Here is a 72,089-nt window from a genome sequence, read left to right as displayed (position 1 = left end):
AGAGCAAAATATGAAATCTTATCAAAGGTATCTCTTTCACCTTCTAAAAATCCCCTTGAACTTTCTTCCTAAGAAGTACATGCATGTGATACAAAAATCACATTTAGAGATGACGATCTTCTATTTGGTGAAACACTACATAATCATCCTTTGTATATGGTGGATCATGTGCTAGAGAACAAAATAAACAGAATCCAAATAGATGAAGGATCTGGAGTTAACATTTGGCCCATCCACACTTGGAAGGAACTTGGCATCACAACCGAAGAACTTAGTGAAAGTCATTTGCTGATATAAGGATTCAATCAGGGAGGTCAGAGGTCCATAAGATCAATCAAGTTAGAAATACAAATGAAAGACTTGCGATCAAGTATATGGATGTATTTGGTCGATGCAAAGACTTCATATAACATATTGCTTGGCAGGCCTTGGGTACATAAGAACACAATTCTCTTCTTCTTACTATCAATGTTTGAAATACCTTGATGGTGGAATTGAAAGGAAAATAGTTGCTGATGATAATCCTTTCACTGAAGTCAAATCACACTTTGCCGATGCAAAATTCTATTTGAAGATTTATGTCACGAAGGAGGCAAAACTCGATGACATCAAATCGACCAAGTTTGATAAGCTTATAGGTAAAACAGTTGATATAACTGTTGGGAAAGTCAAGGTTGATATTAAGGAGCCTTGTTCCATTCTGAATGAAGGGAAGATCATGTCCTCGAAAAAGAAGTCGGCTTCTATACTCTGCTATATTCCAAAGGTGAATAAATAAGAAGGTCAATCATCTTGCACCCAAGGAAATGTACTTAAAGTACTAACCCTTCCTATAAAAGATTGATACAATAAACTTGTCTTCGAAGCTACCAGGAAAGTTAATTGCCCAAAATCCATTGCAAGATGTGGTATTTCCTACAAGACGCACATGAGAAGGCTTTGACCCAAATGCTTACAAGTTATTCATGAAGGTCGGATACAATCCTAACAAGATGTCAAGGTTAGGGAAACTCCCATCAAAAGATACAACCAGGCAAGCACGTGAGGCTTCAGCTATAGCTAACCACCACCAGTTTGCATCTCCATAAGAAGGGCAAGCAATAACTATATCACTATAAAAAAGGAGTCTATCGCTTTAAACCAAAGGCCTTCCATCTTTGATCGACTTGGGAAATCAACCACAAAAACTTCTGTGTTTGAGAGGTTAGGTCCGTTGAAGAAAATGAATAACGAGCACCGAAAAGGTTACTTGAGGGTGACAATACATGCTTCACCTATGATCCAAAAAGATTTCAAAAGCTTAATTCCTTCTAGAATGAGGAGACAAGTGATACTTATGGTCTCATGTAAAGAAATATTGAGGCGAAGACTCACACTGTGGTTTACACTAAGGAGCGTGAGGAAGATGAAGAAAGTGTAGGCTCCTCATATCATGTGACAACCCAAAGTGAGAATGAAATCTCACCTCAAATGAAAATTGATGAAGAGTTGGGAGATATTGCCTGGTGCTATCACATATTTGTCAATGACAATGATCCTCAAGAAAAAAGAGAGGCTAGAGATGCTCCGCCAGAATTAGAAGAAGAAGTGAAGACCACAGTAGATCCCTTAAAGGAAGTTAACCTTGGCACTGATGAAGATCCAAGGCCAACTTACCTGACTGCTTTTTTGGAAGCTGATGAAGAAATTGCTTATATGGATATATTCAAAGAATATAGGAATGTCTTCGCTTGGACTTATAAAGAAATGCCTGGCTTGAATCCTAAAGTAGCAGCCCATCAATTAGCAGTCAAAAATGGTGCTTGCCCAGTTAAGCAAGCTAAAAGACGTTTAGGCCAGACTTGGTTCCATTGATCGAGAATGAAGTTAACAAACTCATTGAAGTAGGATTTATTTGTGAATTCAAATACCCTACATAGATTTCAAGTATTGTTCCTGTGAGGAAGAAGAATGGCTAAATTCGAGTTTGTGTTGACTTTAGAGACCTTAATAATGTATGCCCTAAGGATGAGTTTCCGCTTCCCATTCCAAAGATGATGATTGATGCTACAACTGGCTATGAGGCAATGACTTTCATGGATGGTTCATCCAACTACAATCAAATTTGTATGGCACCAAAAGATGAAGAACTCATCACATTTCGCACGCCTAAAGTTATTTATTGCTATAAGGTGATGCCTTTTGGTTTAAAAAATGTTGGCTCCACATATCAAAGGTCTATGCAAAATATATTTAATGACTTGCTAAAAAAAATGTCGAATGTTATGTTGATGATTTGGTGGTGAAGTCAAGAAAGAGCAATGACCATTTGAAAGACTTAAGAATGGTGTTTGAGTTGCTCTGAAGATACCAACTAAGGATGAATCCATTGAAATGTGCCTTTAGAGTTGCTTTTGGCAAGTTTCTTGGCTTTATTGTGTGACATCGAGGGATTAATATTGATCAAGCTAAAGTTGATGCTATCTTGAAGATGCCCGAGCCTCAAAATATTCATGAGCTAAAAAGTCTTCAAGGAAAGTTAGCCTACTTGAGGCAGTTCATCTTGAATCTAGCTGGAAGATATCATCTATTTAGCCATCTCATGAAGAAGGGTGTTCCTTTCAAGTGGGACCAAACATGCAGCAATGCTTTTGAAAGTATCAAAGTATATTTGGTGAAGCCTCCAATTCTAGCATCCCCATACTTAGAAAGCCATTGATATTCTATATTGCGGCACAAGAAAGGTCTGTAGGAGCCCTATTAGCTCAAGAAAATAGTAAAGGCAAGGAAAACTCTCTTTATTACTTAAGCATAATGATGACATCAAATGAGATGAATTATTCGCCAATCGAAAAGTTGTGATTAGCTCTAGTCTTCTCAATCCAAAAGATGAAGCATTACTTTCAAGCTCATATTGTTCGCCTTGTGTCCATTGTAAATCCTATCAAATTGGTTATGCCGAAACTAGTCCTTAGTGACCGACTAGCAAGGTGGTACCTCTAGTTCCAACAGTTTTAGATCGTGTACATCCCTCAAAAAGCTGTGAAGGGACAAGCATTGGCAGATTATTTGGCAGACCATCCAATACCAAATGATTGGGAGTTAACCGACGAGCTTCCTAAATATGCAATGGTTATCAAAGTTCTACCTCCTTGGAAAATGTACTTTGATTGAGATGCACATCATGGCGGAGCTAGTGCTGGCGTGGTATTTATCACTTCAAAAGAAGAGGTTCTACCATTCTCCTTCATTTTGAAACAATGTTGCTCCAATAATGTTGCTGAATATCAAGCATTAATACTTGGGCTCGAAATGGCCGTCGACATGAAATAATTGCAGTTACAAGTATTTGGTGACTCTCAGTTGGTGATCAATCAAATTCTGGGGAGCTATGAAGTCAAGAAGCCTGAACTACGTCCCTATCATTCTTACGCTCAAAAGTTGATAAGATGGCTTGGAGATGTGACCCTCCAACATGTGCCAAGGAAGGAGAACAAGAAAGTCGATGCCCTAGCCGCCCTTTTTTCGACTCTAACTCTCCCAAATCAGACACAAGTCACTCTCTATCAAAAATGGTAGAGATAACTGTCAAAAGCACACCAAAACTATCCTTTTTTTTAAAATTTCAAATCTAAACTATTGAAAGTGTAAGTTTTAAATCTAAACTATCACATATTAGTTTGAGAAACACACCTCAGTGGTGTGTGTAATACACTTTCTCTACTCTCTCTATTTTTTGAAAAAAAATCTTGCCACTTGGCATTTCACATTAATACAATATTTCATCTTGACAAAAATTAGATAAACTATTAATATTAATTAAAAGTTAAAGATTAAAATATTTCTATTCTCAAAAACAGAAATTATTTTTTTATAAAAGAAATTACTTATTTAAAAAATAATTTTTTAAAAATAAAATTTAAAATATTTTTCTCACGCACGCCAACACTCACCCCCCCCCCCCCCACAAACCACGTCCATTTATTTTTAATTTTTTTAAAACATTTATTTATAAAATATTTTTAAAAAATTCATACTTCATCCCCTCTCTCACTCCTTCCTAAAAAAGATTATTATTTTTATTTTTTTAAAAAGTAAAATTACACCCACCCCATCTAACCCTCCACTCTTAATTTATATTTTTTTTAAAATATATTTTTTGTTTTGTGTTAGATATGTACATATATTTTTGGGGAACAAAGTTTTCCTACTTGTGTATGAATATAATATAAATAAACTTTTATTTTAAGAAAAATCTTGCGACAAGTAAAAAATACTTTCCTAAAATTATATATATGCGACAAGTAAAAAATATTTTCCTAAAATTATATATATATATATATATATATATATATATATATATATATTATTGTTTTTTAAAAAAAATTATACCTACCCCATCTAACCCTCCACTCTTAATTTATATTATTTTTTTAATATTTTTTTTATTTTGTGTTAGATATGTACATATATTTTTAGGGAAAAAATCTTCCTACTTGTGTACGAATATAATATAAATAAAAAATTTACTATAAAAAAATCTTGCGACAAGTAAAAAATATTTTCCTAAAATCATATATAACACAAAAGGATAAAAAAAATTGAAAGCAGAGTGTTAGGTAGTGCAGGATAGAATTTAGTTTTTTTAAATAAAAATAAAAATATCTAAATTATTCTTTGAAGGAGGTGGGGAGGAAAAGAAGTAAGAATTTTAAAAAAAAACTTTTATAAAAGAAAATTTAATAAATAAAAATAAAAAATTAGGGTTGGGAGGGGGTATAAGGTGAGAGAAAGTGATGGAATGAGGTAAGAAAAATATTTTATATTTTATTTTATAATTATTTTGGGCATGAGATAATTTATTTAATTTAATTTTAATCTAATTCTAACAATTTATTCAATTTTTGTTAAGATGGAATGTTTTGTCCATGAAGAGTGCAATGTGACAAATTTTTGAAATGAAAGAGAGAGTGTAGTACACACAACATGATAAGAGTGGAATAAAAGAGAGAACAGTGTTTTCCAAACTAATAAGTGATAGTTTAGGTATAAAACTCACATTCCCAATAGTTTAGGTATGAAATTCAAAAAAGAGGGATAGTTCATGTGTGTTTTTGCTTATCTCAAAATGGGTAGTACCACCGCCAAATGAGGATGAATATGCAGAAAATGAGCTTGAGCATCTCGTCATTATTTCTGAAGCCACAAAGAAAGATTGGTGACAACCTATTACCGACTATTTGTGTTATGGGATACTTCCAGAAAATCTGAAGAGAAGGACTGACATTCGTCGTCGTGCACCTCGATTCCTATACTACAAGGACACATTATATAGAAGATCATTTGAGGGAGTACTCTTGCGATGTTTGGGAGAGAAAGAAGTCATCCAAGCTCTACAAGAAGCACATTTAGGAGTGTGGATCACATCAATCTGGACCAAAGCTCCACTTCCACATAAAACGAATGGGGCATTACTGGCCAACCATGGTGAAAAATTGCTTAGACTATGCTCTAAGGTACAAAGCTTGTCAATTTCATGCAAATTTCATACATCAGCCGCCCGAAGTATTACATCCAACTATCACATCTTGGCCATTTGACGCTTGGGGATTGGACGTTATTGGACCACAGCCAAAGTCTTCCAGGGGACACTTGTATATCCTGGCTGCAACAGATTACTTCTCAAAATGGGTCGAAGCTGTTGCTCTTAAAGAAGTGAAGAAGGAAAATGTTGCAAACTTTATTCGGGTATATATCATCTACCGATTTGGCATTCTTCGCTATATAATAACAGACAATGGCAAGTCGCTTGATAATAAGTTAATGAACAAAATTTGTGATCTCTTCAATTTTAAGCAACGCAAATCTTCTATTTATCATTCTACTGTTAATGGTCTAGTTGAAGCATTCAATAAGACTCTATGTAATACGCTGAAGAAAGTCATCTCCAAGTCCAAGCGAGATTGGCATGAAAGAATGGAAGAAGCTTTGTGGGCATATAGGATGACATACCGCACATCGACTTAATAAACCCCATATTTACTTGCTTTTGAAGTCGAAGCAGTTCTACCATTTGAGCGCCAAATACCTTCCTTAAGACTTGATATCTAAGAAGGTCGCACTGAAGAAGAAAATGCTTGACTACATCTTGTCGAGTTAGAAGCACTTGATGACGAGAGGTTGGAAGCTCAACAAAATCTTGAATATTATCAAGTTCGTTAATCTCGTGCTTTCAACAAGAAAGTTGGTTTTGAGGTGCTTCCAAGTTGGATATCAAGTCCTTGTAGTAAGAAGAACCATTATCACTTCACATAAGTCTGGGGGCAAATTCACCTAGAAGTGGGATGGACCATATGTCATACAAGAACCTTATACAAATGGCGCTTACAAGCTTGTTGATGCTGATGGCATGAAGATTAGTCCTATTAATGCAAAATTCCTAAAAAGGTACTATCCTTGAAGTGAGATGCCACTTCTTAAGGTACGAGTATAAACTTCATGTTACTCCTGGCCCGCAAGAGTATAAATGTACGGCCCAAAAAAGGTCCGCTAGATTGAAAATCTCGAAAAAGGTGGCCTAGGAAAAAGTTAGGACATAAAAACAAATCACTCCCCCAGAATTACATTGTGACTTGATTGTTACACCCCACACTCTTAAGCTCGAAATGTCTTTTAAGCTTCTTAGAAGTTAGCATGTGAGCCAGATAATTTATGACACTATCAAATGACTCTAAGGAAGGGAGAATATAATACCCCATAGTAGAGAAGGTTGGAAATAGAGTCATCAGAATACGGAAGGAATTGGAGGCCAAGTAATAAGTCGTAGGACTCGATTTACCTACATAAGCTACTAACTTAGAAGTCTTATATACCTAAGCAACTTGAGGATGTACCAAGCTTATAAAGCACGAATTACATAGGCTCTTAAAATAAGATGAGATTATAAACCCATGAGGGAGAGAAGATAAAGACACATGGAAGCACCTCAAGCAAGTAGGTGACCCACCAGCTTGAGGGGGATGGACCCCACTGCCACGTATCAGCCCTTCCTTGATTGCATGATATGGTGGCCCAATGGGGGCTGGACACGTGTCACCCTTAGGGGATGACACGTGTCACCTCCGAAGGGAACCTATATATATGTATTATATGACTCATAACTCAGTTCCTTATCTAAAAGCTACAGCAACAACAAAGAAATCAAAACCCTAATCTAAGAGAGAAAAAGAGGATGGCTTAGGAGGAAGAAAAAGGTAAGTCCCAATTTTGCTTTGTAAATTAATTATCTAGGGTATACCAAGATAGTATGGAGGTATTAATAGTATAAAATTATGGTTTGGAGCAGCACCAAATGGATAGCAAGCAGCCACGACGTTTAAATCGCATTAGAAGAGTTTTCAAGGCACAATTTGGCAAGTTTTGGCCAATTTCGGGTAAGGTAAGGTCTTCTCTTCAAATTTGAAGTTTATGGTGTTGTTATAGGGTGTATTACACACCTTTTATTCTGCTATAAGTGTAAAAAAGTTGTGGAAATGCTCGACGTTCGAAATAAACTAAAATGGAATCGTTATAGTTAAATTGTAGTCGAAATGAGGCGTTGTGCGTGTGGGGGCTGTTGTTGGTCGTGTGGTGGTGTGTTAAGGTGATGTAACATGTTATAAAAGAGGTGTGGGTGCTTTTTGTTTCAGCCACCCTACCCTTCATCTCGTGTAATTAAAGGTTTTACAAAATAGAAACTACAAACCTTATTTTGATATCGTAGTTTCGAGTGAGTCGTTTGGAGTTTATGTGTATAATGTTGATGTGAATTGCTTATAAATATGCTGAAGGTCATTTTTTTTGGTTGTCTGTAGTGATTAGAGGTATGATTGGAAATTTGGATAGGGCATGTTATAGGGGAGGTGCTGCCTAATTTCTGTTAACTCCTTAACTAGTTAAGGAACTAGTCGAGAAGGCGAGCGAGGGGTTGAGTTCTATGAATACTCATATGTAAACTAAGATGATGGAAAGTCAAGGGTTGTTAATATTCGTGTTTCTTTTATGTTACTTAGGACGATGATACGAATGAGATAAAGAGTAACCCGTAAGAGGTATGTAAAGTTATCTTCTCTTTTCTTTCAGTATGTCTTAGATATAAGTTGAATGTAATATGTGCTTTGAGGGTAATTCTACTCATAAGCTCCGAGTATAACTCGTGACTCATATTTGCTTCTGAAGGTTAAGGCTCTTAAGGTAGTTGAGCTATCACCCTCGAGCCTTCTATATATGAGATAGTAATTGGATGTGTAGGCTCCTATTCTTAAGGACTCTACAATGACAAATGTCCTTGATTCCATAAGTTGTTTGGCAGTTCCTTGATGCATGTTCTGGTTCACCTATGGTGGGTAAGACTCTTAAAGGAGTTAAGCTCCTATTCCTCAAGTCCTCTGTACGGTTTGATGGTGATTGACACAAAAAAGCTCCTTTTTTAAAAAGGCTTTGAGACAGCCAATACTCAAACTTCTATAAGATGATTCATACCATAGAAACATACGACTACGCCATTGAGGCCTCATTTGATATAGTCCCTAGTGACATCTAGAGGAACTGGAGATGATTCCTACCTTGGTTTCCAAGTGACGGTTCACTTGATGACTTTATTGAGTCTCCGATAATGATTTAAATATTGTATGGTTTCTCACTACTTTACTCGTGTATGCTAATAATACATAAATTCACCGCGTCCCATGAAGGGCCGGGTATGGTAAATTTACCACATCCCATAAAGGGTCGGGCATGATAAATTCACTGCGTCCCTTGATGGGCCAGGCATGATAAATTCACGGTGTCCCATGAAGGGTCGGGCATGATAAATGATGAAATGATTATTCACCGAGTCCCTCACTAAAGGACTGGGTGAAATAGATAGGCTTGTACATAATGATATGTAGATACATTGCAACTCTGAGTCTCACAGCGGGCCGAGTATGGTATATGAGGATAATGTACATGCCTTTATTTCATAAGCTCTAGATATAGTAATTTGTTAACTGTTACACTTGTTGCCTGCACTGTTATCTCGATTGTGACATGTTATGCTTTATATACTTAGTACACATATCGTACTGACCTTCCTTTCTTCGGGGGGCTGCGTTTAATGCCCATAGGTATAGACACGCTCTTTGGGGATCCGCCAGCTTAGGATTCCACTCAGCAAGTTGGAAAAAACTCCATTGTATCGGAGCCTAGTTTGTGGTACTGATCCTTGGTATATATATTTGCTTTAGCTTATTCAAAGTACAGCGGGGGCCTTGTCCCGCCACATATTATCGTTAATACTCTTAGAGGTCTGTAAAAATGTAAATGTGGGTTATTTATGAGTTTGTTTCGGCTGTGCCTATACGACATGTTGTAAATGTTTTTATGTTATGGCAGCCTTATCGGCTTGCATGCCCTTTCATGATATAATACAAATGAAAGAGGCTACATGTACATGAAAAAGTTTTAATCCATTAAGGTTTTTGTGAGTAGTATCACATTATACATAGTTTAATTCAAGTATAGCTGATAGATATGTATGCGGACATCCAGGTCGGAACCTAGTCGCGGCTTACGGGGTTGGGTTGTGACAGAAGTTGTATCAGAGTGGTTCATCCTCGAATTGTCCATACTGTATCTAGTAGAGTCTTGTTTATCGGTGTGTTATGTACCACATCTATAAACAGGAGGCTACAGTGCATTTAGGATGTTGTCTTTCTTTCTTATCTTGCATCGTGCGATAAAGCTACAATATTAAGATAATTTCTACCTAACGGTTCATCATGTTTATAGCAATGCCTCCAAGAAAAGTGACCACTGCCCATAAGAGCAAGTCAGTAGCAGGGGAAACTAGTTAGACCCCGAGAATTACTAGGGCTCATGCCCAGTCTATGCCAGGGATTGTGCTTTAATCGGCGAGCTCTACTACGCGGCCACCTTCAAAGGAGCCTAGAACAGTAGCAGCTGCAGGTCCTGAAGCTCCAATGCCTGAGCCTCCAACTCTACAACCAGGGCTAGAAGATAGAGCCATGAGAGATGCAGTGCAACTACTGACTAGGATAATGGCAGGGAAGGCTCGAAGGCATGGGTTAGGAGTGGATGATGTAAATTGATATGACAGTTTGAGGGTTCATGACTTCTTGACTTGTAACCCTCTAGAGTTTTATGGGTCGAGGCTTGTAGATGACCCACAAGAGTTCATTCGACAGATGCAACATACATTGAGAATAATTAGGGATTTTGAGACTGAATTTGTTGAGTTGGCTTCAACTCAGCTATGTGACATAGTCGTTAATTGGTATAAGTCCTAGGAATTATCAAGGGGCGAGGGTGCTCCTTTAGCAGTTTGGGATGAGTTTGTGGAAAACTTCCTTAGCCACGTTCTACCTCCGAAAATGAAATAAGCCAGAGTTGATAAATTTTTACAACTGAGGCAGAATGGTAGGAGTGTTAAAGACTATAGCCTCAAGTTTGACTCGTTGGCGAGACATGCGCTCACTATTATGGACGATATGACTGATAGGGTGCATCGTTATGTGATGGGACTAGATCGTCACTTGATTGATAGCTGTATGGATATGGCTTCTTAGCCAGGCATGGATATTGCTCGGGTACAATCGTATGCACAAGAAGTGGAGGATCGGTACAGGGGACGTCAGCCCGAGAGAGATTTTGATAGAGGCCAGCATAAGAGGACTAAATCAGTTGGTTATTATGGTGGCTTTCGAGGCGAGCAGCCTCAATAGTATAGTAGGTATTCTTCCTAGCCAGCCCGGAGTGTACCCCCATATTTCACGGGTGGGGGATTCAATAGTACAGGATATTCAGGAGCTGGTCAGAGCTCCAAGGTTTCAGGTTCATAGATGAACAAGGGCTCACGTCAAGTGAGGCCAACCTTGCCTCATTGTCCTTATTGTGATAAGGCTCATTCTGGGAAATGTTGTTTTGGGACAAATGTTTGTTTTACCTGCGGCCGTCAAGGCCACGTTATGAGGGACTGTCCATACGGGGGCAACCTAGGAAGTGCAGTTCAACCTACTAGGCCAGTTGATGGTTTATTTTTGCCTGTGGCTATGCGCCTTGTGGGATAGAGTATTCAGATGCCAGCAGACAGTGGTAGAGGTCGTGGTAGAACTTCTAGTTCTAGCAGTTCTTTAAATCGCATCTACACCTTAACTAGAAGACAGGGTTGGGAGGCGTCACCAAATGTGGTTATAAGTATATTATCAATTTTCTTTTGGAATATATATGCATTAATATTGGGAGCCGTGTGTGGCTGCGATATGATATGATATGAATATATATGTTGGCCCTGTGAGAAAACTCTGTCCAAATTTTTTTTAGAAATAAAAGGAGAATGAGATACAGGGTTGTAGTAAGCATTGCCCATCATAAGAAGGAGATTAGGTACAAATAGTGTTCTCCAAAGGGTATAGGAGTGACATGAAATTCCCCGGGCACAAAAAAAAGGGTAGACATAGGCTGGCGAAATGAAAAGACTACGAAAAGAGGCACTCGAGATAGACATGATTAATTAAGTACGAATATCGGGCAAAGAGGGAGATAGATTGCTATGAAATAAAGGTGTAGTACAAGGAAAAGATGAGAAGACAGGACCGCTATTAAAGCAAAATTGATGAGATTTTGAGTAAGATTAGAAGTGAGCATTAGGTACATGACAAAGATGAAAGCTCATGAGGCATAAAGCAGTATTGGGTATAGGTGACTCCATTTGGGAGATTAGTGAGATCCTTCAAGGAGAGGGGGTGTCGATTTACAAAACAACTGGTGCATTACGAAGTTATTAAAAGAATAAGTGGTACCCACAAGGATAAGGCTAGGGTTATGAAAGTTGGGGACACTGAGCGTCAGAATGTATGTACCGCCTAGTCGAGAATTGGAAATGACTATAAGCACTAACTAGTTATTGATCAAAATAAATATAATGTGGCTTGAATAAATTGCTATGTGACTCGTGTACCAATGATTAAACTGGATCATCATCTCACGATTATGTTAAGATGTCGTACATAGGCAACCAAGGGTATGGATGATATTAAGGAAGGCATAGATATAGTGTAGTATGCCAAATATGTTGGAAAAGAATCATATGTATTTGAAAATTTGAATTAAGGGCGTAAGGTAGAACACAAACAGATAGTGACATGGGTACACTTTAAAGGAGGGAAGTGGCTTTGAGTGAGATCTCATGCTAGCATAGGTTAACAAGATCTAAAAGCCAGCAATGAACGGATAAAAGCCATGATACCTGAGACAGTGCGGAGAATTATTAGTAAGGACCTTGAATAGTATGATATCAAAGAACAGGTGCATACAAAGGGAATGACTATGACAAGAGAACTACAATGAGAACTTAAAGATATTGTAAGGGATAGCCAGGCTATACTTGACTAAAGGGTAAGATGTTGGTAACAGAGTTACTAGCTACTGACATTGTGGTATACAAATAGCAAAAGAGTAAGGATAAGAAATCTCTCCTATATTGGGAAATGAGAAAACTTAAGGGTAAGATCAAGTGATTATTCGATGAAAAGAAGTTGGCAATAGCAATGTGATCGCCATATTTAAACTCTAATAAAGAAAAATGTAAGATGGTTCGAGGCAGAACTATTGAGATATGGTTAATATTGAGGGCAAAAGCTATAGTGAGCCCTGACATCAATCGAAGGGGGTAAGAGGCAATGTAGGGTCTACATGAAGACTAGTATAGAGACGCTAAGGCATCTTCAGAACTGACTAAGCACCTACACATGCTCGTGTGAGGATTGCAATATGACGCGGAGTAAGATAACTAAAAAGAAAATCTGAGTAAAAGCACAGTGGAATATACCTAGAGTATTACAAGTTGGCGTAAGAGAAACTATGAAATAGCTTAAACAAGATAGAGCATTAGAAGCTAGATAACCTATTATAGGAGAAGTTGTTAACAGCCCAAGGTCGGCAGAAATCATATGCAGATAGTCGACATCGACACATAGAGTTGAAGTTAGAGATTGGGAGTTCATGAAAACCTCGCCAATGAAAGGAATAATGAGATGCGGTAAGAGAGGGAAACTTATCCCAAGATATATTGGCCCTTATTAAATTATTTGTAAGGTAAGCAAGATTACCTGTGAAGCAGACCTACCATCTGATTTGGAAGCGATATATCCAGTCGTTCACATGTCAATGCTCCGCAAATAAATAGGCGACCCTTCAAGAATATTCCCCATGGAGGAGGCCCATGTAGCAAAGGAATGATCCTACAAGGGGCAACCTATCGCCATCTTGGATCAGCAGATTAAAAGGTTGCGAAATAAGGACGTGACTTCCGTTAAAGTGTTATGGCAAAATAAGAACGAAAAAGGGATGACCTAGAAAGCCAAAAGGAAGATAGAAAAAAGATATATGTACGTGTCCCCTATGTCTATAAGAAGTCTAAACTCCTAGATTAGCTGAGTTGATGAATAAAAGGCCTATGGATGACAACCATTACGAAGAAATCCTAAAGTCCTCGTAAGACCTTATGAGACTAATTAACATTCGATGACGAATGTTCTAAAGGGGGGAAGGATGTTACACCCCACACTCTTAAGCTCAGAATGTCTTTTAAGCTTCTTAGAAGTTAGCATATGAGCCGGATAATCTACGGCACTATCAAACGACTCTAAGGAAGGGAGAATGTAATACCCCATAGTAGAGAAGGTTGGAAATAGAGTCATAAGAATCCGAAAGGAATTGGAGTCTAAGTAATGAGTCGTAGGACTCGATTTACCTACGTAAGCTATTAACTTAGAAGTCTTACATACCTAAGCTACTTGAGGATGTACCAAGCTTATAAAGTACGGATTACATAGGCTCTTAAAATAGACGAGATTACGAACCCATGAGGGAGAGAAGAGAAGGACACGTGGAAGCAACTCAAGCAAGAAGGTGATCCACCTACTTGGGGGGGTTGTCCCCCACTGCCACGTGTCATCCCCTTCTTGATTGCATGATACGGTGGCCCAATAGGGACTAGACACGTGTAACCCTTAGAAGATAACATGTGTCACCTCCTAAGGGCACCTATATATATATTATATGACTCTTAACTCAGTTACTTATCCAAAAGCTACAGCAACAACAAAGAAATCAAAACCTTAATCTAAGAGAGAAAAAAAGGACGGCTTAGAAGGAAGAAAAAGGTAAGTCCCGATTTTGCTTCATAAATTAATTATTTAGGATATACTATGATGGTATGGAGGTATTAATAGTATAAATTTATGGTTTGGATCAGAACCAAATGGATAGCAAGCAACCACGATGTTTAAATCGCATTAGAAGAGTTTCCGAGGCACAATTTGGCAAGTTTTGGCCAATTTCGGGTAAGGTAAGGTCTTCTCTTCAAATTTGAAATTTATGGTGTTGTTATAGGGTGTATTACACACCTTGTATTCTGGTGTAAGTTTAATAAAGTTGTGGAAATGCTCGACGTTTAAAATAAACTAAAATGGAATCGTTATAGTTAAATTATAGTCGAAATGAGGTGTTGTGCATGTGGGGGCTACTGCTGGTCATGTGGTGGTGTGTTAAGGTGATGGAACATGTTATAAAAGAGGTGTGGTTGCTTTTGTTTGCAGACACCCGACCCTCTATCTCGTGTAATTAAAGGTTTTACAAAATGGAAACTACAAACCTTATTTTGATATCGTAGTTTCGAGCGAGTCGTTTGGAGTTTATGTATAATGTTGATGTTAATTGCTTATATATATGCTACAGGTTGTTGTTTGGTTGGGTGTAGTGATTAGGGATATGATTGGAAATTTGGATAGGGCATGTTATAGGGGAGGTGCTGCCCGATTTCCGTTAACTCCTTAACTAGTTAAGGAACTAGTCGAGAAGGCGAGCGAGGGGTTGAGTTATATGAATACTCATATATAACCTAAGATGCTGGAAAGCCAAGGGTTGTTAATATTCATGTTGCTTTTATGTTACTTAGGTTCAAAAGACGACGAGATGAATTAGATAAAGAGTAATCCGTAAGAGGTATGTAAAGCTATCTTCTCTTTTCTTTCGGCATGTCTTAGATATAAGTGGAATGTAATATGTGCATTGAGGGTAATTCTACTCATAAACTTAGCTAACCATCTTCGTGTCATCTTTCTTCTTCTGAGTGTCTTATCCATGATCGAGTATAACTCGTGACTCGTATTCACTTCTAAAGGTTAAGGCTCTTAAGGTAGTTGAGCTATCACCCTCGAGCCTTCTATATGTGCGATAGTAATTGGATGTGTAGGCTCTTATTCTTAAGGACTCTACGATGAAAAATGTCCTTGATTCCATAAGCTATTTGGAAGTTCCTTGATACATGCTCTGGTTCACCTATGGAGGGTAAGCTCTTAAAGGAGTTAAGCTCATATTCCTCAAGTCCTCTATACGGTTTGATAGTGATTGACACGAAAAAGCTCATTTTTTTAAAAGGCTCTGGGACAGCCAATACTCGAACTTCTATAAGATGATTTATACCATAGCAACCTACGACTACGCCGTTGAGGCTTTATTTGATATAGTCCCTAGTGACATCTAGAGGGTACTGGAGATGATTCCTACCTTGGTTTCCAAGTGACAGTTCACTTGATGACTTCATTGAGTCTCCGATAATGATTTAAATATTGTATGGTTTCTTACTACTTTGCTCGTGCATGCTAATAATACATAAATTCACCGCGTCTCATGAAGGGTCGGGCATGATAAATTTACCGCATCCCATGAAGGGCCGGGCATGATAAATTCATCGCGTCCAATAAAGGGCCATGCATGATAAATTCACCGCATTCCATGAAGGGTTAGACATGATAAATTTACCACATTCCATGAATAGCCGGGCATGATAAATTCACAGTGTCCTATGAAGGGCTGGATAAATAATGAAATGATTATTCACCACATCCCATGAAGGGCTCGGCATGATAAATGATGAAATGATTATTCACCGAGTCCCTCACTAAAGGGTCAGGTGTAATAGATAGGCTTGTACATAATGATATATCGATACATTTGCAACTCTGATTCTCACAACGGGCCGGGTACGGTATATGAGGATAATGTACATGCCCTCATTTCATAAGCTGCAAGTATAGTAATTTGTTATCTGTTACACTTGTTGCCTACACAGTTATCTCGGTTATGACATGTTATGCTTTATATACTCAGTACACATATCGTACTAACCCCTCTTTCTTCGGAGAGCTGCATTTAATGCCCGCTGATATAGACATGCGCTTTGAGGATCCGCCAGCTTAGGATTTCACTCAGCAAGTTGGAAAAAGCATCATTGTATCGGAGTCTAGTTTGTGGTATGATCATTTGTGTATATATTTGCTTTCGCTTATTCAAAGGTACAACGAGGGCCTTGTCCCACCCCATATTATCGTTAATACTCTTAGAGGTCTGTAGACATGTAAATGTGAGTTGCTTATGAGTTTGTTTTGGTTGTGCCTATATGGCATATTGTAAATATTTTTATGTTATGGTAGCCTTTCGGCTTGCGTGCCCTTTCATGATATGATACGAATGAAAGAGGTTACATGTACATGAAAAAGTTTTAACCCATTGAGATTTTTGTGAGTAGTATCACATTATACATAGTTCAATTCAAGTATAGCTGATAGATACGTATGCGGGGGTCCAAGTCAGAACCTAGTCGCGGCCTACGGGGTTGGGTCTTGACATTGATCCTCTTCACTGAAGTACGTAGGCGATTAGAATTATATTCTGAGTTCAGTTGCATGAGTGTCAAAAATCCACATGTTCCCGCTTGATCTATCACATGAATATTGAATTTATATACTCTCTCATCAAACTATCATACTTGTACAAAAAAGTGGTGATTCGATGGGGGCAAACCCCTATGAAATGTGAGTTTCTTCAATAGAAGTTGAAGCACTCAAATTCTGTATGTCTTGAAGTTGAGGTCCCAAATCAACCAAAGTTTTACAAATCAAAGTCCTCAAATTCTTCAAGTCTTCAAGTTAGTTCTCAAATCAATTAGGTTTACGAGTTGAAGTCCTCAAAAATCTATTAATTCTATAAGTTGAAGTACTTTTAAAGTCCATAATATTTGCAAGTCAAAATTGAATGCACAAACTTAAAGAAAATAAAAAAAAACTCCATTATTCTTATTCTTATTGGTATGCAAAATGTAGATTGAGTTTGGATTATTAGAAAATAAAAAAGCATATTTAGAATAGAAGAGTGCAAACGAAAGAGCTATAAAATGCATGGTGTAGGGCGAAACAAAAAAAAGAAAAACTTTGTTACCATAAAATCGTCAAAACATATCAAACAAACTTTAAAGCAAACAAATGAAAAGGAAGATAAAGGGGAAAAAATCTAATCTAGGCATAATTTGTAATTGATCAATTCTTGACGCATAACTTCTAGACGCTCCTTTTTGTCCCAAACCATTTGACAAGTCTGTATCAAAGCATGCATTGAATTCCTTAACTTATAGTGAGGTGGCTAGCTTGGCTCTTTCGATTTCAGCCTCAGCAACTACTAAAAGGACTTCTAAATCCTGCACCTTTCTACACAATTCTTTTATCTCCTTTTTCATAGTAACTAATGATTGACAAAGGGAGGATACCACTTTAACTTTTTCATGCTCTTCAAGCATAGCATTTGAAAGGCATTCTTCCGATGTTAAAAACAACTCATTTTTTACGATTTCCACATCCATATCATGAAGGGTTGATCGTGCTTGGTCATACGAAGTGGCAAACTCAAAGAAGGAGTTCAGTAACTTTCTCAAAGGTGAGATATCCATGTCCTTGCAGTACATCTCCTTGATAATTACTTGGATTTTATCTTTAAGAGAAAAAGTAGAATCTACCTCACTTTTAAAAAGTTTGACTCGAATGATGACCCAAAGAATGGAGACAAAATTCTTTTGAGCATCTAAGATGACCTTTTTCCCATCAAATATAGATATAACAACTGATGGATGCTTGCGTACATCAGACTTCAAAGTTGTTTTGACCTCGTCACGAGAAATAGAAAGTAGCCCTTCACCCGTTTTAGCCATAGAAGGTGGTTTCATCAAATTTGGAGCAAATATAGATTCACCACTATTTTGTGACTTTCCTTGCTACAATGCCACAATGTTGTTCTCCTGCATTAGAAAAGGAGAGAGATAAATAATCAAGTAAAAAAAAGGGTTAGGACATACTCGGTTGAGTGAAGTTCTTAATCTACCTCTTCAATAGGGAATGTTATAGTTCTTGAGGGGCTATTCGTATCATCATGTAGTTCAACCACAAGTATAATAGCATCCTTTATATTACTTGGGCTTGATCTTATTCTCTTCCAACAACGATCTTTGCTGCTACTTTCACTCTCATCTTGAAGCACCCTTTTAGAGATATGAGCAACCTGAGCAAGTGTCCTCTCTTTCAACACCCTTGAAGACGGTTGAGATATTTTTGTTCTACGTTGTTAGGGCAATGTGGCATTCAAAGAAATAGGCACACCAGAATTAAGGACTTTGTTCATATGTACTTTATCATAACCCTCTAGATGTACGACAGGAGTCGCCCCAACAACATTCACTAAAGTCTGTAAATGATCATTAAGAAAACTCCCATGAGTTTTCTTCCACCAAGTCTCATAGTCAGATCCAAAAGACTTTCCCGCATTAGGCATGATTGAAGGAAAAGTTGCTTGTGATGAAGAACAACTCATAGTACAAATCCTCCAAAACATGAGCCCTTTGTCCAAAGAGGCACTGCAAATGTCATTCCTCATGATGCTAGGAATATTTTGGTAGAATCCAAATTGACGACTAAAGCGATGTGGGCTATATGGCTCAATGATAAATGAATTTTTACATCTAAAAGGGAAATAGTTGAAGTGGATACTCATGAAATAGCTTGACTCTAACTCTGGTGCGTGATTATTATCTACACAAAAGTAAGGGTATGTTTTATCAGTGTGGTAGATGTCAAAGCCACGTCCTCTCCACCATGAATGCATTTTCTTGCATCATTTCTGTCAAAATACTTCACGCTACCCTCTCTAGAATGTACTACCATAGTAGGAACAAAGGGCCCATTGCTAAATGCGTAATGAGTCTTGAAATAATGAGCAAGCCAGCCATAAGCATAGTGGATGGGGAAGCAAACTTCAATTTGATTAAGTTGTGATGAAGTCAAGATCTTCTTCAAACCATATAGATACTGGCTAATACTTGAATAGCAAGGCTGACCTTCCTCCCACTCGCCATCAAGCTCGCCATCTTGAAAATCCCCGGACAAATGAAGTCACCTTCCCTATTGGGGAGAACAAAAGTGCACAACCAACAAGATAAGAAAGTTGTCAGATATGTGTCATCTCTTTTGTCAGATTTCACCTCAAGCTCAGCAAATACTCTTTCTTCGGTACGTGACCATCTTGTTGTATCAGGTTAAACCCTACTAGGATTATGTATCAATTCAAGGCAAGAAGACTTCTTCTCCTGCCTCGGCGGAGCAGATCCATACCTTAAAGGTTTCTTGCACCAGAATTTTATCCACTTACTAAAAGATACTTCTTGGTTGGCACCCCGAAGATGATGAAAGGCCGCAAACAGATATTCACAAGTCTGAGGAATGTATTTTACCTTCTTTTCATCTAATACCATAAGTTCTCTAGCCTCAGGCACCATTTTTTCATAAAGAGAACCCCAAATCGACAAGCCTTCAAAAGTACGTAAATCTCAGAGAGAAATAGTTAATTCCCCAACAGAGGTAAGAAGTGTGTTTGTTTTGTGACACCAATCTTCATAGAATGCTTGTAAAATATCTGAATTACGATCATAAGTGAAAAGAGATGCATAAACAGCATCATAAATTTGTGCCATACCCAAGACTTCTTGGCTTTTACCAAGTATATCTTCAGTCCACTCTCAGTATATTGGAATATGACGATACTCTCCCTCAACTATCATTGTATCTCCCAAGCGTATCTCACCTTGGATTATGCGATGACCTAAACTTGGAAGAGAAGTTGCAATATAAGCATGATGCTGATCTAGTGCTTGAAGGGACCACAACCTGAGCAGCTTATTAGAACTATAGGTTTGCACCAAAGTACAACTTGCTATACAAAATGGGTTTTTCAAGAAAGGCCACGGACTCGCATATTGACCGACTAGTGGAGTGTGAGTCAAGAACCTAGTTTGATCCACCCCTTCCTCAATTTCAACTACAAGATGCCTAAGTTTGGTAGAGGGACAGATGTATTGTCTGAAAATCACTATCTCTTCAAACTGCAAGGAATAAAAGAGACCATTAGTGACAAAACTTGGGTATACAAAAAAAATCGTGTTAAGTGAGCTCTTTGTTATTCTTAAGACGGGGGTGTGTATCTATCCCTTTGCGCCTTCAAAATACTATGAAATTACCTTTCTTAGGGCAAGAATGCGTATCCATTCTTTTGCGCCTTTAGAATACCATAAAATTACCTTTCTTAGGGCGGGGATGTGTATCCATCCCTTTGCGCCTTCAGAATACCATGAAATTACCTTTCTTAGGGCGGGAATGCTTATCCATTCATTTGCGCCGTAAGAATACCTTCAAATTACCTTTCTTGGGGCGGGGATGCGTATACATCCCTTTGCACCGTAAGAATACCATAAAATTACTTTTTTTAGGGTGGGGATGCGTATCCATCCCTTTGCGCCGTAAGAATACTATAAAATTATCTTTCTTAGGACAGGGATGTATATCCATCCCTTTGCGCCGTAAGAATACTATAAAATTACCTTTCTTAGGGCAGGGATGTATATCCATCTCTTTGCGTTGTAAGAATACCATAAAATTACCTTCCCCAAAATGGGGACGCGTATCCATCTCTTCACACCTCGAGACAAAATTCTTGTGTTATAATAAAACTCTCCATTGTATAGCCTCCATAAAATACGAATATTAATTCCATGGGCCTATGAAAAAAGGGGACAAAAAATACAAGAGGGACACAAAAAACAAAAAAATGAGAAACACAAATATATACATACCTCAAACTTTGACGCAAAGAGTAGCTGCAGGGATGAACTCCAAATTTGCCGATGTGAAAGAACAAGGACCAAGCATCTATTTATAGATGCTAAGATGGTGGTGGCAAGGAATCCTTCTCCTAAACTACCAATAATTCTTGTTTCTCTAGGATTGTGATTGGTCAATTTCTTGTTCTTTTTCTATCACAATTGATCAAAGCCAACATGATATAATAATTTTAATTACGTGGATCACATAAATTGAAGTCACACTTTCTATTCTAAATCAAATATTTTGTTGAGGCGGTGATATTATCCGGGTTGAACACGGATTTGACGGCTGGGAGTTAACTTAAAAATGTTTTACTTTGAGTTGGATTTGGAAAATGCGTTGAATTAATTTTATATATCAATAGACTTTCGCTTGGGAACAATATTTCTAATCATGGATCCACAAAGAATAATGAGGGGGAGAAAGAGATAACATGCAGTTATCCAATACATCTTTGTCATATAATTTCTACTTTTTAAAATGTTACTAAAAGTTATGGCTAAATAATAAAATTATTTCTTTGGTATAACGAGCAGTTGAGCTGCAACATTAAAAGTGGCATGCATATATATACGAAATACTTCAAGCCTTGTCTTCGATCATACGAAATGTGTACCTCGACAGATTCTTGAAGCAAGGGGCATTTGTAATCATTTAAAATTTATTAAATATAAATTTATAAATTATTTGAATTATATTAAATTCAAGATAGATTAGTTCAAATAAATATTATGGATTAATATAATTGGATTAATTATTTAAATCCACTAAATATGAATTTAATTAAAGTTCAATTTTATTAGGCTGGTCCATTGATTTGGACTACAAAGATGAACCCACTTTATTAAGCCTGATATCATCTCATTCTAGAGGTCCATTTTAATGCCACGTGTCAAGTGACGTGTCATGCCAATCAAATAAATAAGCCAATAGGATCATGTCATGTGTCAGAATGACAAACTCATTAGCTAAAGCCCATTATGCTATGTCACTTAAATCTAATTGGCCGAAGGGAAACCTATTTTCATCATAATTCCTCTATTCCACAACTATAAAGAGGGGTTTCATAATTCAGAAAAAATACCAGAATTCTAACAAGAAGCCAGAGAGAGCTCGTGTATCAAATGCTTCAGATTTTTCTACAAGCTACAAGTTCAAGAATTTAAGATCAAATTCATTAAGATCAAGATCACCAGATTCAAAAAAAGCCCAAAAGCCCTTGAATTCAAGTACAAGTCAAGATCAAGTGAAGATCAAGATTGTCAAGTTCAAGAACAAGTGAAGTTCAAGATCATCAAATCAACAAATGAAGACCACAAGATTCAAGATCAAGCCCAAAAGCCCTTGAATTAAAGCAACAAGTCAAGATCAAATCCATCAAGTTCAACCAAATTCAAGATCAAGCTCAAGAGCCCTTGAATTTATATTCGAAAAGACGAATCAGAGAATACATAGAGATTGTAACATTCATATTAAAAAATAAATACTATGATTGTTGCGATATTTTTCGTTCTTGATTATTATTTTCTTGACGCGAATATTTAATGTTGATTTTTTAAAAAATAAAAATTATTTTTCTGTTGTTTTTTGCAGCATTTTTTAAAATTAAAAATATCATCTTTTTTTTTCAAAACTTTTTTCATCATTTTTTTTCATCTATCAATATTGTATAAATGGTGTAAAAACATGTATATATATAATATACAAATAATTATATAGTGTATATGTAATGTATCATTTTTTTATAAATAGTTATGTAATGTATCGATATTGTATAAATAGTTAAGTAGTGTATATGTAATGTATCAATATTGTATAAATAGTTATGTAGTGTATATGTAATGTATCAATATTGTATAAATAGTTATGTAGTGTATATATAATGTATCAATATTGTATAAATAATTATATAGTGTATATATAATCTATCAATATTGTATAAATGTTGTATACACATGTATCAATATTATATAAAATAATTATGTAATGTATTGATATTTATTTGGCTATCATGCATTCCTATCTTAATAAATAAATAAACAAAAAATAAAATAACATAAATACTTATTTTTTCCACAAAAGAAGTGAAACAATTATAAAAAAATAAAATAAAAAGAAGCAATTTTTTTTTTTTGACTAAGAAAAAGTACATTGCAAATACATATAGGAAACTATTACACAATCTGACTTAAGATATATTAATCAAGGAGGTTGTTTGATCCTTTCTAGGCTTTTCCTTCTGAAACTTGCCAGTCCTAGCTTGTCCATCTTGAAGTAACCCTTTGTTTCTTTTGGAAGCTGCTGTAAGTTGTAGAATTGTTGTGTCTGATTGAACATGTGGCTGCATTTAGATAAGGTATCTGCAGGGTGATTTGTTTCTCTGAATATGTGTATGCACTGAAAGAATTCCAATAGCTGGACCAAAGACTGCAAATTTGCAACATATTTGTAAATGTTCCAAGGTGGTTTGATATCTTTTTTCAGCCACTTGGTCAATAGTTCTGAATCAACTTCCAATATCACTCTATTATAGCCATGTTGAAGGCACCATTTGATGCCAATAGTTGCTGCTTGCACCTCTGCTTGGTTGTTAGTACCCTGTCCCAATGGAGTTGCAAAGGCATATATTAAGTTCCCATTGTGGTCTCTTAATATTCCCCCTGCTCCAATTTTCCCAGGGTTGTCTAGTGCACTTCCATCAGTATTCAACTTCACTATGGAAGGTGGAGGCCTGATCCACACCACTTTGATCACTCTCATATCATGCTGGCATTTTTCTACCATAGTAACTAGCTCCTTCCAGCTCTCTGGCCACTTAATGTATGGGTAAGCATTGTTTATCAGCATGTATAGATCCTTACCTATGGAGAATTTAACTCTAGTCACACTAGATTTCTTTCCTCCATACTTGCTTGCACATCTATTCTTCCATATATGCCAACAAACAAAGATAGGAGTGGCCTGCAACATGAGCTGATGGACATCATTATTGGGCTTGGAAGTCCACCACTTCATCAGGATGCATCTCAAGGACATGGTGTCATGCAGGATTCCCCAGGAACTGGAGAATTGTTGCCAAATATGCTTGGCAAAATCTCCAGAGGCAAATATGTGCTCTATATCGTCCAATCCAGGTTTGTAGCAACAAGAGCATGTTGTTGGTGCTACTCCAAAATGGCCAAGTTTATTATTGGTGGGTAACTTATATCTGAGAGCTCTCCAAAGTAGAAAGGAAGCTTTGAAAGAAATGTTAGTGTGCCAAGTGCTGCCATCAGTTAAAGTCCTAGATTTCTTCTCCCTGATTTGTTCCCAAGCAGATTTGCATGTGAAGCCACCATGAGAATTCAGTTTCCAGCAAGCTTGATCAGGTATGTTGTGTTTGTAGATAATATCAGTGCTAAGTATCTGCTGCACCAGCTGAGGAGGGGCATCTTTTCTGATTTTCTGCACATTCCATTCCCCATTCTCCAGATATTCAGAGACTGTAGTATTATTGAGCCTTGGTAGATAGCTATTGTGATTAGCTAGTGGTCCTATACCCATCCAATCATCCCACCAAAAGCTGCATGTACCTGAATTGATGTGCTAATTTATATGAGGCTCAATATTCATTTTATTTGCCACCATATTCTTCCACATAAGAGATTGACCTGTATTTCATTTTTTTATCACTGGATGTGCTCTTTGGCAGTACTTAGCCTTTAAGAATTCTCCCCATAGTGTTTTCTTGGACTTGAAGGTCCACCACTGTTTGTATTGCAAGGCCAAGCACACATCTTGTATGTTTTTCATACCAATACCCCCTTCCTCCACAGGGTAGCTGAGTGTCTTCCAGGATACCCAATGGTATTTTCTCTTTTCTTTGTCCCAGCCCCAGAAAAAGTCTGCCATAAGCCTTGTAATTTGTTTAAGGGTAGTGACTGTAGGGGTGAGAGCTGACAAAAGGTGGATTGGAAGGGATTGCAACACTGACTTAATAAGAGTAGCTCTTCCCCCATAGCTCAATATTTTGGTCTGCCATCCTCTAATCCTGGAGATCACTTTGGAGACCATATTATTAAAGTAAATGATTCTTCGACCTCCAATATATAAGGGACATCCTAAATAGGTAATAGGGCCATGAGTTGATTTGAAACCAGTGATAGAAGATACCCTTTCAATAATAGCTGGATCAGTATTCAGAGGGATCATACATTGACTCTTTTCTTTGTTAATAAGCTGTCCTGATGTGTGTTCATATAGCTGCATAGTCTTCATGATCAGCTTGAGGGAAAAGTTGGAGGTTGAAGTGAAAATAATTACATCATCAGCAAAGCTTAGGTGATTAATTGAAGGACCCTTCTTCTCCATGTGAAAGCCTGTGTACAAATAGTGTTGATGAAGGTTGTTGAGTAGTCTTGACAGCACCTCAGCACCTAAAATAAATAGGGCTGGAGACAAAGGATCTCCCTGTTTGAGGCCTCTTGTAGAATGAAAGAAACCATGCCTACCTCCATTCACAATAACTGAGTACCAGTTATTAGCCATTAACCTCCAAACCATATCAATAAATACCTCTCCAAAACCCATTCTTCTCATGACTAGACATATAAATGACCAAGACACACTGTCATAGGCTTTGGCCATGTCTATTTTGATAATAACATTGTCTCCAATCTTTGGTTTTTTGATGCCATGAATGATCTCTTGTGCTAACATAATATTTTCAGAAATGTTTCTTCCCTGTACAAACCCAGACTGATTTTCAGAGATTACCTGAGGGAGAATTGGGGCTAGTCTGAGGTAAAGGACTTTAGAGATCACTTTATTGGTGAAGTTGTTGAGTGATATAGGCCTGAAATCTGAAAGTTTATTAGGATAGTCTACTTTTGGGAGTAGAACCAAACAAGCATGTGTGATGAACTTGGGAATAGAATGTCCACAACAAAAGTACTTTACTAAGTTTAACAAATCTTCACTAATAATATCCCAACAAGTATGGAAGAATTTGCCATTAAATCCATCAGGACCTGCAGCAGACACATCACTGAGAGAAAATACAGCAGCTTTCAACTCCTCCTTGGTAGGCATAGCATTAAGAATTTGGTTTTGCTGAGCTGTGATGGTATTGGGTATGCATTTTAGGATATCTTCATTGATCAAATCCTCTTTTCCAGTAAAGATCTTCTCAAAGTATTCACAGGCAGCAATAGCTATGTTTTGATCACCTTGAATGGTGTTTTCTTGGTCATCAGTAATTTTATGAATAAATAATCTTCTTCTCCTTCCTCTGATGATAGCATGAAAATATTTGGAGTTGGCATCTCCATCCTTAAACCACTGAAGCTGAGTTTTTTGCTTAAGGAGGGAATGCTCTGTCTTCAAATATCTAATGTACTGAGCATTCACCTGATTAAGCTTGCTCCTATTACTTTCAGAATTGTGTTGGATAATAGCCTCTTCTGCTTGTTGTACCTTCTGTTCAAAATCCTTGACAGCTTCATATATGTCTCCATACTGTTGTCTTGACCAAGTGCTAAGAGTGTTTGCCACCCTCTTAAGTTTCATATGGAATATTCTCATTGGATTACCTTCAATAGATTCTTCCCAGCATGCTCTAACTGTGTCTAAAAAGGACTCATTCTCCACCCAGCAATTAAGGAACTTGAAGTATTTTATAGGATTATTGTGATTCTCCTTGCATTCAAGTAAAAGAGGACAGTGGTCTGAACCTGTAGAAGCAAGATGAGTCATGGTAGTCATAGGCATTATCTCTAACCACCTATCATTCACCATGGCCCTGTCCAACCTCTTCCATATTCTAGCTTCCATGTCCCTGTTGTTGCACCATGTAAAATTCTGCCCATGGAAGCCCAAATCAGTGAGACCACATGCTTCAATTACACTTATGAACTCAAAACTTTTGTTCATATTGTATGGTTGCCCTCCTAGTTTTTCTTCAACATCTGTGATCACATTAAAGTCTCCAATAGTGCACCATGGTTTATTTGTATTAGCATACTGCAGCATCTTATCCCAGAGGCTCCTTCTCATGTAGTCCTTACACTTGGCATAAACAAAGGTAATAATATGGGAATTAGGATTAGCCACATGTTTGATTTCACAAGTAACCTGCTGTTCATCTTGATCTATAACAGTGCAGTCCACATCCTGATTCCAAAACAACCAAATTTTGTTATTGGGATTATGGATGGCACTGTCCATTCTCAATTGATTTTTGTAGTGGTTGAGCTGTGATTGATTTGCAAATGGTTCCAGAATTGTTAACATAGATAGGTTGTGGTAATCCTTGAGTTTTTGAAGTCTGTCTAAGGCACCTTGAGTATTAATACTCCTTGCATTCCAGCAAATTGTACTAATCATCAAAGTTTGTGGGATTTAGACCTTGTGTTGATGTTGCTTTTGAAAGCAACATTATCAGAACTGTTGATGGTACTTTTCTTATTCTTCTTCTTTGTTTGTTTACTTGTTGGAGATGGATCATTTTCCTCATTGACCTGCTGCTTTTCCTTCTGCAACAAAACTTCCATAGTGGTTCTAAAGGCTTTTATTTGATCTTCCGGGTTTATTTCCTCCCTTTGGTCAGGATCATCCTCATCTTCAGAATGAGTGACCCTGTACTCATCAGTTAAATCTTCTGAGATGTTTCCTTTTCTAAGTGCACACTTCTCATTAGATGTATCTTGAATTTGTAGAGGGGTCACATGTATGCCTGCTTGTTCTGGCACTAGAACATAGATCTCACTTGGTTGTCCAGATTTCATGTCCTGAACAAATTTCTTTTTAATAGCATCCCTCTTCTTTTTACTCAAAGATAGAGTACTTTTATTGTTCAGAAGCTGAGCTACTGCACCCTGGTTTTGTTCACTGCTCTTTGGAGATTTAGCATCTTCCTTATCAGTCACATTAATCTGGAGCATGTCCTCAGAGATCTGTTGAACATCCTCTTGTTGAACCTGCCTGTTGGACTTTATGGCTGCTGCAAAAGTGGTTGCAGAGGTTGTATAGTCTCTCCTATGGTCTACCAATAGATGTTCCCTCCCCCTGGGTTCCCCTTCCTGCAGATTAGTGAGTTTCTCCTGTATTCCCCCAACCTCACCTCCACAGACTTCTTCAGCCACAACAGCAAAATTATTTAAGACATTAAAAGTATTGGGGGGGCCATGGTGGTGTGGGAGCATTGAGTCAATACCTGTGATGGCATTGTTGCATTCCACATTAAGCAAATCAGTATTAGGATCAGATCTGGTAGTATCTGTAGGTTTGCTTGCTTTCTTCACATGTAGTACCTGCTGCATGGGATTATGGGGACTGGGATTCACTATTGTATGGGGATGGGGGGGTTGGCTCTGGACTCCAGAGTCAACATTACAAGTTTGGATATTAGAAGTATTAGAGTTAGCGTTAATAATCATACCTGCCTGTTGCTGATTTCTTACTTGATGGTTGTTGTTGGTCTTGTGTTGGAGAGGTACAGAACTTTCCCCTTGTAGCATGAGGCTTTGTGTTTTATTCTTTTGTGTTTGTTGTTGGTGGTGGTGTCCATCTTTCTTGCCTTTCCTCTTTTGAGTTTGCCACCCTGCATGTTCTTGATTTCTCTATTCAGCTTCAGCCCTGTTAGTGTTTTGTTGTTCCTTAATGTGTTGGTCTTCTTGGTGCTGTGTTTCCTTGTGTTGATCCGTAGCCTGTTACTGAGCCTTTCTCTTATCAGTGATGTTCTTGTTGGTGTTCCTGACCTCTTCGTCTTGATCATTCTTTTTCTTATTATCTTCATCTCTTTTTTTAACATTACAAACATGTATGGTGTGCCCTTGATGTTTACAGTAAGGACAGTAATCTGGCACTCCCTCATATTGAATGGGTTGCCACCTGCCATCTCCATTTTCATCTTCATCAAAGCCCATCCAAATGTGTTGGGGTCTCTGTTTGGTTAGATCAATTTGAATTTTGACTTTGGCTACACTACCTCTTGTTTTCTTGTAAGTTGCCAAGTCCAAGAATAATGCCTTTCCAATTGGAGACAGTAGAGGGGTTACCACTTTAAGCCTATAGCAGTGCCATGGCAGTTCAGGTAAGATAGCCCATATAGGAACCAGAGGTGTTTCTTCTTCAGGCTTGAAGGTGGGAGTCCATAGTTGGAGTCTCATAAGCTGCCCATTTATATACATTTTTCCTTTGGACCATACAGTAAAGTGGTCATACTCATTGTCCAAGTCTATGTAAAGATGTCTAGAGTTAAAATGTGTAAGTTTCACTCCTCCTCTGAGTTCTGTTTGAAGGATGAATTCCTTTCTAATGATTTCCATTTTGGGCATGGTGTTGGTGAATTTACCTACTAATGTATACTTACAGTCAGTGGCTAGGTTTACCATGAAATCTTCTTTTGTAAAAACCACAGCAGGATATCCCTGTTTTGTAGTAATTTTAGGAGGGGTAATATCAATATCATCATTTTTTCTTTCCTCTTGGGCTCTCAATTTAGTAGCTAAAGTGTGAGGGATGACAGGGTTAGGAGGGGTGGTTATATTGGTATTAGGAGGCTTATTTTGAGAGACACTCAGGTTAGGATTTATGTGGTTAGGCTTGTTTCTAATGATAGCAGTAGCTGGGTTATTGAAGTTATGCCTTTCAAAGTTATTTGACACTCTCATAGGATTACTATTAGGGATATAAGGTCTTTGTACTGGTTGCAGATTCACATTGTGTCCCTCACTCAAATGTGTTGGTTGTTTTTGCACATTTCCAATAGCAGTATTCCCTTTTGCATTGTGTTTATCCACATGACCAACATATTGAACTGGAGGAGCTACTGTAGGACTACTGTTGCATTGCTGATCAGCACCTCCTTTTGGGACATGATCATGATCCTCAATGCATTCCAATGTATGCACTTTACCCCTTTTCTGCTGGTATTGGTCATGAACCAACACACCATCCACTGTTTTAGCTTGAACATTCATGTTACAGTGTTCTTCCTCTTGAAGAGTGTCTCGACGACATTTTGAATTTGAGCTTTTTGGCACTGATTCGAGGTACCCTTGATAGCTTGGAAGCTGTATAACACGTTGATGAACCTTTTGGCATTGGTCGCCAGTCAATTGAATCGCCGGAGCTCCGGCACCACCACAATCGTCTTGACGACTTTTTGAATTTGAGCAATTTGGGGACGATTCGAAGTTCCCTACCTGGATAGGATGATGCGCACCCCCATTGTGGTTCTTTTGGGGTTGATTTTGTGCCAGAAAATTCATCGGAGCTCCAGCGAGAAATGTACTGTCAGTGTTCTTGTAGATATTCGAAGCTTTTGGTGAGGACCTGAGATGGTGCTCATGGGTGGGAAGATGCACAGCATCTTGTTGAAAATGTTGGCATTCATCTTGTTCGATTTGGGTCACTGGAGCTCCGGCGCCGCCATCACTCTGTTCGCCGGCAATGGTTCCTCCGTCAAAACTTATACCCAAAGATTCATCTTGGCATGGAGAGCAAACCCCTGCTACTGCGCCATCACGAACGAAGCTGGAATCTGCTCGAATTTGAAGGAGCAATTCCTGTGTGTGTGCAGCGATGCTTGAAGAAATCTTCTGCTGAGTGCTGGTCATATATTCGAGAGAGTTCACCTGGTGGGGTGTATTTGTATCATTGAATCGCCCCTTTTTGCATTGGTTTCCACCTGAGAATGTCGCCTGAGCTCCGGCAACCTCGCCGGTAACATCGTCCCCGATGATTTCATCGTCCATTTGGGTTAAAATTTTGGTGGTAGGATCGCCATTAGGTGGGGAACAAACTCCAGAGGGTCCGCTGTCTCGAATGTCGCCGGAACCCCTTCGAATATGAAGGCGCAATTCCGGCGACTCTGCGATGTCTCTATCAGGAGTCTCCTGTTCAGTGCTCTCAAAAGGTGCGATGGTTTGTTCCAATTTTTGGATTGTATGTAGTCCAAAAGATAAGGATTCATCTACCACAGCTTTTGATAGTCGAATCAACCCATGTTTCTGAAAATTGATGATTTTGTGTGCAATTCTCAGCTCCTCTTCAGAGACAGTGATTGCATCAGTGTTTTGTTGACCGATCCATTGTCGTTGATTCAAACCAGCTTCACTTGAAATTGCAGTGTTATTTTGCAGATTCAGAGTGTCATTAGCCGGATGAAGGGGTGGTGTTTGATGATCTATATTCGGCGGCCAAGGGAGCTTCACCGGCGGCGGTGAAGCCATTCAGAACTGACCGGAGCTGATGAACAGTATGAAAATAGAGAGATGAGATGACCGTTAGCTAGAGAGAGAAATTCCGCCTTGTGATTGATATTTTGGTTGTCTTAGGTGTTTTGGAAAATTTAAAGAAGCAAATAAATAATTAAATTAAAGCGACGACATTTTTTTTTAAAAGAGCATAGCAATTTTTCTTTAAAAAAGCAAATGGCTTTGCTTTGCACAGCCGAGTGGCCATTGACCATTTTTTTTATAAGATAAAAAGATATGGCTATTTGTTTTTTGAAAATAAAAAATCCGAATTGCCACTACCTTAACAAGAACTAACAATAAGTTAATCAATTAAGGACATTAAATGACCCACATTTGTCATGACAACTGACAAGGGCTTAAAATGACCCAATTATTTTACAAGGACAAAAGTGCCCCTCCTTCATGGAATAGCCTAGGGCAATTTTGACTTTTCCCATAGAAAGAATTAAAAGAGTGTCGGAACGAGTGGTCCACAAAAGGCGAAAGATATAAAATACCGGCCCCTCATGTGAAAAAATTAAAATTTGAAAACTTGAAGGGGAGGAAATCATGCTAAAAAAAGCCACATAGAAGGATCTAGAAACCCTAACAAACCCTACTATATAAATTCGCTACTCTCCCCTGCAATTTCTGTATCTCGTTCGTTCTCTTTCATCTCACTCTTACGAATTTCTCCTCTTTTTGCTTTTGCCTACAATTGTAGATCACAAAGAAAAAATGGCGGAGGCAGAGACGTTTGCTTTCCAAGCCGAGATCAACCAGCTTTTGAGTCTTATCATCAACACTTTCTACAGCAACAAAGAGATCTTTCTCCGGGAACTCATTAGTAACTCTTCTGATGTGAGTATTTTTTCATACACACGGACATTATGTGCCTTATTTGTATTTGTAGTTTTAAATGTGTTTCCGATGTTTGGTATGTGATTTGGTGTCAGTTTGTTGTTGTAAAATTATGAGTTTAGTGGTTGTAGCTTGACGTACTGATGAGTTTGTTTCAACATACTGGACGTTTTCTGGTTAAGGCATGAGCTTTTGTTATTTTGATTACATGCCTTGGTTTGTTATGGGATAGATGCTGAAAATGTACCGTAATTGTTGTTATTCCTGATGTTTGAACCTGCAGATTGTCGTCTCTTATGTATATATCATTGGTAATTTCAATCGATTTGGTGGATGATTATGCCTCGTGCAAAACGCTAGAAATATGTTATTGTCATGGAGAAGTTATGCAAGAATTAACTGAGGAACATAACGCATTGTTGGTTAATTTTGAGAATGGGAGTTATGATACTTGCATATTAAGGAGAATTTCTTAATTAAAGAAGCACTTTTGTTGTACCAGGCTTTATGTTCTGAGTTTTTGGTTAAATTTAAGCCGTTTCCTCAGTAGTATTGTGGGTTTCGCATGAACCCTACCAGTCTATTCAATAACCCAAAATTGTCAATGAGTTCAAGTTTAACATAATCCTTTAGTGTCATTTGCTCAATGATATCAGTCAGTAAAATCCAGTTATGGTCCCAAAATCAGTCTTGGAGATTCTTTGGAACTTGTAACAAGTTGTGGTTGTCTTCATGTCATTTGTATTATCATCAGATATTTCAGGTAATGAAGCATCTAATTATTATTTGGGTATAAATTGCAGGCACTGGACAAGATCCGTTTTGAGAGTTTGACTGACAAGAGCAAGCTAGATGCTCAACCTGAACTTTTCATCCACATCATCCCCGACAAGACCAACAATACCCTCACTATCATTGACAGTGGTGTTGGTATGACAAAGGCTGGTAAGTTAGTATACCCTGTGGGAGCTTTGCTACTTTTACTTGATACTCATCTTCTCTAATTTGACTGCTAAATTCTAATCTTATTTGTTTCATTTTTGCAGATCTGGTGAACAACCTTGGTACAATTGCTAGGTCCGGCACCAAGGAATTTATGGAGGCTATTGCTGCTGGTGCTGATGTAAGCATGATTGGGCAATTTGGTGTTGGTTTCTACTCTGCTTACTTGGTCGCTGAAAGGGTGGTTGTGACCACAAAGCACAATGATGATGAACAATATGTTTGGGAATCTCAAGCTGGTGGTTCATTCACTGTTACAAGAGATACATCTGGTGAGAACCTTGGCAGGGGTACCAAAATTACCCTTTTCCTCAAGGAGGACCAACTTGAATACCTTGAAGAGCGAAGGCTCAAAGACCTGATTAAGAAGCATTCTGAGTTCATAAGCTATCCAATCTCTTTGTGGGTTGAGAAGACCATAGAAAAGGAAATCTCTGATGATGAGGAGGAAGAGGAGAAGAAAGATGAGGAAGGAAAGGTAGAGGAGGTTGATGAAGAAAAGGAGAAGGAAGAGAAGAAAAAGAAGAAAATTAAGGAAGTCTCTAATGAGTGGTCATTGGTGAATAAGCAGAAGCCTATATGGATGAGGAAGCCTGAGGAGATCACAAAGGAGGAGTATGCTGCATTCTACAAGAGCCTCACAAATGATTGGGAAGAGCATTTGGCTGTGAAGCACTTCTCTGTTGAGGGTCAGCTGGAATTTAAGGCGGTCCTTTTTATTCCAAAGAGGGCTCCTTTTGACCTCTTTGACACCAAGAAGAAGCCCAACAATATCAAGCTGTATGTTCGCCGCGTGTTCATCATGGATAACTGTGAAGAATTGATTCCTGAATATTTGAGCTTTGTGAAGGGTATTGTGGATTCTGAAGACCTTCCCCTCAACATCTCTAGAGAGATGTTGCAGCAGAATAAGATCCTGAAGGTTATTCGCAAAAACTTGGTAAAGAAATGCATTGAGCTTTTCTTTGAAATTGCTGAAAACAAGGAAGACTATGACAAGTTCTATGAGGCCTTCTCAAAGAACCTCAAGCTTGGTATCCATGAAGATTCACAGAACAGGTCTAAGTTTGCTGAGCTGCTGAGATATCACTCCACGAAGAGTGGTGATGAGATGACCAGCTTGAAAGACTATGTAACTAGGATGAAAGAAGGCCAGAATGATATTTACTACATTACTGGTGAGAGCAAGAAGGCTGTTGAGAACTCACCCTTCCTTGAGAAGCTGAAGAAGAAGGGTTATGAGGTTCTTTACATGGTCGATGCTATTGATGAGTATTCAATTGGTCAATTGAAGGAATTTGAAGGTAAGAAGCTTGTTTCTGCTACCAAGGAAGGCCTCAAGCTTGAAGAGACTGAAGATGAGAAGAAAAAGCATGAAGAGCTAAAGGAGAAGTTTGAGGGCCTGTGCAAGGTGATTAAGAATGTTCTAGGTGACAAGGTTGAGAAAGTAGTTGTCTCTGACCGTGTTGTGGATTCTCCTTGCTGCTTGGTTACTGGAGAATATGGTTGGACTGCCAACATGGAGAGAATTATGAAGGCACAAGCTCTCAGGGACTCTAGCATGGCTGGATACATGTCTAGCAAGAAGACCATGGAGATCAATCCTGAGAATGCCATCATGGATGAGCTCAGGAAGAGAGCTGATGTCGACAAGAACGACAAGTCTGTCAAGGATTTGGTTCTATTGTTGTTTGAGACTGCTCTTCTCACATCAGGTTTCAGCCTTGATGAGCCAAACACGTTTGGCAACAGAATTCACAGGATGCTGAAACTTGGTCTTAGTATTGATGAGGACAGTGGAGATGCTGAAGCTGACATGCCACCATTGGAGGATCCTGAAGCTGATGCTGAGGGCAGCAAGATGGAGGAAGTTGACTAAATCCAAGACACCAGTGTTTTGTCTCGATTATCATGGAGCCCTTTAACCTCTGTAGTTTTTTGGTTTTAACTCAGCTCCACCAGCAGGACATGATATGATTAAGTTTTTTGTGTTATTTTTACTGCAATGTAGGGTATTATTCCTTGGCTCATTTTGTTATGACGTTTTTTGTGACGATAGATTCTTTACTTTGCCTAATTGCTTTTTGCATCTTTCTATGGTTGAGTTGTCTGTGCTTTGTAGGATTGAACGTGACAAAGTGAGGTCTCTATATTCCTGAAGATTGCTTTCGTTTTCTTCTCGCTGTCAATTATTGGATTTGACCCTACTTGATAACTCTTGTTTGCACTGATATGGATGTTTCCTATTTTAAGTAGCAAAGTCTAGGACCTTCTTTGTAGAAGATTGAGTGAAAACCCTGGGCAAGAATTGAGATGCTTAAATTGCTCTCTTCTATTTGGCAAGGTTGAGGGGCGAACCAGAGTTACTCCCTTACCCTTCTCTCATCAAAGGAAAATTTGTTGCCACTTTTCAGAGTTTAGGCGTTGCAGTGCTTATTATTAGTGAGAGATATTCCTCTTGCAGTATTTCAAGTGTGGGGTTAATGTAAATTCTTATGTTCTCTTTAGCTGTGTAAAGGTCATTTTTATGATGTTTTCCATTTTATGTTGCATCAAAAAGGAGAAAAAAGAGTTATTTTGCATCATTTGTTAAATAAGAAAGAAAAAGAAAAAGCTTGCACCACAGTTGAATATATCAACCAAGTGTTCCATCACTGAAATGTGTATTCATAGAGCAACATGCACAGTCGGGACTCATGCACTCGTTTCAAACTTGCTTGCAGTAGAGGCGTCGTTGGCGTTTGTTTCAAAAGAAAGCTCATATTTTTGCAGAAACTTAGAAACTACTTTTGAATAGTCTAAAACTTAAGACTTCTAGGTATGTTGTTGAAAAGCAATTTTTCGAAAAATTGATTTTTGTGTTTTGGCCAATACTAAAAATTATTGAGGCAAACGCTAGGCTTTTCATAAAGGGGGAGGGACTGCCATCAAGGAATTTCTTAAGGCATGAAACGTACGTATGAGAGTTCCTACAAGCTTAGGAACACAAGACACATAATAACCACAAAGCTGCTTGAACTCATATCTTCCGGCTTGTGAATTGTCAGTGGCCTTAACACAGGTTTGTGATCTACATGTGACGTAATAGATTAGTACTAAAACGGACAATTCTAATGGAACTTTCGAGTGATGTCTAAGGGAGTGAGCAGTGGAGTTGAGAGGTCTTCTGACATGGACAGCTTGAGGTCAGTGTACAATTGCTGGATTCTGAAGTGCGAAGAACAGGTAGGGACTGGGGGGAGGTAGTGTTTACTGTTATAGGAACCCTATTTTAGAAGAGAAAAATACACATCATGTAGCTCATAAACAAGAATATCAGGTAAAATCAACTACCTCTATAACACGAAATTGTCAAACACAAATCATAACAGCATTTGAAGATGAGATATACAAATATAAGAACTCTATTGTTATCAGTTATACCAACAATTAGAAGTGAATGGCTGGTTGGCAGTCACAAAAATTAAGATGCTATAGATTTTAAGACTGTATAAGCATAATTTGTATACACTGAAAAGTTGACTATGCCAAAATTTATCTCAATTTTGTGTGTTTGTAGATATGACAGTTTCACTACAATTCATAATTCAATTAATCCATCAAAGTAATTAATGCCCGTAATGGGAAGTTGCGCTGATCTACGTTATTATAAATTTGGTAGCTGTACAGTAATAATTATAGGACCACTTAGCCTAAATTATACCACTAGGTGATTTTTTTTCTCATAAAAAATAAATAACAATACCTGCACAAACCTAAAGACCTAACAAATTTTTATCTTACTGAAGCCGGCGGACTGTGAACCAATTACAAGCATAGATAACATAGCTGAATGGGAAATCAGACATTTATTACTACGGCAACAAAATAGAGAACAACAACACTCAAAATGAATAACAAATCAAGAAAATATTGAAATTTTGAACCGGGTAAAAATAAGAGCATGAACAGTATCCAGAAAACTGGCTAAGTTGCACAAACAAAACATGAAAAAAAAAGATGTAAATGTAGCTCTCTAAACAACTCCAGCCTGTGCACCCCAAATTAGGTATCTTCAACCCTAGAATGAAAGACAAAGCTCGGGAATGTAGTTGTAATGTCCCTGTTTAAATGAGCCGATGAATGACATGAACATAGTATGGATAATATCACAGTTTGAAAATATGATAATGGAGTAATGTCATGTTTCTAAATGCCACTCACTTGAGATATTGGAGGGTCATGTTCTTCAAAAGTGAAGGATGTTGCAAGACCAAATTTCTCCATTCCTCCTTGTCAATCTTTCCATCATGTTTAGTATCAGCTTCTTCAAAAGTCTGACGAAGAAGAGAAACATTAGTTAAACAGTAAAATTCATGAGAAACCTCTACTACCGGAATAAAAATATTGGAGCCAGAAGAATGAACCAGAAATAAATATGATAACCCTCCAGATCCATTTGGATATTATATAATTCAGTTTTGACCAAAACACAACTCAAATAAATGAGCAAATCCCAACCACACTGCAGATAGTTCCATGTCACTTTTTTTTTTGTGTGTGTTATAAGTAATATTTCATAGATATGCACCAAGAAAGTGCTAAAAGGACCTTGATTCACATAGATTTGAAAGAACTCAAGAAGTGCACAAAAATATTTACATCACATTTGTATTTTTAAAATTAGGTGTCATTTGGTTGCAAAATAGGAAGAAATAATCCCCATATTGAATCTAGCATTGTTTAAACAAATATTTCATAGATATGCACCAAGAAGGTGCTAAAAGGACCTTGATTCACATAGATTTGAAAGAACTCAAGAAGTGCACAAAAATATTTACATCACATTTGTATTTTTAAAATTAGGTGTCATTTGGTTGCAAAATAGGAAGAAATAATCCCCATATTGAATCTAGCATTGTTTAAACAAATATTTCATAGATATGCACCAAGAAGGTGCTAAAAGGACCTTGATTCACATAGATTTGAAAGAATTCAAGAAGTGCACAAAAATATTTACATCACATTTGTATTTTTAAAATTAGGTGTCATTTGGTTGCAAAATAGGAAGAAATAATCCCCATATCGAATCTAGCATTGTTTAAACAATGGTTCATGTTTTTTTCTTTTTTGCCTAAGTAATACATATTTAAGTTATGCAGGTATCTATGTATAATTTATGCAAAGATAGCACACTGAATAAGAATGCGAGTAATAATAATACATCAATTAAAAATACTAAGCAGAAATGACCTTTCATATAGCAAAGAATATTTATTTTGTTAGAAAACAAATATTTCAAATTTTACTATATATTAGTTTTTAATACAACAAATCAAATGTCTAATAATAAATAATCCCTACATTACAGTCCTTGCATAGTTGCATTAGAATAATCCCTCTATTACAATCCCTACAAAACTTGCTTCCAAACCAAATGACCCCTATATTTATATAAGCACATGACAATGCTGTATTATTTATCCATTTCTTAGTCTTTAGGGAGCCAAAGATTGACTTTACTAAACTAATAAATAAGGTTCGCGCTAGGCGCTTACCTTTTTTTGGCTGTAGGGTTGGGCTGGCTTGCAAGGTGAGACTGATAGAAAGAAGGACGGGAGCAAAGGACAACTTACTGTACTTTCTGTCTATGCCTGCACTCTTCATAATATCCTCTAGAAATGAGGGTGTCACACGGTGCACCCAAAATGCATTCAGGAAGATAAACCACACTTCCCAGGCTTATTTGCAGAGAAGAAATACGTAGCCGGCAGATCTGCGCTTCATATAAGTAACCCTTGAGCTGATATTGAAACCTCCCTTTTGCAAGATCTTACATATCTTTTACATTCGACTTTCTGCTTAATATAGTATTTTAGGACTTAATTGAAAATTCATCATTCTTAGCACCATTCCAGATTAAGCATATCATGTTTAAGTGGGGTTCTTATCTCCTTCAGTTTTCCTCAGTTATTGTGCTTTTTTCTCAATCTCACATTCAAAGAATTTCCCCTAAAGTTTAGCTTCCCCTCATTCATTTGTCTGCATTCAGCAATTAATGCAAGTATGCAACAACAACATACCCAGTGCATTCAGCAATTAATGCCTCCTGATTAAATACAGTACTGTGAAAATCAGGAAAGGTTTGCTTCAGACAAATCTGATCTATCCAAGGATCTGTTCATAGTTTTCCTTCAATCCCTAACAGTCATTTGTACCGTTTTAATGAATTCTTCTTTTTAATGACCAAGAAATTTATTTGGGCCCAACCCTTAGAACCTACCACAACCTTCAAAATTCAGAGATAATGAGTCTTCCCCTCTAATCTTTTCCACTTTAATATCAGGTTTAATTTGCATGAACATGGCTTGAACTGTGACCTAGGTCACAAGTCCATCAACCTTTACCACTTGAACTAAACCCTGGGGGATTTATAGAACTCTTAATAACTGCTTATCCATCGCCAAATAGACATTCAATGGGATCTTGCTATTTGCTCTGCAGATGACATATTTTTGATTGACGAGACACGCAGTGGAGTTAACGATAGGCTGAAGATTTGGAGACAAACCCTGGAGTCTAAAAAGTTCAAGTTGAGCATGATTAAGAAAAAATACTTGGAATGCAAGTTTAGTGACGTAACCCACATGGCAAACGTGGAAGTAAGAATTGATACATAAATCATCTCCAAGAAAGGAAGTTTCAAGTCTCTGGGACCAACCCAGGAAATAGGGAGATTGGCGATAATGTTACACATCGTATTGATACAGAGTGGATGAAATGGAGACATGCATTTGATGTCTTGTGTGATAAGAATGTGCCACCAAGCCTTAAAGGTAAGTTTAATAAAGTGGTGGTCAAACCAATTATGTTGTATGGGGCGAAGTATTGGCTAGTCAAAAGCTTGCACATCCAGAATATGAGAGTAACATAAATAAGGATGTTGAGATAGATGTGTGGGCATACTAGGACAGATAGAAACGACAACTACTTCACTTTACTCGAGCTAATGAGGCTTGATGCCGAGAATAGAAGAAAATCTGATTTACCAATAGGCGAAGAAGCAATATACATTTCAAATATCTACAATTATCTTCTCACCTCATTTAGTCTTGATGGTAGATAGTTCAATGTAAGCTCTATTGCTAGTAGTTTGAGGGAGACTTCGAAAGCTTTGCTTTGATTCAATAGGTAATAGAGAGAAAAGATAAGTGCATCATCACTATACTCAAAATGAGACTGCAGTTGTTACCCGGATCTAAGGTAAAAAGCTATTAGGTACAAGGCATAAGTGGTCTCCGTATTTGACAAGAAGAGGGAGGCGAAACTGAGATAGCTCGAGCATGTGATGAGAAGATGCAGAGATGCCCTAATAAGGAGGTATGAAAGGTTGGCTATAGCATGTATAAGAAGAGGTAGAGGTAGCCCGAAGAAGTCTGGGGAAAGAACATTAGATGGGACATGACACACTTGCAGCTAACCCGAGGACATGACCATATATAGAAATATATAGAAGTCGAGAATTATCATAGAATGTTAGTAGATAGTCGAGCATTGTCTAGTTCCCTTATCAGTATTATTTTTATTACTCTCCTACTATCTTATTCTTTGACTTTACTATTACATGTAGTTTTCTTGCTTCAATAATCATATTATTTGTTGTTGTTACTTGCTAATTTTTTAATTGTTTTCAACATGGTTTCTTCGCTATTGCTTGATGGGCATATGTTTTACTTGAGCCGATGGTCTATCGAAAACAACCCCTCTACCTTTACAAGGTAGGGAGTAAGGTTGTGTATACATCACCATCCCCAAACCCCACTTGTGGAATTACACTAGGTATGCTGTTGCAGTGTCTAGCTATTCCAAACTTGTTATGGTTACTCCTTCATTAAACTTTTTCATTGCTGAATCTACATAGCCAGTTTAGAAGAAGGCACTTCATTATGCAGTTCCGAAATTTTATCTCCCAAATCGTTCGTATTTTAGACATCATTATTGTGGTCCACTTTATCAGGTATAATTTGTGCCTTCCCATAGAAAATCTTTCTTAATTTGTCTAGTAGCTTTGCTACTTTTGCAGGGATTGGGTGCAAAAGTAGATAATATGTGAGGATCTCATCAAGAACACAATCAATAAATGCTAGTTTACTACCCGTCGAAAAGTATCACTTATTATTGGTGACCAACCTCCTTTCACATTTACTTAATGTAATAACCCAATATTATTTATATAAATATAATTTATGAGATAGAGAATTAATTAAGTGGTCAGTGGACCTAATTTACTATTACACTTGTTAGTTGGGTATGAAGTAATTTGGACAATAAATAATGGTGAAAAAGCGGGCTAGGCCCACATCTTCCCTTACTGGCCACATATAAGCACGAGTGGAGAGAGAGTAAAAGAGGACTTAGTTCATTGACTAATGCATAGAGAGGGAGGCTTTCGAAGCAGCCAACAGAACAGGAAATACAATTGCTGCCATTTTAATTTGGTTAACTTATCATTTGTGGGGACCTATTGTGGAGAAATCCAAGTATCAGGTATATATAATTACCTATTTTTTATCCAACAATAATGTATTTAATTGGATTGAAATGATATAGTTATCTTTATGTCTTTGAGAATAAATGATTAAGGTAATGATTGAACTTATAAAATTGGATATTAAATCGAGAACTTTGTATCATAGTTTAGGCTTTAGCGTCTTGTGACTTAAGGAATGTTTTCCACCATATTTAAAAAACAGGAAGCCATAGTGGTATTTTAGGAAAGTTTCCCTTCATTGGTTTCTATCTCCTATGATAGAAGAGTTTGAATTAAGATCTAATCCTTGAATATCTTCATCACACATGGTGAGAACGGGATCGTCCCCAGGAGTACTAAAGGAGGCACCACTAGTGCAGGTTATGCCTAGGTCACGTGGTTGGCTGAGAGCTTAGACTAGGACCACGACTGCTGAGTCCATTGGATGTAACCCCCCGACTGCTAGGCGAGTAGGCGTGATAGAGTAGCACAACCTGTGGTACTTGAGGTGCAGAACGTTCCCTTTCAGACTACAGTTCCTGGTCTTACCATTACTCTTAGCTGCATGTAGAAGTGAGACTATTGACGTCTTGGAGTCTTATTCTCCTCGACCAGTTGAGGTGCCAACACCACCAGCTGCTACAGAGGGGCATGCTACTATTGGTACTCAGATTCCTGTTGCTATTCATGTGGGTCAGCAGCCTATCCCAGCTGTTGAGATTGTGATTCCTATTCCTATTGTAACTCCTCAAATTGTGATACCATTAGGTGGAACAGGACCTTCTACCGCTGCTGGTGATGATCATGTGAGGAAGATGGAGTCTTCATGAAATTATTTCCTCCAGAGTTTGATAACACTACATTAACCATTACAGACCAGAAGTTGTGATAGAAGATCCTTCTTACTATGGGTATTAGAGACTCACATGGGGTAGCCTTGCAGCCTTTCTGTTATCTGGCATAGCTAAATCTCGGTAGGTTTCTTATCAGAGGGGCAGGCTAGCTGGATCTCCACTGCTCACTTAGAGCGAGTTTGTGGCCTTATTCATGGAGAAGTTCATTCCACAGAGTCAGCGTGAGGAGACGCAGCGACAGTTTGAGTAGAGAGCCATCAATGTGGCTGAGTATGATGCTAGGTTCACTGATTTGGGTCGTTGTGCACCTCATTTGGTCCCTACCGATAAGGAGAAGTGATTAGGTTTGTTGATGGCTTACGATACCATATTCGAGTTACATTGGTGGGCGAGAGTCGTAATAGTTCATATCTGGATATTGTTGATAATGAGTTGAGGCTATGCAGGCTCATGCGCATGCTGAGTGAGACAAGAAAAGGGCTCGTCATTTGGCCTCTACTAGCAGTGTCCTGTATAGATCTAGGACTAGGGGACCATCTCGTTCTCACCATCACAGATCTAGGACTAGGGGACCCTCTGGTTCTCACCATATGTGATGAAAACATTCAAGAATTCGATCTTAACTAAAACTCTATTTTAGGAGACAAAATAAAAGAATGAAGGTAAAACTTTTCTAAAATGCCTTGTAGCCTCTTGTTTATAAATATGGTCGACAACATATCCATAAACAAGACTCTACTAGGACACTGCTCCTTGACTCAGAGGACTCTAAAGGCTAAGCTCTAAACCAAGTTCTCATTACGTAAATCTCAACTTATATCCAATTCTACAAGTTCAATCATTACCTAAGACAAAGTGACAACTATGGCATTTCAATGCTATTAGATACACTATTATTGGATTGAGTGTGTGTATACACACACACACACACCTAATACTTGGATTTTTTCCACAATAGCTCTCCGGCCAAATGATAAGTTAACCAAATTGAAATGGTAGCAATTGTATTTCCTGCTGCACTGTAGCGTTGGCTGCTTGCAAAGCCCTCTCTTTCTATATATATACACCTGATACTTGGATTTTCTCCACCCAAATGATATGTTAACCAAATTGAAATGGTAGCAATTGTATTTCCCATTATAGTGCACTGTTGGCTGTTTGCAAAGCCCGCTATTTCTATGTATTAGTTAATATGTCTCATTGACCCTACGTCCTAATATGTGGGCAACAAGGAAAGATGTGTGCCTAGACCACTTCTTCACTATTATTTATTGTCCAAATTACTTCATTACCCAACTAACAAGTGTAATAGTAAATTAATCCCACTAATGGCTTGATAATTCTGCATCTCATAAGTTATATCTATATCAATAATATTTGGTCATTACATTCTCTGCCACTTAAACTCATGTTCTTCCTCGAACGGAGTAAGAAGTATACATGATGTCTCAAACAGCTGCGGGCTGCATGCCTTTGATCTCTGAAGTTACCTCGTCGTGTGGATGGTTCTTCCACAACACTTTAACCAAAGAAAGCTCTTTCGACCTCAACTTGTGAACCTGCCTCTCCAAAATGGCTGTTAAAGTCTCTTCCACCTGATCTTTTATATCAATTGCGACCAACTAACTAACCATACCATAAAAAGAAAGAATTAGCTCCTACGAAAGAATGTTTTCATGTTATGTTAGGCACTAGGAATTAGGGGTGCTTTGTTTCCTTTAGGGGGATTATCGAGACATCATCCTTGAAGAAACCACAGGGGATTGGTGGTGCTTCTTTTCCTGTAGGTCCAAGTCACCAAGAAATCATCCTTGAAAATGATAAACTCCAATGGAACTAAACTAAAAAAGATAGATAGCAAAGGAGACAACCAAGAAGCAGAAGTACTACTACATCATTGTACATGTAACCAGGAGAGCCACTCCTTCAATGCAAATGAAAGATATACTAACAGAGGTATCTAAATGTAGATTGATGAAGCACCTTATCAATTATGCTTTCAATAACATCATCTGATAGGTTCATACCAGACTCAGCAAGGGTAGCAACCACCATTTGCTTCACCTGCATAGAAACCAAACTATTATTATGTCAAGCATTCCTGGAAATGCATCAAAGGTGGAATACAATTTCCAAGATATGTTGAGTTAACCCTAACTAGAGCTGCTGAAAGTCTGAAACTAGGGCATCTTAAAAGTAGAAAAACATAGGAACAATCAAAATATTACAACAGATTTGCGTTCATAAGTGAAAGTAACTATTTCACCTTATGAGAGATAAACTTACCTCTTGCCGCTCGATGAAGCCTTGTTGCTTGAGATCGTATAGCTGAAAAGAAACTACAATAGCAATACCATTAGAAGCAGGATTACACAAAGTGACACTATTGACATAGTTAAGCAACTCGCATACACTCAATCTTATCATCAATAGGAGCATTTGGATGGAAAACAGAGAGGGCACGAGCAAACTCCTCAAAACCCAAGATTCCATTGTGCTTTGTGTCAAATAAGTCAAACACCTGCAATTAAATAAGTCAAAGTAGGAAGAAATAAAATGATAAGCTATTTATCCTTTAACCTTCGAAACAAAAATAATGTATTATACATAGTGATTAAACAAATAAAATTGATACTTAATATACTTGAATCCTTGTAGAAATAACCCATTAAAATAACTACTACTGCAACTTTAACTGTTTAGGAAATAGTAATTGTGATTTCAAAAATGATATCACTAGTTGATCTTATATGAAGAAAGCAACATCCTTCGCTCTACCTAAATTTGTAATAACCGAAGCAAAATGAAAAGATTAGTGTAGCTGGCAAGGAGAACACACCCTATCAGCAAATAAACTTTCCTTTTTGTTCGTCTTGAATAATGCCAATTGAAACTCTTCCTGCAATTTAGTAATAGGCTCAAATATCAATGCCTCTGGACACAAGATTGATTAAGAATTCATGCCAGAAACCAAAAGAAGAGTTTAACTGCTACAATACCTATATCTCAAACACAATGGTGCTAGTTCCCAAAGTTGTATACTTAACAAAGGATAAAACACAAACCTTGTTGATCAGCCCATCATCAACCACTGCACTGCTAATCTTCTTAAAGAGTTCATAAAGAGCTTCAATCTCACTGACGCTGACTGCAACAAGAATGACATTACATAGGTTTATAACATTATTTATGATAGTAGAAAGCCAATACGACTAACAATATAGATTAGAACACTCGTATCTCAAATTTGTATATTTCAACTCATTGTCCCAATACTTTTATGAATTGACAAAGTATGATATCGAAAACAACATAACAAATTATGAAAATAAAGCAAGTTTTTACTTTTAATTTAAAAGAACACAGTCTTCAAAATGCAAATACGGATTTCCAGAGGACTCCATCATAAAAGGACAAATTTGTAACCAGATAAACATTGCTTTTGGTTCATGTTTTCCAATAGCAGAAATTAAATGTTAACAGATGTGTTCCAATAGCATACAAACTGTCTCTCGTGCAAGGATCTCTGGATCTTCAAAGGCTGTTGATTGCCTGTCCAGATCACAACATTTAGACAGAGAGGCACCTAAATGCTTGATCCCCTCTAGGCACTGCAACATGATATAATTTCTGCTTCAAAACGCTCCATATCTGGTCAACCAAAAACATCAGAGTCGAGGAAGGGTGGGAAGTTTGATTGGTCAATTGTGTCAGGAGAAAACTATAGAAAATGAAAAAACAAACAAATTGAACTAACCTTTTGACCATTCTCTGTTATCGTCCTTACGTGAAGGTAAAATGCTAAAGGTTTCTGAAGATGATCAATTTCGAGCTATGTCTGACAAGAAACCCATGTCAATATACCTGTAGGTCTATGAATAACCCCTCAAAACAAACAAACAAAAAGGAAAAAGGAAAAAAACAAAGGAAGAGCCCTCTAAATCTGTCCTATTGACATGCAAGTTAAATATCTACGGACTAATGTCATCATAAAATAAAAGTTTGAGCTTACTGATCAAAAATACTAAAACAAAGAACAAAGGTTTGAGCCTAACATCAATTTGGCTCAGACTTGTTTCCTCCTGTAGCCATTGCTGTAATAAATAGAGGTAGAAATGATATCTCTAGATGAGAGTAAGAGCAGAAATGACAATTCACTTTCTTCAAAGTCGTCAAAACACTTCTTGCTATGTAATATACTCTAGTCCCAATAAGCTAAGTTGCGCGGACTCATCATATTTGCTGTCGCACCCGTGTCGACACGAGACGGGTGCGGGATACGTGTGGGATTCGGTCAACCCACATCAGATACTTTGACCAAGAGTTCATGGACAACCTACATCAGATACATTAGACGGGTGCGGGATGCGGTCAACCCACAACAGATACTTTGACCAAGATACTTTTCCTCTTGGTCAACATTCGTAGCTTCATGTTTCAAGCCAAACAAAGAGATGCTAAATATTCAAGCGGTTGTGTTCCGACTTATGGTAGACAGTAACAATGGTCTGTAAGGAGAGTTGGTTGAAGGTCTTGAATGACTTTCTCTATCTTTTCTGAGGGGAAGAATATCTTTATCTTTATAACTATATTTTTATAATATTGAATATTTTAGCCAAATCCCCGCATCTGTATCCATACTCAGATTCGTATCCCCGAATCTTAAAATTTAGTTTATGACGAATCCGACTCTCGGATTCACATCCATCTCGGACACCCGCACCCGAGTCTGAGCAACTTAGCCAATAAGCATAATATCACAAGAATATAACTTTAAGATTATTATACATGAACAATAAATGTCAGATCATAACATCATGGCGCTTTAAAAGGTAGTGATGCTGCAATGTAGGGGTAGACCCATCTAGATCCTTGTGGGTGCTCAAGCATCCATAATTTTTTATCACATTCAATATATTTGCATAATAAATCAAGAATAAAGCTACATAAAAATAGAGTGAGCACTCAGAATTGTGCAAGACGAATGTGCTAGCTGATCAAGTATGAGGTACCAGGCTACAAAAATGCTTGTGGTGCAGGATCAAATAGCTTCACACAATTATTCTCTTTAAGCTGATGCATTTCCTTTTTAATTACTGATAAATCACAAGGGCCAGTGACGCAAGGTTCGAAACTCGGTGGATAATGGGTCTACCCTCTACCCTTCTCTTCTTAAATAAGCTGATGCATTTTTTTTCCTTTTATGCTATTTATTTGCTTTCTTTTTTACTTTTACTTTTCCTTTCTGTACTTTATTTCTCAATTTCCCAACCTTCTTCCCAAAATAGAATTCTTTTTTCCCTTTTTACTTTCTTTTCCACCCAATCTCATCTTCCTCAAAAGCAAATGGAACTTTAGTCTAGTCTCACAACACAACAGAACTAATTCTTTTCCTCCTCTTAAGGAGCTCTTCCCGGTGAGCACCCATGACTTAAAAATCCTGGCTGCTCCCCAATGCAGAAACTTAACAATGATACCTTGCCTCAAAGAAAAGACAAAAGACATTAAAGAAACTCGACAACACCACATCTTATATCAATTTGTCAACCAATTCTCTGAGAAACGAAGGGAAAATTGTATATCTTTCCTTAATGTAATTAGTACAACTTAAGATGGATAGGAGCTCAAGTGAAATTCCTCCAAATCGCATTTCTTACCTTATCACAATTCCTTAAACTTCACTATGCACTCAACTTCCCAAAGGTGCAATAGATTACAAGCAGCCTGTTAACATCAAAAAATTTAACACTAAATGTCTTCGACAACTTAGCCAAACAATGAACTAATTAAATCATCATAAGGGAAAAATTTAGATATATAAAACCCAGAATTGAAGAAATAATCAAACCATAGATTAGCAAACGGATCTAATAATCCATTAATGCATCAGAATTTGAATTCTGTATGACTAATAAAATCGCGTTTTGTAGATGCGGCAAGGAGAAAAATATATTTACCTGGAGAGAGCAGTGAATCATCAAGATGAATAAGAGGAGAAGCGACTAAATTATGATGAATTTGACGCTGAGCAATACAAAATATGGGCCACTCCTCTTTTTTTTTTTTTTTTCACATTTGTTTATGCATACGTAATAATAATAAATATGTTAATTTCCAAAAAGTTATTAGTTTTTTAAAAAATATAGTCATATTTTTATTTACACAAAAAATAATCAAAAATAGGCCATGGGCTGAATATTATAGGACTTAATTCGGCCCAAGACCACTAGGCCTTTATTGCTTTCTTTCTTTTTCTTGTATAATATTAAATAAAAAATATTATTAGTCATACAGAATTCAAAAACTTTTTTCAACTTAAAAGGATATTTATATCCTTTTAAAAAAAAAACTTTTTTCATGGAGTTTTTTTCATCTATCAATATTGTATAAATTGTGTAAAAACATGTATATATATAATATACAAACAATTATGTAGTGTATATGTAATGTATCGATTTTTTCTAAATATTTATGTAATGTATCAATATTTTATAAATAGTTATGTAGTGTATATGTAACGTATCGATATTGTATAAATAGTTATGTAGTGTATATGTAATGTATCGATATTGTATAAATATTGTATAAAAATATATATATGATGTATAAATATTATGTAGTGTATATGTAATATATTGATATTGTATAAATGTGTATAATAATGTATCGGTATTATATAAATAATTATGTAATGTATCGATATTTATTTGATTATCATGCATTCTCACCTTAATAAATAAAAGAATAAGCAAAAAAATAAAACGACGTAAATATTTATTTTTTCCACAAAAGAAGTGAAACAATTATAAAAGAAAAAAATAAAAAGGAGCAAAATAAATTAATTAATTAAATCAATGATTTATTTTTTTTAAAATAGCACAACATTTTTTTTAAAAAAAAAATAATGGGCCTTGCACAGCCGAGTGACCCATTAGCCATTTTTTTGGTAAGAGAAAGCAATGGCTAGTTTTTTCGAAAGAAAAGGGCTGAATGGTCAATGGGTGTAATTTGTTCTAAAAATTACGGGTTTACAAGTATATTTGAATTTGAATGAGAAATATAACTTTAATTTTTTTTATATTTTATTTATTTTTATTATTTTAACTTTAAATATTTCTTTTGTTTACCTAAATACTATAAAAGTGTTTTAAAGTGTCTAAAATGAGTTAATACAACCAGGCTCTATATCATGAACATGAATTGGGAAGGCACCCTCTTAAGCGAATCATGCTAATATATTTTTGGAAGAATTACTTGGGTGAGTACTTTTTAATAAATAATTACTAATTTTAACGATACTTTTTATTTATTATCATTTATAGCAATATATAGCAATACTATGATAAATCTGCACTATGTATTAAAAGTGAATTATGCATGTGATATAAATGTTATAAGTGATTTTAAAATATATTATGCTTGCTTTATAAGAAATTGACACAATGTATTATAAGTATATTAAAGTGTGTGATAAATGTATGATTCATCAATAAAATTTGTATTATACGTGTTTTATAAATTATTCTCTATAATATATATTAAAACTGTATTATAAATGTATTATGAATGTTTACTAAAAATAAAAATGTTATTGCTATAAATGATAAATATTTTCTTAATGTAATATATCTATGTAAGCTTCCCTATTTTTTTTCTTACGTTATTTATTTCAAAGGTAAAATGTATAAAATAAACTTGTCCACTTAACATTATTAAGAACTATTACTTTACGGGTTTCTGTGACTTTTTTCTTATTCTTAGTGAAATTAATGTCAGCCTAAGAGCATAATACCATATTCAGCGTGCCACATCAGCTTCATGTTAGCAATTCATTAAAGATATAATTTTTCACTATTTTTTTCTTCACACCTTTTTTTTCTTTTTATTACTCTTTCTTTACACTAATTAACTCTTAAAACCCCACAATAACTTCATCTCATTTGCATCCTCTAAACAAGAACATTAAAATTCCAACAAATAGTTTGTATATTTTTCTAAATAGTTATTAATAGGTTGTTCAAATTCTTATTTCTTATACGATCCTAGTTGAACATATAGAATCAAATCAATGTGGAAACAAGTAATACGATTTCAATCAAGCAAATCCAATTGAAATCGACTCAAACACGAAATTAAATATAGGGAGAAACAAGGAGAAGAGAAGAAAAAAAGTTTTAATTGAAAGAGAACTTACATAAATAACACTAATTTAGGAGCTAATTACTTAAATATGCTCTAGTTTGCAATATTTCGTATCTTACCAGATGTTGGTGCGTCCAGATACATCCAAATACATGTATCTCTGGATACATGATGTCAAAATTAGGCGTAATTTGTTCAAGATACATTGCATCCAAGTGGATTCACATGTATCTGAAATACATAACAATCTTGCTCGCCTCCGTAGCCTCTTTCCTATCTCAGTCACCACTCTCCTATGTATCTGGTATTTGTGATACATGAAATCATAATAAATACATATAACTACATGTATCTAGTGTGATTCACATGTATTTGAGATACATAATGAATCTTCCTTGCCTCTCACCCCATCTCGCCCGCCTCTCTGCCTATTTTAGTATATCTAATAGCAAAAATACAATTATCTAAGTGTATATTCCTCAATATATGATAAAAAAAAACTCTTAATTAGTGGTAAGATACATAATATTTTAAAAATTTAGGTAATACTAGTATATATATATATATATATATGGTAGTGAAATATGTCTAATTATGTAGTTTTTTCTTAATTCAATCCACAATTAACAAAGGAAGAAAAGACTTGAATTGAGTAAAAACGTGAAACACAATTGAAATTCACAAATAGGTGATTCAATATGAAATCAAGAACAAGAATTTTCCAACAACAATGAGAATTCACCCATTCAACCCTCTACAAGATACCAATATCTCAATTCCTCATCTCGAATTAATCTAAGGAAGAAAACGGATTAAGGTACCTATTTATAATTTTGCCTATTACTTTTTTTAAAAAAATTGAAAGCCAGACATGTAGGCCATTTATTAAAAATCAAAAACTCCATCAATACTTACAAAGAGTTTAGGCCCAAACCTGGCCCAAACCTAATAAAGAAACAAAAGACAAAAGGAAAAAAAACAAACAAGGGAGAATTCTTCAGCTCCAAAGAGGAAAGCTGAAGAGCTCTTTAAGAAAAATCTCATTCGACCCAAAGTCTTCATTTTCTTCTGTTCAAGCTGGGTTGATGAGTACAACCAAAAGAGACTCCGAGTCAACGATGCAGAGATGAGCTACTAGGATCTCTCCTCTCATCAGAGTTAAAGAAGATGAAATGATACCGAGTTTGGCTAGATAACATTGAGGATATTACATAAATATCCCAAAAGTGGATATTTAGGAAATACCCCCAAAGGGCCCTTCTTGATCTTCAAGGTTCATCGCCAAATTGACATCTTGATTGCTTAAGTGATATTGATATCGCCTTGTTGATCGCCAATGTGTGTCTTGAGCTTGCCTAAGCTTGCCCAGGTGTGCTGCCTATTGCCAAACTTGGCTTGAGCTCACCAAAGTGGGAAGTAGGTTGCCCTCTCCTTCGCTTACTCTTCTAGATATTTCATACTCCAATCTATCATCCACACATGGTATTGCTCCTTATGAAGCTCAATAAGGTCCTTCCATGAACTTCATTGTGTCCTGAAGGTTGACATGACCTTGAGTCTACACCTTACGTGTGGCCATCACTCAAAAACTATTGTTGGTTCCCAAGCAAACTTTTGTCCTAGCTAACTCACTAAGCAAAAAACTTACTCATAAAAAGCATATTCAGATGGGCACAAAGTGTAAATAAGCTTAAATAACTCAGTATAAAACTCAAAGCTCATATATATATATATATAAATATATATATATATATATAACAATACTTTAAAAGATATGGATAAGTAAATGCAACTCAGTTTATGAGAATATAATAATTTACTCTTGGGGAGTTTCTCTAACTGACAACCATCACTTATGAGCTACATGATGATACAATGAACTGTTGACCTTGCCACAACCGTCCAATACCTTGCCAGGATAAGGAATGCAAACTCATCTCTGAATCCAATAAAAGTCCTCTTTTGGGACTATGAGGAGTCGCCCAAATGAATGGTACAATCATATCCTATGCTAGCTATATAGATTATGGGGTTCTAGTTGTTCAATATTCTTACCCATATCGGTGCTCAATTGCCAAATCTCTATCATGTATATGTTTTTGTTAACAAAATCTACTACCATAAAGGATATTATATCTATATGCCAAGTTGTTACTGCGGAGCACACAAGAATCGTCTCTACGTTCTGTCCTTGTGAGATTGGAAAAGAGTTTTACAAAGACGAGGTTCGCAGATGTTTTTTCTTGAGAGCCTTGCCTCTTTAGTTAGGATAAGGAAACCCTTTTTGAACTTTGATCGGGAATACAAAAGGTAAAATCTATTGGAACTACTGCTGAGTGTCGCTATGGCGGTCCAAGGTACCTCAATAGAGGACCAATGCAGAACCTCTCCAATTTTTCCTTCATATGGTAAATTTTATTTCACCATAATAGGAGGTGTAATTACCCATTTCATTCATTATAGGGAAACCAATAGTTAAAACATTTGGGCTAGAAAACTTCTTGGGTAGTAATTTAACAATTTTAGGCTAGGCCAGTCTCAAACAGAATCTGAGTGAGGCAAAGTCGAGGAAAATCTGGGAATGAATTGGGTGATATGTCTAAGCTTGATAATTTTTTCTAATTCTAAGAAATTAACAAAATTATAAGGGTTTTCGAAGGTGAATTTGGGTAAGTAGAACTCTCGATATTAGACTTGGCATGAATGGGTTAGTTTGGACTGTCAAAGTTCAAAGCTGGGTGGCAAAATTGGACTTTTGGGGAGAATTCTGAGTTTCAATCCCTGCAATCTGCCATAGCAGGTGGTATATCGCTATAGTGGGGCTGCTATAATGGGATTATTTGTGAATTTATGTAGAAAAGTCCCAAAACTGTTCATTATTCTGCAACTTTTTTTTTGGGAGAAACAAATGGCGACTAAGGGAATAAACCACCAGTTTTCCATTATTTTCATCAATAAAGGTAAGTTAATTACTCCCTTAACTTGTAATTCAATTTTTAAGCCCTAGAATCTATGGTGGTTAACCTTAGGAGAGTGTTATTGGCGAGTCTCAAACCAAATTTTCACTATTTTCCCCTTTTTTTACTCCAAATCTCAACCTTCCAACTTTCGAGGCCTCACAATATCTCCCCCTTGGGGCCATTCATCCTCTAATGGGACTCAACTAACATGAAAGGAGTAGAAGAAGAAATATAGCAGCCCATCATGAATGCAACAACATATAAAAAAATGCATAAACCATGAGAATTTCAACTTAACATACATCATAGTTTAAAATCAACTTCATGAACATGCATGCATATGAAAACATGAGAATAACTTAGACACATGAATGCATCCCATCATGAATGCAACAACATATAAAAAAATGTATAAACCATGAGAATTTCAAGTTAACATAAATCATACTTTAAAATCAACTTCATGAACATGCATGCATATGACAACATGAGAATTACTTAGACACATGATTTCAAAGAGTGGTCATGAAAGGAGCTTAATAACTCAAACAGGAATAGAAGGAAAGAGATGAGGATATCGGGACATCATATCAATTTCGGTCTCCCGTGTAGCACCCTCAACCTCTTAATTTCTCCATAACACCTTAACAGATGCAACTTCTTTGTTTATCAACTTCCTAACTTGCTGGTCTAGAATCTCAATCGAAACCTCCTCATATGAAAAACTCTCCTTCACACCCACACTTTCAAAAAGTACAATTGAGCTAGGATAACCAACACATTTCATCAATAATGACACATGAAACACAAGATGCACAAATGTCAACTCTAAAGGTAAGTCCAATTCATAAGCCACGTAGCCAACTCTTCTCAAAATTTGGTATGGGCATACATACCAGGGACCAAGCTTACCTTTCTTTCCAAAATGTATCACACCCTTCATGGGGGAAATATTCAAGCAAACCCAATCATTAACTTCAAATTCAAGATCCCTTCTCTTTACATCTAAATAGGACTTTTGTCGACTTTGAGCGGACTTCAACCTTTCTCTAATGAGTCTAACCTTTCTCATAGCCTCATGCACCAACTCGCGGACTATCAAAATGACTTCACCAACTTTAAACCACCCAATAGGAGACCTACATCTCCTACCATACAAAGCTTCAAATTGATCCATTTGGATACTAAAATAGTAGCTATTATTATAAGCAAACTCACTCAAAGGCAAATGATCATCCCAGTTACCATTAAAATCGCTAACACAAGTTTTTAACATATCCTTCGAATTTTGAATGGTACGCTCGACTTGACGATCGACTTGTCTTTGAAAAAACGTACTAAGCTTAACTTGAGTGCAAATATCCTTTTGAAAAAATCTCCAAAACTGAGATGCAAGTTGCATACCTCAGTTCAAAATAATAGAAAATAGAACAACATGAAGCTTTACCAACTCCTAAATATAAAGCTTAGCGCAATCCTCGCCCAAATAGGAAGTCTTAATGGGAAGAAAATGCACTGACCTTCATTTGGTAAACAAAAACCCAAATCAAATCATGTTGCCAACGAGTATGAGGCAAACCCTTAATGAAGTCCATATTCAAATATTCCCACTTCTGAGTAGGAATCTCAATATCTTAAGCTTTCCTCTTGACCTTTGATGCTCAACCTTCACTTGTGGAAAATTAGGAAATTTAGTCACAAACTCCACAATATCCTTCTTCATTCCTTCCACCAATACACTTCCCTCAAATACCTATACATCTTTGTGAAATCTGAATGAATGGAATACCGTAAACTATAAGATTCAGAAAATATCATTTCTCTCAACCCATCAACATCGCGAACACATAAACAACCTTGATATCTCAATACACCATCTCTCCTTTGGGAGACAGCCTCAATGACTTTTTCAGCAACTGCTTTCTTTAACTCAGCCAAAGTAGGATCACTATTTTTCTTTACTTTGAGATATGCCATAAGAGACAATTCTGAACCATTTTGAACAAAACACCACCATATTCCAAATCAACCAATCGAACACCTAAACTAGCTAACCTAAGAATATCATGAACTAACTCCTTCTTTTCTTACTCAACATGGGCAACACTACTCATGGACAACCTACTAAGAGAGTCGACCACCATATTTGCTTTATTCGAATGGTACAACACACTCATATCATAGTCTTTCAAAAAATCAAGCCAACTCTTTTGTTGAAGATTCAAATCCTTTTGGCTAAAGACATATTGCAAACTTTTATAGTCGGTGAATACATCAACATGGATACCATAGATATAGTTTCTCCAAATTTTCAAAGAAAACACAACCACTGCTAACTCCAAGTCATGAGTCGGATAGTTTTTTTCATGCACCTTGAGTTGCCTAGAAGCATAGGCTATCACTTTACCATTTTACATCAAAACACAACCAAGACAAACCCTTAAAGCATCACAATATACAACAAACCCATTGGAATATTATGGTAATGAAAACATAGGGGCGGAAGTAAGTCTATCATTCAATTCTTGAAAGATTTTCTCATATGCCTCAGACCATTGAAATTTCACCTTCTTTTGAGTCAAAGTAGTCAATGGCGATGCAATGGAAGAGAAGCCTTCTACAAACTGTCTAGAATAACCAACTAAGCCTAAGAAACTCCGAATATTGTAAGGAGACAATGGTCTAGGCCAATTCTTAAATGCTTTGTTTTTTAGGATCAACCATAATACCTTCACCAGAAATAATATGGCCAAGAAAAGCAACCGACCTTAACCAAAACTCACACTTGCTAAACTTAGCAAACAATTGACGGTCCTTGAGGACTTGAAATACAACCCTCAAATGTTTCACATGCTCTTTCTCATTCCAAGAATACACCAAAATATCATCAATGAGGAGAATCACAAATATATCCAAGTATTTCTTAAACACCTTGTTCATTAAATTCATAAAATTTGCAAGTACATTTGTTAGTCCAAAAGACATAACCAAGAATTAAAAGTGACCATACTGAGTTCTAAAATCTATCTTTGGAATGTCACAATCCTTTACTCGAAGTTGATAATAAACTGATCAAAGATCGATCTTTGAAAAGTAACTTGCTCCTTGAAGCAGATCGAACAAGTCATTAATTCTTAGAATGGGATACTTATTCTTAATAGTGAGCTTACTCAATTGTTTATAATCAATTCACATATGAAGAGAACTATCTTTCTTTCTAACGGAGAGAACTGAAGCACTCCATGGAGAGATACTCGGTCTAATAAAACCCTTTATCTAACAAATATTTTAATTGGTCCTTCAACTCCTAAAGTTCTATTGGGGCCATACAGTAAAGAGGAATAGATATAAGTTGGGTATCCGAGAGGAGATCAATACCAAAGTATATTTGCCTCTAGGGAGGGATACCTAGGAGATCATCGAAAAATACTTTTAGAAACTTATTAACAACTGAAACTGACTCAAGAGTAGGAACTTCATAATTCATATCCATAACCCGGACTAGATGATAGATGCAATTCTTGGAAATTATTATTCGAGATTTAAGGCATGAGATAAATTGACCTTTAAATAAGGAATTATTACCCTTCCATTCTAGGACTGGCTCGTTGGGAAACTAAAACTTGACCACATGGGTTCTACAACAAATGGAAGCATAACATACATAAATTCATTCCATACCAAGGATAACATCAAAATCAATCATTTCAAGCTCTACAACATCACATGAGGTAACTTTTTGAAAAATCAAGATCAGACAATTTCTATAGACTCTCCTAGCCATTACTGAATCATCAATAGAGGTATAAACCAAAAAGGGCTCTATCAAGGTCTTGGGATCAACAATAAATCTCATAGAAAGATAAGGAATAACAAAATATAGAGTAGCACCCAGATCTAATAAAGAATAAACATTAAAGTCAAAGACTTTAAACATACCAGTCACAAAATCGAGAGAATCTTTCAAACCCTTCCTAATATAAAGGGAGTAGAATTAGTTTTGGCGCTGACCACCATCGTACCCGTAGTAGCACCCTGCTGAACCAGCCGGCCCATAGCTTGAGTCTAAGCTTGGGGTCTACCACCACCTCTACAATCTTTTTCTTAATGACCAGGCTTACCACACCTATAACACGCATTCGAACCTGCCAAGTATTCTTCCTTATGATTTTTCCCATACTTTTTGCATAAAGGAATGACTTGACCACTCAAAGCTCCTCCTTAACCTTAGGGTTAGACAACCTCTCTTTATCAAACTTTAGAGATAAAGCATTTGAAGAATTTTGACCCGAGTACCCTTGGTGAAATTGAGGATGACCACCATTTCCATATCTAGAATGTGAAAAGCTACCACCATCTGTCATTGCCCTCTTAGACTCCATTGCCTTCTCCCTAAGCTTGTCGTCGGCAAATTGTTCGACATAGGTCATGAGCCTTGAGATATCCATATCCCTAATTAGCATGGTGGTTTTGCACTCTTTGGACACCATGTCCAAAACACCAACACAAACTTACTCATTTGGGCTTTTATGTCGGATACCATAAATGGTGGGTACTTTGACAATTGTGTGAACTTGAGAGCATACTCCCTCACACTTATATTAGCTTGTTGTAAGTTGATAAACTCATAGATCTTCACCTCCCTTAGCTCAAGGAATGGTCAAGAAACACTTTCTTAAATTCATCCCAAATAATAAAATCCTCTTCGCTAGCCCGTTCAACCTTTTATTGGTCAAACCAAATCCTAGAAAGACCTTTTAGTTGATAAGTGGCTAACTACGTCATTTCCACCAGACTAAACCCTATAATTTCCATAATCTTATGAATGCTTTTAATGAACTATTGTGGATCCTCGTCCACCTTTGACCCATGAAATTATGAGGGACTCATTCTAATGAAATCATGAAACCTTATCACCGTCGTACATATATTTGGGTTCAATGGAGAAACTACTTCTTGATTGGCTTGAGACGCCATGGCTTAAGCAAGAACTTGGAATGCGTCTTGGAACTTTGCATGAGACACTTGTTCATTTATGGGATCATTTGGATCTTGTTGCACCTACTCAACATTCCTTAGTATAGGTATTCTTCATGGAGGCATTGTTCTAAAATTGCATAGAAAAGCATTAGGAGAAAATCCTTAGAGTTCAACTCTATCGCATGATAAGATCATGAAAGAAGTCGAATTTTCTAAAATGTCTTATAGTCTCCTATTCATAGATTTTGAGCGCTTTACATAAATAAACAAGACTCTATTTGATATGGCTCCCTAGGAAACCCCAAACCTTGTGCTCTGATATCAAATTTATCATGATCTAAGCTAGGTCTTAGGCGTGACATGACAATCAAAACTTTTGAGGGACTCCAACCAAACTTATTATCATACATTGTATACATTTGGTACATAAAAGTCATAAACAAGTCATAAGCAGAAGATATTCTCAATGAAATCTCAATAAGGAGAAAGCTTAAAAAAACATGTCTCAGTAATCAAAACTATAACTCATGATAGTTTAAACATGCCTCTACATAGTCTAGATGAGGAAATAAGACATGTTCCTTTCTCACCCAAAAAAATGGAAAAAGTCATAGTCAGGAACAAAAAACCAATGATGGTTACACCCTCAAAATATGAGGACTCACCAATAAAGTAAGGATACCAAAGCAACTCTATCCACGAGATGAATGAGCGTGAGCTTTGGACCCTACATTATGATATAATGTAAGAAAAAGTATGACATTTACCTGATATTTTGACCAAAGTCAACTATTCCAGTCTTAAAAGCTCCAAAACACAAAAATGGACAGAAATCCTAAAAAAACAACAGCGCAACCGAACAGTCAGTTTTAGCAAGTCATAGATTAATTGGGGTCGCTAAAGGAACACTAAATAACGAAATGATGGCATTTACATAAATATGACATAGAGGGTAATTACAATATCAAAGGGAGTTCATGGGAGTTGAGGTGTAACGGCCACTTCCGATCATTATGGGGAAGCTAATAGAGAAGAATTTTGGGCCACAAAATTCTTGTGTACTAACCTAGAAATTTTAAGTCTAACCTAGTCTCAAATAAAATTTGAGTAAGGTGAAGTCTAGAATAATTCGGGAAAGAAATTAGGGTTAACATCTGATCTTGAGTGTGATTTTGTGTTATCTATGATTTAAGGAGTTCGTACAACTTTTTTGAACTAAATTCAGTTGAGTAGAACTCTCGATATCAAACTCTGCATAAAAGGGTAATTTTAGAACGTCGAGATTCAAGGGTGTGTTATGAAATGGGGGTTCGAGGGAGAATTTTTGAGTTTCTGAATCCATGAAAACTTCTTTGATGGGGTAAATCGAGCTATGGCAGGGCTAATATAGCGTGTTGATGGCCACCATAGCAGTACATTCACGGGTTTAAGTTGGGGCAAAGTCCCTAAACCATTTTTGCTTTTGCAATTTCGTTCATGGAGAAAAAGAGGTGACTTAGGCTATTATTCTTTAATATTTTCCAACAAATCCTTTCGGTAAATATAAGTTAATAATTCCTCTAACATTTAATTCACTTCTTGGACCTTCGAATCTATGAGAATTATCTTAGGGGAAGGTTTTAGATCTGAACTAATGGTGGAAAAGGCCCTAGTTGGGTGGTATGATAATGGAATTGGTCAAGGGTTAGGATTTGAGTATAATTTGGATATTTCTAGGCCATTGTTCATTGATTATAGTCCTTTTTATTTGTTTAAGACTAAGAACAAGCCAATGCATTTTAGAAAGGAAAATCTCAAGGTCTTTAGAGCATTCAGATTTAGTTCGGGGTAGGTGATGGATGTTGTTTTCCCGTTTGTGCTATATGTACTTGTTAACTACTTCATTAGTTTGCATGCATGAAATATGATTAGGGAAAAGGAAAGAGCATGAGTTGAAATGGTAACTACGATCAAACGGCATGCAATGAATATTTTACTTATTGTATAAGTGTGATTGTGATTCACTTTCATTGTGATTATGATATGTGATTTTTTGTATATCGGGTGCCACACCGATACAATTGGATTGGGTACCACATAGGTACATTTAGATCAGATACCATGCTAGTACACTATCTATGTTTGGGATTGGGTACTATAACTGTGCGCTAACAATTTGTGTGTGGGTTACATGAGAGAACTGAATTGGTTGTTGTAACTTCATTAATCATATAAATTCGTAAATAATTCAAGTTAAGGACTAGGATTCTGGATGTTTCTATATTTGTGATGTAGTTGTGTTTCATTTGTTTTACTGTGTTTTGGCTACCTATTCATAATTCATATTCTGGAATTAGCCGTGTCATCCTACCAGTACAGAATGTTTTGTATACTGGTCTTGTTCCAGCTATATTTTTGTTGTACTGGGTATATTCTGGCGACTGTTGAAAGACCTCAACTGAGAGACTACTTCCATCTGAATCCAAAGGTGATCCATTTGTTCAAGTTGTTATGGATTCCTTTTAGTTTTTTGTCAATATTTACAAACACAGACATTTAGCCTTCATTTATATTTTCTTGTTTGGCATCCTCTTATTTCAAACATCGATAGCATTTTGGTGCAATGACTTTTAGGTTCTAGGATATTTAATTTTTAATCTTTGTTGAGTTTATGGGAACTCATCATATACTTGCTTCACTGTTCTAAATGCATTTTGGTTCTAAATTGGTATTGTTGGGTTTAGTTGGGCTAGTAAATGATTCTTCCACCGGAGGATTAGTGTGGCAGCCACTCACGGCGAGTCGGAATCGTGAAATTAAGCATGTCTTGTATGAGGCTAAGAATGTGCGAGGCATAATCGTGTGCTATATAGCCATGGTTTAGAAGCTTGTATTAGGTTGGATTTAAGTTAGGCCATAGGCAAGCTCAGACAGTAGGCCAAGGTGGTCTAATGTGGGTTGTTTGTGTTTGGGTACATTGCGGGTGTGTATATTTTTTTATTTCATTTCTACTATTATAGTGTCTTATCATAATATATATATATATATATATATATATATATATATATATATATATATATATATATATATAAGTATATATATTTGAAATCTTAGTTGCTTAAGGATATTAACATATTTTACCTCCTCCATGTGCTCATTAATTAAGTACGACATCCATCCAAACCCAACTGCACTTATCAACCATCAATAAATCCACTATAGCTATGATGCATGTATTAAATTGGTAATCATTGATAAATAACTTCAATTATTTGTCCTATTTTCACTTCCCTGTATTCAACTCCAAGATTCCCAAGAATAATGAAGACATATATACCTAAAGTGTCATGTTTCTGGTTGTTTCCACAGCACAACAGCATCCTAAGGGGTTTCTTAGTTAGGTTCAAAAGAAGCAACACCAGTAACAATACCATTAAAACAAAAATATGCATCATTCACCACAAAAGGAATTTGAGCAATTGTATATAAGTAAATCCTTCCAAAATTAGAAGATAGAGATATAATTAAAGCAATAAAGAAAACATATAAACCTAAAGCTTGTGGCTACTTATTCTTTCTAAAGCCTGTGGACCTCTTGGGGTACTTCTTAGAGAAGTTTTCTCAAGAAAAAGCTCCAAAAGCTTAAAAGATTAGAGTAGGAAAAAGTCTCAAACCATCGACAAAAGACTTCTCCGACCAGACTCTTCTCCTCTGTTGTTTGGTTGATGGAAACTGATTTTTTCGGGTAACATGTACGAGTTGGTTTGCTCTTGTTGGTGGGATCGAGGTTGTGATGGTGGTGGGGGTGGGGCTACTTCCATTTCTCCATGGACATGTAGGGATGGTTGTTCTTGTTCTTGTTGGAGGGGTGGAGGGGATTGAGAGGTTGAAGGTATAGCCATTGTTCCACGGCCATGTAAGGGTAGGGGTTGTTCTTGTTGTTTTTGGTGTACTGGTAATGATTCTTGGGAATCCGGAGGACTAAAATATATTTAACGTAGAAACGTATTTTCACTATTTATTCTACTTAACAACTTTGTTGATAGAAGAGAAAAAGAATGTTAGCATATTATCAATGAGTTTATATTTAAGTTGGAGTTTGACCATACATTTTGAATCAGATTTTAAAAAATTTGTCTTCAAATGAGGTGTTAATCCCCATTCAAAATAATGACCAATCAAAAGTTGTCAAGTGTTCAAAATGACATGTCTTTGCCAATTACAAGAAACCTTATATCACGATCCAAAAACTCGAGTCATGATGGCATCTACCAAAACCCACTGCTAAGTAAGTCAACCCATAATCCTAATTCACTAGTAACGGGCCTAGTGGGCAGAAATCTACAATCAACAAAAATTTAACAGCATACAAAGAAATAAACAGAGAAAAAGAGGAAATGACATAAATATATATAATAATACATGATTCATTTCCACAACCTGGTGGACGATGGTACAAAGCTACTAAACGATTACAAGTTCATAAAATACAAAATAAGTACATACTTGTCTCAAATACAAAAGACTAGCCAAAAACTATATACAGATGGAGATGAGTCAAACTAAAATACCATTATCTCACCCTTTATCTCTGAATGTCCCCATTGTAAGCATAAAGTCAACGTTGTCAGCTGGCGCTCGAATCTGCATCAGAAAAAATGGATGCAGAATATAGTATGAGTACCCAAAAAAAATAGGTACCAAGTAGGCATCATAAGCCGACTGAGCTTTAGAAAGTAAATACATAATGAAAAGGAAGGAATTTAACGATAGTTAAGGTTCAGGTAGGTGGTAAAATGGTGAAAAGGCTAACAAAATGCCTCATACCCTAATAGATAGGGCCATATTTAACTCCTTCCGAAGCCACTAAAACCCTTTTCTATGAAGGCCCATGCTACAATAAGCAAAAAAGCAGGTTGAGGTTACTCCCTCAACAATGTAAGAATTTTCCTGACTATTATATTAACAGCCAAGGGTGTAGACACCTCTCAATGATCTAGCACAACAGAACGATAGCAAAAAGAAACTATCTACAAACTAAATGGACCCCATAAGCCTAGAAGGCATTCGTGCGCAATTGAAAGAAAATAACCCAAAAAGACCCACATAAGTTCAATGAGTACATAGAAGAGCTACAACTATTTTTGAAAAAGAGAAAGTGTATTCCAGAATAGGGGAGAACGTAAGTTGGAACTTAAACCATGGATAAGACATCCGGAAGAACCCAATAGAACCATGCTGCCAGGTCTCAACCCAGCTATAAGTGACGTGTTTAGAACTCAGAATGAGGCTAAGATGATATGCCAGGAATTCGAACTGCGGCTAAAAGGACAGTTGGGGAAGAATCCCATATCAATAGCTCACCAGTAAAAGGGTATATCATGGATTAGAGCCTAAAACAAGAGTCATCAATGACATATACCTAGCTCAAACCCAAGCCCAATCCCATATAGCCCAACAAGGTTCGTATTCATGATCGAAAACACCGAGGCCATAGCATAGGGAGATTATGGATATAAATATAATAAGTATATAAATATAATAAGGGTAGAATTATCAGTGAACTAACGCTTTACACTATTAGACCAAAGTTATCTACATCAGTCTATAGTGAGCTAATGACATTTGAATCAATGTCGGAGGATCTTATAAGGAAAAATGGCTCGAAAATTAGCAACATTATGACAAACACTAGTCTAAACCTAGATTAAGGCCAAGAATATACCAAAAATAATGATACAAAGGCTTAAAGATCAATCATAGCTAGATAAAGATCACAAGAAGGTAGACATACTTCAATTACCTAAAATTACCCAAAACAAAGGCTAAGTCATGATTTCTACTAACTAAAAAGGACACAATAGAGGAACCCATCCCATAACTAGCTAAACAAAATGTAATTACTAACACAAGATCAATATATGATCGATGAGCCATAAACTATCGCAAAGTCAATCTCGTGCACTCCAAAATCAACTAAATTGGAGCTTTACCCTTCCAAATGATCTCTGATTGTTGTCGTGCTATAAAATAAATGATCACAACATCAATATGGATGTTTTGACGCAAATATTACAACAATTGAAGAAGGGACAAAAAAGAGTCAAAGAGTCATTGTGGGACCTGCACAGAAAATCCCAAAATTGACTCCGTTAATTGGTCCCATTTAGATTAAGCTCAAGGAACTTGTGCCCCAAAAATAGGCATAATTCGAGCTTAAAATCAGCTCAAAATAGTTCATGCATCAACAAGAATCAAAAACCACCATTAAATAGAAAAGAGAGGTCTTTGGGAGAAGAGTTTACCTCTAAAACAAGCCCCCAATGCAATACCAATGATTCCAAGCAAAGGGCACCAAAATTGAGCTCAAACAGAGCTTAATTGATCAAGAAATTGACTTTGGAAATTTGAGAAATAAGCTAAAAGCTAGTCTGGTCTTAATTAAAAGGCTAGTTAAATGACCTCTGTGAATACGGCCACTTGTCTGCGATAGCAGTATTCAACTAGGCCAGTCAACAACAAACCTCCTCCATGATCGTAGGAACCCATTCACAAATGCAAAGGGTCAGGGCCCCATCTCTCTTCGAACACAGAGTCGAACCTGCAAATAGGATGATCAATTTTTGTTACCTCCACGAACGCGGATCCAGGCCTATGAAACCTATACAAGAGCACCGGTTGAGGTTGAAACTTCCAACTGAGGTCGTCTAGACAAGAACTAGGTCCCACGCCCAAGGCTCTATTTTATCCATAAGCCATAAGGTTGCTTGAAATGAGTCCGGAAGCTTTGGGACCCAAACCAAAGGTCCTTCTAGACCAAACTCAATATTTCGAAGCTAAAAAACCATCAAAACTGATTTCTAAGGTTGTTTACCTAAACTTTTGACCAAAGTCAACCTTTTAATTATCAAAAGCTCCAAAAAACAAACTCACATAAAAACCAACCAAATGACCAGGTGATCAAACTGTCAGTCCCAGTAAGTCATAAATGACTTGGGGTCACTATGAGAAAGTTGTGAATGCAAAAAATAACACAATATAGAGAAAATGCCCTACTGGGACATTAAAACATCCATTACTAAAAGGAATTTCATCCTCAAAATTAAAGAGTCGGGAAATGCCTGAAGGCTTAAAAAGGTGAGAATACTGAACTAGCATCTCGTGCTCAGTCTCTCATGTAGCCTCTGCAACTAGACAATGCCTCCATTGAATCTTAACAACAACAATGGCTCTCAAATGCAACTGGCTCAATCTTTAGCCAAAATAGCAACTGGCTCAAACCTTTAGCCAAAATAGCAATTGGCTCCTCCACAAAGTTCAAATGATCATCCAACTAGATTGAGTCATATCGAATCACATGGGACTTGTTAGGAACATATATACGAAGCATAAAAACATGGAAAACTAGACAAATAATTGAAAATGCAGGATATAAGGCCAACTCGTAAGAAATATCACTAATAGTCAGGAGAATATCAAATGGGCCTATATACTTGGGGCTAAGCTCACTCCAACTCTCAAATCTTATCACGCCCTTCATGGGTGACAATCAAAGGAATACCCGATCATCAAATCCAAATCTCAAGGACCGGCGCATACGATCAGCATAACTCTTAAGCTTGCTCTGTGCTAACTAAAGCCTACCCTGAATCACTCAAACTCTATCCAAAGCCTCCATAACCAAAGTAGTACCACGTGGCCTAAGTTCCAAAGCCTCAAACCAACCAACTAGAGAGCGGCAATGCCTACTATATAAGGCCTCAAATAGATCCATTTGAATACTCGAGTGCTAGTTGTTGTTATACATAAACTATGCTAAGGAGAAAAACTAGTTCCATTAACCTCCAAAGTCCAATACACAAGCCCGCAAAATATCCTCCGAAACCCAAATAGTATGCTCTGACTGCTCATTAGTGTGAAGATAAAAAGTTATACTAAGGTCGACCCGGGTACCCAACTCCTTCTGGGAGGTCCTCCAGAAGCTGGAAGTGAACTGTGAACCCCTATTTGAAATAATAGACATAGACACTCCGTGAAGACAAACAACCTCCCAAATATAGAGATTAGCTAATCTCTCGGCGCTTATAGGAGACTGAATGGGAAAAAAATGTGCTAACTTGATCAATTGATCCACGATGACTCAAATTATATTAATGCCTCTAAAAGTCAAAGGCAACCCGATAAAGAAATCCATGTTGATGCGCTCTTATTTCCATTCTAAAATGGGTAATCTCTGAAAATCACGACTAGGCCTCAAATGCTCGGCCTTCACCTACTAGAAACATAAGCAATGAACACATAGTCTGCAATATCTCTCCTCATACCACTCCACCATTAATATTGCCTCAAATTGTTATACATCTTTGTGGTACCTAGGTGAACAGAATATCTAGAGTCATGGGACTTGTGAAGAATCAACTATATCAAGTCTCCAACCCTAGGAACATAAATACGACCACCAAACCTTAGAACACCATCTGCATCTAAGGTAGGTTGCCTAACGTCAGCTCGCAGAACCCAATCTCGAATGCTACCTAGGCATCATCCTCAAACTATCGACCACAAATACACTCTGATAATGACAATTGAACCCCCAACATAGATTAGAATCCTCTTATAATCCGAAATATCAAGGTTACTCATCCTATTGGAAAAGGAATGAATGTCCAAAGCCAAGGGTCACTCCGAAGATAAAAGAAAGGCTAGACTTCCCATACTTACTACCTTGCCGGGATGACATAGAATAGAGACATCATATTCCTTCAGGAACTCAATCCACCTACGTTACCTTAAGTTGAGGTCTTTTTGACTCATAAAGTATTGCAAACTTTTGTGATCAGTATAGATCTCACAACAAATGCCATATAGGTAATGTTTTCAAATCTTGAGCAGGAATACTACCATCGCTAACTCCAAGTCATGAGTGGGGTAGTCGCACTTGGACACCTTAAGTTGCCTAAATTCATATGTAATCATATGGCCTCGATTAGTTAACACACAACTAAAATTAACGTTGAATGCATCGCAATATAATGTGAAGCCCTCACCCTCAACTGGATGTATCAGAACAAGATCAATTGACAACAACTCCTTAAGCTTCTAAAAGCCCAACTCACACTAACTAACCACTCAAAAAGAACATTGATATGCTATAAATTTATAGCACTATCGATGCTCAAAACAAAATATTCTTGCAAGTTCCTGAGCTTGTTTATGTAGATATGATGTGCTTTTGTTATTTGTTGGAGGAAAAATAAGTATGGAGGAATTTGGGGAAATTAAAGCTGAAAAATAGAGCCTAGAGCAGTCTACAAGAGGTGTACTGACTGTGAAGAGGTGTACCAACTGTGAAGAGGTGTACAGGCCGTGAACTTGCTCGTTAAAGGTGCTTCTGAGATAAAAAGTCAAGGCATGTTTTATAATACCCTATATAAGCCATAAAAGATGATATGGTTTGTAGTCTAGCCCCGCAAAAAGAGAATAAAGAAAACACTGAAGGCGTTTGTACAATACCGTTCATGGGCCATGAAGATCTATACGACATGTGAGGATGTCTGTGGAAAGGGAAGGCCAAAGTCAACTAGAAACAAAGTCAAAGTTTACGGATCACTTCACGTACCATGGACATTTGTACAATCTGTGAAGCTGATCCTAGACAACTACCAACTTTTATTTTTCCTACTTTGTTTAGAATTTATTTTATTTATATAAACAGTCCATGACTGCACTTTAGGGTTTATTATTATTTTAGCACTGTTAGCACGGACGTTAGGAATTGTGAAGAGATATTTAGAGATTTAGTTGTGTTAACATATTTAATCACTTCTTGATCCATCGTTCTTTCATTACATCAAAATTGGTTGTTTATATATTGTGAGTATCTTGTACATGAATTCTACATAAATTATTGATATTGTTCTTATGATCATAAGCGGCTAAACACCACAACTAGGATTGTGGACACTATGATCGAGTGGTGAAGTAGGTTAAGTATAAGTAGGTCTTGATTGATGTACATGCATGTATTGTTTTTATCTTTATTTTAATTATTGTTCCAATGAGTGCATGCATTAGAACCTTCCTATATTAAATACTTGCTCGACAGAGAGATAGCGATTAGAAAAAGATATGACCGACCGAGATGCAAACTTCTAAATATTTGTCTAAAGGCTTAACCCTAAAGGGGATAGTCTTCTGAGGTCAAAAATAAGGATTAGTTGGTAATACACATGGATACTAAGAGGTGATGAGTGAAATTCATCTAATAGGGATGGAATGCATTTAGATGTCCATGCATTGTTAAATTTTGCATGCTACGCATTGAGAAAGAAATACTATTATGGTATGTCTACTGAGTTACAAAGTCATGGGAAACGTAGTTCTAAATTTTTCCATCAACTATTCAGAATTCTAAGTATGTCTTACTTTGCTACCACGAACACTATTACTAATCATGGAACTGAACTAAAAACCCCTAGTTTACTTTATGAATTTTTACTTTGAAAAATATTGACTACAACTTAACATAAGTGCGATTAGACGTATTTCCTTCACATTTCCTTGGGATCGTCCCCAACCTAGTTGGAATATATATTTGATAATGACCGTTTTATACATCTTAATTGAGATGTAAGTTTGGGTGTATCAAAATTTGACATCGTTATCGGGGAATACGTCTTTGAAATATACTACTAGTGTATATTTTAGTCGGTAGTGTTATTTTCTAATTTTACTTTTATTTCTTTTTTTCTGAAGGGTAAAGGTTAGTGCATGCCAAATACCCAAAGTAGGGGTGAACCACTGAACCCTTGCAACCTAGAGCTTGAAAATTCTATTCGCAAAATGATTGCATAAGAGCTTGAAGCACAGAAGCTAAGACAAATTTTTGATGCTCAGGCTAGGGAAAATGTCAATAATGGTATCAATGTCAACTTGGTGGATGAACATGAGGATGAGGAAGATAAGGTAGCTCTGCAACATCGTCATCCAGATCTGAGAGGTAGAGGGCAACATCCCATTGATTTTTCTCAGTATGATGATAATCTAGAGATGGACGGAATTGGAGCCACGATGGCTATAGTTCTCCCATCTTACCACTGGGTGTAAAGTTCAAAATTACTATCACAATGATTCAGTTGCTAAACCTGAAATATCTATTCAGAGGAACAATTGTAGATGATTTAAATCAATATCTGATAAACTTTGTTGGTACCTGAAAATCATCTGAGATCCCTAGAGTTAGCTAGACAGCAATTCGGTTGATGTTTTCCCCATTGTCTATATCTAGGGAGGTAATAAAGTGTCTTGATGAGTTGCCACAAGACTCTATCACCACTTGGAGAGAGTTGAGAGAAGCATTCATGAAATTTGTGGTTGAGAAAATCAATCCCACCTTAGATGAAATTGCGGTTAAAAGATGAGATTAAGAGTCACAAGAAGCTACCTACTAAAGCATTGCATGATTCGTGGTTGAGGTTTAGCGAAAAGCTAAATTAGGGCCCAAACCATGAGTTAACAGAGGGTCATATGATGGAGATTTTCAATACATCATGTAATTTTGTGACCAATCCTGTTATTGATGCAGTTTGTAGAGGATTATTTATGTCTAAAACTTTTCAGAGGCTATTGTTATCCTAGATAAGGTCTCAAAGAATAATAGGGCTCGGCACATAAGAGAATTTAAAATTGGTGGGTTAGGTTATACGTCTGATGAAATGTCAATAGAGCAGCGACAGAGAAGAGCGTGATTAAGACATGGCTAACTTGAAGACAAAGATGGATCTACTAACCAAGTATTTCCTAGAAGCAGTGTTGAGAAGGTAAATACAGTAGGGGTTGTAGGTCAATATGATGATCTTGACTTTGACTATGATGAGGAGGCCAAGTATCTGAATAATGTAACACCTTTTACTATTCTAACTTAGATTAATTTCGAGAACCCAGAGAAAATCTGAGGAAAAGTGAATTGTCAGTCGTCTACGACCCACTCTATGGCCCGTATAAAATAACATTTTACTTTTTAGGAAATTTCTCTAACCGAAAATCATCACTATGAGCATCACGATGATACAACGAACTGAAGTCATTGCCACAACCATCCACTACCATGCCAGGGTAAGGGACAAAACTCATCTCATGGATCCAATAAAAATCTTTATTAGGGAGTGAAGTAAGGAGTTGTCCAAACCAACGGTACGATCCTATCCTATGTTGGATACATAGTTTATGGGGTTTGAATTGTTTTAAACTCTTATTCATATAGGTGATCAATACTACTACCAAGATAAATATTTATGCTCATGAACTCAACTGAGTGTAAGTACTCTAAATATTATCTCATTAGTCTCATTGGACTTTACACAATTTAACTCAACTCTTAACTCATAACTTCTCCTTAAAATAGTTTTACTCCTCAACTCAGTGAATGTATAAAATATAGCTTTAATTTCTCAACTCAGACTCAGGATAAATATTTAAATGCATAATTACTCAACTCATTTATACTCGATAATAATCATGCTCAAAATCAGTGAATGAAAAACTTTTCAAACTCAAACTCATGCTCAAACTCTTCTTCAATTTAAGACATAAAATATATCATTCTTTTATCTCACAATAATGCATAAAAGTAAGGAATGTAGATACTCAAATAGGGTTCATGTGAATGCAAACATGAACAGCAAATTCAGGAACTTGAACTCATAGGGATAATCTCAATATTAATAATATATAGGGAACTCAAAAAAAATATTACTAACTCGAAAATTCCATTTAATGGGATTGAAACTCAAACTCATACTAACTGAATGAAGATGTAGTGCACGAGAACAAACTTAGTACGACATTATGATTAGACATATATACCTGGAAGATCAATGATCTAAGAGAAACTCTAAGGACTTGGTTGAAATGCTTGAACCCTAGTTTTTCTCCTCACCAATTTTTTTCTCTCAAAGTAATCTAAGTGTTAATGAGAAAAAAGACACGTAGAGTACTAATAATGGACATAAATTAGCCCCAAATGTCAGGATTTAGGTTTGGAAAAAGTGTTAAAAAGACCAAACTACCCCTTATTAAAAGTTACCTCAAGTCAACCTACGGACCATAGGAACTTTTACGGACCCTAGAAGATCAGTCGTAGCGTCTGGGTCAAAAAATATGACCTAATGGAATGTGTAAGGTTGGGTCTATGGACACCTTCTCCAGGTTGTAGACCCACCTACGAGTTGTACCTAGTGGTCGTAGGATTCGTGAAGGGAATTTATACTTGGGGTCTAGGGACCCCTCTACGGGTCATAGAACCCTAGATGCGTTGTAGGCATGGGTCCTAAGGCTTGGTTCACATTTCAGTAGCTACTGGAATGTGACCTCAAGTCTACGAGGTGACCCTATAGGCCATAATCTAAACAACAGCTCGTATAAGGACTTGTGGAAAAGGGTCTTCAGACTGGGCTTGGGACCCCTTCTACGAACACTTTCTACGATCCATAGAAACTTATATGGGCAATAGAAGCCACTCCTAG

At 36.8% G+C, this 72,089-nt stretch overlaps 2 protein-coding genes across 6 annotated transcripts; one reads left to right on the top strand and one right to left on the bottom strand.

Annotated features, from left to right (window-relative positions):
- The first annotated feature begins 31,866 nt into the window (after positions 1–31,866).
- LOC129904953 (heat shock cognate protein 80-like) lies at positions 31,867–35,302 on the top strand. The gene is made up of 3 exons (XM_055980361.1): positions 31,867–32,140; positions 32,944–33,085; positions 33,187–35,302. Exons 1-3 carry the CDS (start codon positions 32,018–32,020, stop codon positions 35,019–35,021), a joined length of 2,100 nt encoding a protein of 699 aa, XP_055836336.1. The 5' UTR covers positions 31,867–32,017; the 3' UTR covers positions 35,022–35,302.
- A 1,669-nt stretch (positions 35,303–36,971) lies between these two features.
- On the bottom strand, positions 36,972–48,550 carry LOC129870441 (calcineurin B-like protein 3). Of its 5 annotated transcripts, none has more exons than XM_055945236.1 (11): positions 48,463–48,549; positions 48,163–48,229; positions 46,263–46,343; positions 46,008–46,156; positions 45,571–45,653; positions 45,345–45,404; positions 44,918–45,026; positions 44,792–44,844; positions 44,489–44,569; positions 37,346–37,458; positions 36,972–37,244 (listed from the first exon to the last, which is right to left on the bottom strand). In XM_055945236.1, the coding sequence occupies exons 4-11, from the start codon at positions 46,123–46,125 to the stop codon at positions 37,187–37,189; spliced, it is 675 nt and encodes a 224-aa protein (XP_055801211.1). In that variant the 5' UTR covers positions 46,126–46,156; positions 46,263–46,343; positions 48,163–48,229; positions 48,463–48,549; the 3' UTR covers positions 36,972–37,186. The 5 variants fall into 5 exon arrangements, with proteins under 5 accessions (XP_055801211.1, XP_055801212.1, XP_055801213.1 ...); XM_055945237.1 differs by lacking the exon at positions 48,463–48,549 and adding an exon at positions 48,354–48,447; XM_055945238.1 differs by lacking the exon at positions 48,163–48,229 and having other exon boundaries at positions 48,463–48,529.
- Positions 48,551–72,089: the final 23,539 nt, after the last annotated feature.

Source organism: Solanum dulcamara, chromosome 10, assembly GCF_947179165.1.
Source record: "Solanum dulcamara chromosome 10, daSolDulc1.2, whole genome shotgun sequence".
NCBI classification, from domain to species: Eukaryota; Viridiplantae; Streptophyta; class Magnoliopsida; order Solanales; family Solanaceae; genus Solanum; species Solanum dulcamara.
This window is presented reverse-complemented; position numbering and strand designations above follow the sequence as displayed.

Bases quoted from the DNA above. Each gene is read 5' to 3' on its own strand.
- LOC129904953 (XM_055980361.1), top strand. From the start codon at position 32,018: ATGGCGGAGGCAGAGACGTTTGCTTTCCAAGCCGAGATCAACCAGCTT. The intron at 32,141-32,943 runs GTGAGTATTTTT...TATAAATTGCAG, and splicing joins TCATTAGTAACTCTTCTGAT to GCACTGGACAAGATCCGTTT. The intron at 33,086-33,186 runs GTAAGTTAGTAT...TCATTTTTGCAG, and splicing joins TGTTGGTATGACAAAGGCTG to ATCTGGTGAACAACCTTGGT.
- LOC129870441 (XM_055945236.1), bottom strand. From the start codon at position 46,125: ATGTTGCAGTGCCTAGAGGGGATCAAGCATTTAGGTGCCTCTCTGTCT. The intron at 45,405-45,570 runs GTTTGTGTTTTA...ACTAAATTGCAG, and splicing joins ATGATGGGCTGATCAACAAG to GAAGAGTTTCAATTGGCATT. The intron at 37,459-44,488 runs GTGCTTCATCAA...CTTCTTCGTCAG, and splicing joins TTGAAAGCATAATTGATAAG to ACTTTTGAAGAAGCTGATAC.